Source organism: Entelurus aequoreus, linkage group LG17, assembly GCF_033978785.1.
Source record: "Entelurus aequoreus isolate RoL-2023_Sb linkage group LG17, RoL_Eaeq_v1.1, whole genome shotgun sequence".
NCBI lineage: Eukaryota > Metazoa > Chordata > Actinopteri > Syngnathiformes > Syngnathidae > Entelurus > Entelurus aequoreus.
In genome coordinates, this window is record NC_084747.1 from 25,910,116 (window position 1) to 25,979,380 (window position 69,265).

General features: G+C 38.9%; 2 protein-coding genes across 2 annotated transcripts in view; both read left to right on the forward strand.

Moving 5' to 3' along the window:
* The window catches only part of arid3c (AT rich interactive domain 3C (BRIGHT-like)), a 57,061-nt gene extending 54,844 nt beyond the window's left edge, over window positions 1–2,217 (forward strand). Inside the window, exon 8 of the mRNA XM_062023954.1 lies at window positions 2,039–2,217. Within this exon, the coding sequence (XP_061879938.1) occupies window positions 2,039–2,217 (179 nt within the window). The remainder of the gene's footprint in view (window positions 1–2,038) is intronic.
* Window positions 2,218–23,526: 21,309 nt separating this feature from the next.
* ptar1 (protein prenyltransferase alpha subunit repeat containing 1) lies at window positions 23,527–60,637 on the forward strand. Its single transcript, XM_062025383.1, has 7 exons — window positions 23,527–23,665; window positions 32,275–32,444; window positions 40,288–40,354; window positions 42,464–42,568; window positions 45,385–45,619; window positions 47,731–48,065; window positions 55,775–60,637. The coding sequence occupies exons 1-7, from the start codon at window positions 23,586–23,588 to the stop codon at window positions 56,118–56,120; spliced, it is 1,338 nt and encodes a 445-aa protein (XP_061881367.1). The 5' UTR covers window positions 23,527–23,585; the 3' UTR covers window positions 56,121–60,637.
* Window positions 60,638–69,265: the final 8,628 nt, after the last annotated feature.

The window sequence follows — 69,265 nt, forward strand, 5'->3', positions numbered from 1 at the left end:
TACCATGATGTTTCTTCTCCAGGTGTGCTTTTTAACATGATGTTTCTTCTCCAGGTGTGCTTTTTAACATGATGTTTGTTCTCCAGGTGTGCTTTTTAACATGATGTTTCTTCTCCAGGTGTGCTTTTTAACATGATGTTTCTTCTCCAGGTGGGCTTTTTAACATGATGTTTCTTCTCCAGGTGGGCTTTTTAACATGATGTTTCTTCTCCAGGTGTGCTTTTTAACATGATGTTTCTTCTCCAGGTGTGCTTTTTAAAATTATGTTTGTTCTCCAGGTGTGCTTTTTAACATGATGTTTCTTCTCCAGGTGGGCTTTTTAACATGATGTTTCTTCTCCAGGTGTGCTTTTTAACATGATGTTTCTTCTCCAGGTGTGCTTTTTAACATGATGTTTGTTCTCCAGGTGTGCTTTTTAACATGATGTTTCTTCTCCAGGTGTGCTTTGTAAAATGATGTTTGTACTCCAGGTGTGCTTTTTACCATGATGTTTCTTCTCCAGGTGTGCTTTTTAACATAATGTTTGTTCTCCAGGTGTGCTTTTTAACATGATGTTTGTTCTCCAGGTGTGCTTTTTAACATGATGTTTGTTCTCCAGGTGTGCTTTTTAACGTGATGTTTGTTCTCCATGTGTGCTTTTTAACATGATGTTTGTTCCCCACGTGTGCTTTTTAATATTATGTTTGTACTCCAGGTGTGCTTTTTAAAATGATGTTTGTATTCCAGGTGTGCTTTTTAACATGAAGTTTGTTCTCCATGTGTGCTTTTTAAAATGATGTTTGTACTCCAGGTGTGCTTTTTAACGTGATGTTTGTACTCCAGGTGTGCTTTTTAACATGATGTTTCTTCTCCGGGTGTGCTTTTTAACATGATGTTTGTTCTCCAGGTGTGCTTTTTACCATGATGTTTGTTCTCCAGGTGTGCTTTTTAACATGATGTTTCTTCTCCGGGTGTGCTTTTTAAAATTATGTTTGTTCTCCAGGTGTGCTTTTTAAAATTATGTTTGTTCTCCAGGTGTGCTTTTTACCATGATGTTTCTTCTCCAGGTGTGCTTTTTAACATGATGTTTCTTCTCCAGGTGTGCTTTTTAACATGATGTTTGTTCTCCAGGTGTGCTTTTTAACATGATGTTTCTTCTCCAGGTGTGCTTTTTAACATGATGTTTCTTCTCCAGGTGGGCTTTTTAACATGATGTTTCTTCTCCAGGTGGGCTTTTTAACATGATGTTTCTTCTCCAGGTGTGCTTTTTAACATGATGTTTCTTCTCCAGGTGTGCTTTTTAAAATTATGTTTGTTCTCCAGGTGTGCTTTTTAACATGATGTTTCTTCTCCAGGTGGGCTTTTTAACATGATGTTTCTTCTCCAGGTGTGCTTTTTAACATGATGTTTCTTCTCCAGGTGTGCTTTTTAACATGATGTTTGTTCTCCAGGTGTGCTTTTTAACATGATGTTTCTTCTCCAGGTGTGCTTTGTAAAATGATGTTTGTACTCCAGGTGTGCTTTTTACCATGATGTTTCTTCTCCAGGTGTGCTTTTTAACATAATGTTTGTTCTCCAGGTGTGCTTTTTAACATGATGTTTGTTCTCCAGGTGTGCTTTTTAACATGATGTTTGTTCTCCAGGTGTGCTTTTTAACGTGATGTTTGTTCTCCATGTGTGCTTTTTAACATGATGTTTGTTCCCCACGTGTGCTTTTTAATATTATGTTTGTACTCCAGGTGTGCTTTTTAAAATGATGTTTGTATTCCAGGTGTGCTTTTTAACATGAAGTTTGTTCTCCATGTGTGCTTTTTAAAATGATGTTTGTACTCCAGGTGTGCTTTTTAACGTGATGTTTGTACTCCAGGTGTGCTTTTTAACATGATGTTTGTTCTCCAGGTGTGCTTTGTAACATGAAGTTTGTTCTCCAGGTGTGCTTTTTAACATGTTGTTTGTTCTCCAGATGTGCTTTTTAACATGATGTTTCTTCTCCAGGTGTGCTTTTTAACATGATGTTTCTTCACCAGGTGTGCTATTTAACATGATGTTTGTTCTCCAGGTGTGCTTTTTGCTGGCCAGTCATCCATAGCAGGAATGACAGGACACGGTGGTAAAACACACAGCGACTGTCCCACTCAGGCAAAGAGCAGTCCCGTGCACTTCCATCCATCGTGTTCTTCCTCGTCTTCATCTTCGTCCTCTGTCCATGAACACAGAATCTCTGTGTCCTCACCCTGAGATGTCTCCTCCTACTCCTCCACCAGGAAATCATCTCCACGCTTCCAACCTAGGAAGCTTCCTGTTTGTGCTTCCTGTGGGTCCTTAAATAGAATTTTATAAACTGTTAGGAGACCAATCTTTACTTCTGCTTCTCATCAAACTCAGCTGAAAAATTCATCTTCAACTAACGAAAGAAACATCACTAAAACTTCAACCGACCAAAGAAACCTCACTAAAACTTCAACCAACTAAAGAAACATCACTAAAACTTCAACCGACCAAACAAACATCACTCAAACATCAACCGACCAAAAAAACATCAATAAAACTTCAACCGACCAAAGAAGCGTCACTAAAACATCAACCGACCAAAGAAACATATCTAAAACTTCAACCAACCAAAGAAACATCACTAAAAGATCAAGCAACCAAAGAAACATAACCAAAACTTCAAACGGACCAATGAAACGTCACTAAAACTTCAACCAACTATAGAAACATCACTAAAACATCAACCGACCAAAGAAACATCACTAAAACTTCAAGCAACCAAAGAGACATAACTAAAACTTCAAACAGACTAATGAAATATCAGTAAAACTTCAACCAACTATAAAAACATCACTAACATTTCAAACGACCAAAGAAAAATAACTAAAACTTCAACAAACCAAAGAAACATCAATAAAACATCAACCGACCAAAGAAACATCACTAAAACTTCAACCAACAAAATAAACATCACTAAAACTTCAACCGACCAAAGAAACATCATTAAAACATCAACCAACCAAAGAAACATAACTAAAACTTCAACCAACCAAAGAAACGTCACTAAAACTTCAACCAACTAAAGAAACGTCACTAAAACTTCAACCAACTAAAGAAACGTCACTAAAACTTCAACCAACTAAAGCAACCTCACTAAAACTTTAAGCAACTAAAGAAACCTCACTAAAACTTCAACCGACCAAAGAAACATATCTAAAACTTCAACTAACCAAAGAAACGTCACTAAAACATCAACCGACCAAAGAAACATCACTAAAACTTCAAGCAACCAAAGAAACATCACTAAAACTTCAAGCAACTAAAGAAACATAACTAAAACTTCAAACGGACTAATGAAACGTCACTAAAACTTCAACCAACTATAGAAACATCACTAAAATTTCAACCGACAAAAGAAAAATAATTAAAACTTCAACAAACCAAAGAAACATCAATAAAACATCATCCGACCCAAGAAACATAACTAAAACTTTAACCAACAAAATAAACATTACTAAAACTTCAACCGGCCAAAGAAACATCATTAAAACATCAACCGACCAAAGAAACATAACTAAAACTTCAACCAACCAAAGAAACATCACTAAAACTTCAACCAACTAAAGAAACCTCACTAAAACTTCAAGCAACTAAAGAAACCTCACTAAAACTTCAACCGATTGATTGATTGATTGAAGCATTTTATTAGTAGATTGCACAGTACAGTACATATTCCGTACAATTGACCACTAAATGGTAACACCCAAATACGTTTTTCAACTTGTTTAAGTCGGGGTCCACTAAAACTTCAACCGACCAAAGAAACGTCACTAAAACGTCAACCAACCAAAGAAACATCACTAAATTTTCAAACGGACCAAAGAAAAATTACTAAAACATCAACAAACTATAGAAACATAACTAAAACGTCACTAAAACATCAACCGACCAAAGAAACATAACTAAAACTTCAACCAACAAAAGAAACGTCACTAAAACATCAACCGACCAAAGAAACATAACTAAAATTTCAACCAACCAAAAAACATCACTAAAACTTCAACCAACCAAAGAAACATAACTAAAACTTCAACCGACCAAAGAAACGTCACTTAAACTACAACCAACCAAAGAAACATCACTAAAACTTCAAGAAACCGAAGAAACATGACTACATTTTCAAACGGTCCAAAGAAACATGACTAAAACTTCAACCGAACGAAGAAACATCACTAAAACATCAACCGACCAAAGAAACATAACTAAAACTTCAACCAACCAAAGAAGCATCACTAAAATTTCAACCAACCAAAGAAACATCACTAAAACTTCAAACGAACCAAAGAAACGTCACTAAAACTTTAACCAACTTTAGAAACATCACTAAAACTTTAACCCACCAAAGAAACATCACTAAAAAATCAACCGACCAAAGAAACATCACTAAAACTTCAACCAACCAAAGAAATGTTTGATGTTCTACATGAACATCTGTCCATCATGTTTGATGTTCTACATGAACATCTGACCATCATGTTTGATGTTCTACATGAACATCTTTGCATCATGTTTGATGGTCTACATGAACATCTGACCATCATGTTTGATGTTCTACATGAACATCTGACCATCATGTTTGATGTTCTACATGAACATCTTTGCATCATGTTTGATGGTCTACATGAACATCTGACCATCATGTTTGATGTTCTACATGAACATCTTTGCATCATGTTTGATGATGTAAATGAACATCTTTGCATCATGTTTGATGGTCTACATGAACATCTGACCATCATGTTTGATGTTCTACATGAACATCTTTGCATCATGTTTGATGGTCTACATGAACATCTGACCATCATGTTTGATGTTCTACATGAACATAAGTGCATCATGTTTGATGTTCTACATGAAAATCTGTGCATCATGTTTGATGTTCTACATAACATCTGTGCATCATGTTTGATGTTCCACATGAACATCTGTGCATCATCTTTGATGTTCTACATGAACAACTGTGCATCATATTTGATGTTCTACATGAACATCTGTGCATCATGTTTGATGTTATACATGAACATATGTGCATCGTGTTTGTTGTTCTACATGAACATCTGTGCATCATGTTTGATGTTCTACATGAACAACTGTGCATCATGTTTGATTTTCCATATGAACATCTGAGCATCATGTTTGATGTTCCACATGAACATCTGTGCATCATGTTTGATGTTCTACATGAACAACTGTGCTTCATGTTTGATGTTCTACATGAACATATGTGCATCATGTTTGATGATGTACATGAACATCTGACCATCATGTTTGATGTTCTACATGAATATCTGTCCATCATGTTTGATGTTCTACATGAACAACTGTGCATCATGTTTGATGTTCTACATGAACATCTGTGCATCATGTTTGATGTTCTACATGAACAACTGTGCATCATGTTTGATTATGTACATGAACATCTGACCATCATGTTTGATGTTCTACATGAACATCTGTCCATCATGTTTGATGTTCAACTTGAACATCTGTGCATCGTGTTTGATGTTCTACACGAACAACTGTGCATCATGTTTGATGTTTTACATGAACATCTGTGCATCATGTTTGATGTTTTACATGAACATCTGTGCATCATGTTTGATGTTTTACATGAACATCTGTGCATCATGTTTGATGTTCTACACGAACTAAAAAGTATTTCCACTGAATAAGTGAGATTTGGGTGGGGGGCACTTTACTATTTCTAACATTTGTATATAAACATGAGTTGGTAGTAGAGATGAAGCAAAGCTAATCACATACTGTGTGTTGTATATTTCAAGAAGTACAATATTTCCTAGTACTAGTAGCATTTCTTGTAATATTTATACTTCTTTCTCCAAAATGTGTTGTTGGCATTGCAGGCTGCAAAAAGATATCCACTGCATAGTCGGACTATTGTGGTCAAAACAACATCATTACATGTAAAATATGACTATTAGACTGTGGGAGGAAATTTCAAGTTCAAATGTACTCTGATCTTTTAAATAAAAATTAATTTGAACTTTTCTAAACTGTTGAAAGTTTTGCAACTGAAAATCTTTTCAACTTTGACATAAAAGTTGACAGGATGTCAATATGAAGTATTTTTTAATGAATTTTTATTCGTTTTCACATTTCCCCCATCACTTTCTGAGAGGGTAAAGGAATAGAGCTTGATGAAACATAATTATTAATATTATTATTATTATTATTATTATTTGTAGTATTATTATTATTATCAACATTATCATTGTCATTATGATCATTATCATTAGTATTATTATTGTCATTATTTTTGTCGTTATCATTATTATTATTATTATCATCATCATCATCATTATTATAGTTATTATTATTATAATCGTTATTATCATCATTACTATTATTATCATTATCATTATTATTATTATCATTATTATCATTATCATCATTCATCATTATTATTATCATTATCATCGTCATCATTATTATCATTATTATTATTATCATCATTATTAGCATTATTATCATCATCATTATTATTATTATTGTCATTATTATTATTATAATTGTTATTATTATATTATCATCATTATTGTTATTATTATTATTATAATTTTCAGCATCATTATTATTATCATTATTATTATTATTATCATCATTATTAGTAGTATTTTCATCCTCATTATTATTATCATTATTGTTATTATATTGTCATCATTATTATCATTATTATCAGTATTTTCATCATCATTATTATTATTATCATCATCATTATTATCATCATCATTGTTATTATCATTATTATTATCATTATTATTATTTTTATTGGCAATGCATTATACTTAAAGATGATCATGTAAATATAATACTTGATGTAGTACGTCCACATGTCTGCAAAGTACAACTACTGTAAAGATACCTTTGTGAATATTATCATTGATCAGAGCAGTAAATGCATTCATCTCTCATCTAAACAGTTCCATCACTTCATGCTCAGACTGAGAACCTTTCTCAGATCTGGTCTGAGAGGACTTTGCAGGATCCAAAGTATTTATCCTCTAAAAGAGGGGACATGCCCGGACAACAATAGTTTCACTTTATAGTGGTGCAAAACGACAGCTGTTAAGAAGCGTTGTTGTGTTGGCAGAGGTGTCTCCTCTTAGACGTTTTGTACCACAACAGAAGAGTTAATGCATCTGGACCATGCTGTGCTTATGACTGTCAATATTAGTTGCACTTGTTACTGTCAATACTAATTGTACTTATGGCTGTCAATACCAATTGTACTTATGGATGTCAATACCAATTGTAATTATTACTGTCAATACCAATTATACTTATTACTGTCAATACTAATTGTACTTATGACTGTCAATACCAATTGTACTTATGACTGTCAATACCAATTGTAATTATTACTGTCAATACCATCCATCCATCCATCCATTTTCTACCGCTTATTCCCTTCGGGGTCGCGGGGGGCGCTGGAGCCTATCTCAGCTACAATCGGGCGGAAGGCGGGGTACACCCTGGACAAGTCGCCACCTCATCGCAGACTGTCAATACCAATTATACTTATTACTGTCAATACTAATTGTACTTATGACTGACAATACCAATTGTACTTATGACTGTCAATACCAATTGTACTTGTTACTATTATTACTAATTGTAATTATTTCTGTCAATACCAATTGTACTTATGACTGTCAATACCAATTGTAATTATTTATGTCAATACCAATTGTAAATAGTTATGTTAATAACAATTGTACTTATGACTGTCAATACCAATTGTAATTATTACTGTCAATACCAATTGTACTTGTTACTATTATTTGTAATTGTAATTATTTCTGTTAATACCAATTGTAATTATTTATGTCAATACTAATTGTAATTATTTATGTCAATAACAATTGTACTTATGACTGTCGATACCAATTGTACCTATGACTGTCAATACCAATTGTAATTATTACTGTCAATCCCAATTGTACATATGACTATCAATACCAATTGTAATTATTACTTTCAATACAAATTGTACTTGTTACTATTTATACTAATTGTAATTATTTCTGTCAATACTAATTGTACTTATGACTGTCAATACTAATTGTACTTATTACTGTCAATACTAATTGTACTTATGACTGTCAATACCAATTGTAATTATTACTGTCAATACCAATTGTTCTTGTTACTATTATTACTAATTGTAATTATTTCTGTCAATACCAATTGTACTTATGACTGTCAATACCAATTGTAATTATTTATGTCAATACTAATTTTAATGATTTATGTCGATAACAATTGTACTTATGACTGTCAATACCAATTGTACCTATTACTGTCAATACCAATTGTAATTATTACTGTCAATACTAATTGTACTTATGACTGTTAATATCAATTGTAATTATTACTGTCAATACTAGTTGTACTTATGACTGTCAATATCAATTGTAATTATTACTGTCAATACTAGTTGTACTTATGACTGTCAATACTAGTTGTACTTATGACTGTCAATACCAATTGCATTTATAACTCAATACTAATTGTACTTATGACTGTCTATACAATTGTACTTATGACTGACAATACCAACTGTACTTATGACTGTCAATATTAATTGTACTTATGACTGTCTATACCAATTGTACTTATGACTGACAATACCAATTGTACTTATGACTGTCAATACTAATTGTACTTATGACTGTCTATACCAATTGTACTTATGACTGACAATACCAATTGTACTTATGACTGTCAATACTAATTGTACTTATGACTGTCAATACTAATTGTACTTATAACTGTCAATACTAATTTTACCTATGACTGTCAATACTAATTGTACTTATGACTGTCAATACTAATTGTACTTATGACTGTCAATACCAATTGTACTTGTTACTTTATTCTGTACTACTCCACTCTGTTCCAGCATCTTATCTGGGCATGTCCCCTCATGTAGAGGGCAAATACTTTGGATCCTGCACCGTCCTCTCAGACTGGAAGTGTGCAATCTAAGTCTGTGAGCATGAAGCAGTCCTTCAGTGTTCTGATAAATCTGACCGACTTTATTAATCTCCAAGAAAGATCTGGATGAAAGTAACATGATGAAAAAAAACATCTAAAAGGTGAATTCATGCCAAATAATAATAATTATGATAAGAGAAGCACAAAGATGAAAGCTCAAGAGGTGGGATTATTTGAAAAGATGAACAATGAATCCTTTGTTCATAAATGTCTTGTTTCATTTATACTAATGCATTAATATATCTTTTTATTGTGAAGAGTACCCGTAAAATACTTGTTTTCATCTGTTTTGCATGATTTGATGTCAACAAGGTGTAAGCAACATGAAACCTTTGGATTCTTTTGGAATGTGAACAAATCTTTGGGAAGCTTACGTGAATTCTGCAATATTAATATCATCCTGTATGTGAAAATATCCACTCACTTCTTATAGTACGTGCCAGATGTACCTCATGTACTTTTCTATAGTACACCTGTACTTTCATATAGTACACCTGTACTTCCATGTGGTACCGCTGTACTGCTATATGGTACACCTGTACTGTCATATAGTACAGTGGTCCCCAACCTTTTTGCACTTGCGGACCGGTCAATGCTTGAAAATTTGTCCCACGGACCGGGGTGGAGGGGTAGTAAAAAAAATATATATATATATATTTTTTTTTTCATAAAGAAATACAATCATGTGTGCTTACGGACTGTATCCCTGCAGACTGTATTGATTTATATTCATATATAATGTATATATTGTGTTTTTTATGCTGATTTAATTTTTTTTTTAAATTTATTTTATTTTATTTTTTTTTTTTTAATTTCTTGTGCGGCCGCGGCCCGGTACCAATCGGTCCACGGACCGGTACCGGGCCGTGGCCCGGTGGTTGGGGATCACTGATATAGTACACTTAAACTTTCATATAGTACACCTGTACTTCCATGTGGTACCGCTGTACTGCTATATGGTAAACCTGTACTTTCATATAGTACACCTGTACTGCTATATGGCACACCTGTACTTTCATATAGTACACCTGTACTGCTATATGGCACACCTGTACTTTCATATAGTACACCTGTACTGCTATATGGCACACCTGTACTTTCATGTGGTACACCTGAACTGCAATATAGTACAACTGTACTTTAATATAATACACCAAAAGGCAGCATGTTATGGCAATTCTCTAACAGCCGTATTCAAAGTTAAAGGTGTAGCACAAAGTTACAGGTGTAGCACAGTTACAGGTGTAACATAAACTTAAAGGTGTAGCACAAAATTACAGGTATAGCACAAAGTTACGGGTGTATCGTAAATTTACAGCTGTAGCACAAAGTTACAGGTGTAGCTCAAAGTTACAAGTGTAACATGAAGTTACATGTGTAGCACAGTTACAGGTGTAACATAAACTTAAAGGTGTAGCACAAAATTACAGGTGTAACACAAAGTTACGAGTGTAACATAACGTTACGTGTGTAGCACAAAGTTAGAGGTGTAGCACAGTTACAGGTTAAACATAAAGTTAAAGGTGTAGCACAAAGTTACAGGTGTAGCACAAAGTTACATGTGTAGCACAAAGTTACAGGACAAAAAAAAAAAGTTACAGGTGTAGCTCAAAGTTACAGGTGTAGCCCAACGTTACAAATGTAACATAAAGTTACAGGTGTAGCACAAAGTTACGCATGTAACACAAAGTTACAGGTGTAGCTCAAAGTTACAGGTGTAACACAACGTTACAAAGGTAACATAAAGTTACAGGTGTAGCACAAAGTTACGCATGTAACACGAAGTTACAGGTGTAGCTCAAAGTTACAGGTGTAGCACAACGTTACAAATGTAACATAAAGTTACAGGTGTAGCACAAAGTTACGCATGTAACACAAAGTTACTGGTGTAGCTCAAAGTTACAGGTGTAGCTCAAAGTTACAGGTGTAACAAAGTTGCATGTGTAGCACAACGTTACAGGTGTAACATAAAGTTACAGGTGTAACAAAGTTACAGGTGTAGCACAAAATTACATGTGTAGCACAAAGTTACAGGTGTAACATAAAGTTACAGGTGTAACAAAGTTGCATGTGTAGCACAAAGTTACAGGTGTAACAAAGTTGCATGTGTAGCACAACGTTACAGGTGTAACATAAAGTTACAGGTGTAACAAAGTTACAGGTGTAGCACAAAATTACATGTGTAGCACAAAGTTACAGGTGTAACATAAAGTTACAGGTGTAACAAAGTTGCATGTGTAGCACAAAGTTACAGGTGTAACAAAGTTGCATGTGTAGCACAAAGTTACAGGTGTAACATAAAGTTATAGGTGTAGCACAAAATGACATGTGTAGCACAAAGGTACAGGTGTAAGACTGTTACTTCATGCTGACGTTACATATTTGACGTGTAATTCATCATCGTTATTATTATAGTTCATAATGACAGAAAGAGAGTTATTGATTGAGTATCAGGAGCCAATGAGAGTTGTTGTTTTCATTGCATCATCTCCTTGTGAAAACAATAATACTTGTATTTCTGTTCAAGCGTGTATTTGTTGTGAGTATCAGGCAAATATTACACATCTGATATGTCAAGTGTTTGGGGAGAGACTGGAAGATTGACACGTGTGAAAATGATCAGAAATTATATGAATATAAATTGATGTCCTTGATCAATTTGTTTGTAGTTTAGCTTTGCTGCTAGTTTTATATTTGCTGACATAAGCAACTTGAAATGTTGATGCTGACGAGTCCAGTGCATTGTGGGAAAACTGGATTGTGGTGCTCAGGGGTTATGACAAATGACACCTTTGGACTTGGATTTAGGAAATAAAATAATCTTTTAACGTTGTGACATGATTCTTTTTTTGTGTAATAACATTGGGATGAATAACTATGAATACAATATAGTACATACTGTATATACTTTCAGTATATACTGTAAATACAGTATTGTTTATACTGTGTATATACAGTCAGCATATACTGTAAATACAGTATTGTACATACTTTATATATAGTCAGCACATACTGTAAATATAGTATTGTATATAATGTATATACAGTCAGCATCTATTGTAAATACAGTATTGTATATACTTTATATACAGTCAGCATATACTGTAAATATAGTATTGTATATAATGTATATACAGTCAGCATCTATTGTAAATACAGTATTGTATATACTATATATGCAGTCAGCATACACTGTAAATACGGTATTGTACATACCGTATATACAGTCAGCATATACAAAGTATACTGTAAATACAGTATTGTACATACTGTATATAGTCAGCATATACTGTAAATACAGTATTTTATATACTATACATACAGTCAGCATATACTGTAAATACAGTATTGTATATACTGTAAATACAGTATTGTACATACCGTATTTACAGTCGGTATATACAGTGTATATTGTAAATACAGTATTGTATATACTGTATATACAGTCAGCATATACTGTAAATACAATATTGTAAATACTATACATATAGTCAGCATATACTGTTAATACAGTATTGTATATACTGTATATACAGTCAGCATACACTGTAAATACAGTATTGTATATACTATATATACATTCGGCATATACTGTATATACTGTAAATACAGTAATGTGCATACTGTATATGTGAAGTGAATTGTGAAGTGAATTACATTTATATAGCGCTTTTTCTCAAGTGACTCAAAGCGCTTTACATTGTGAAACCCAATATCTAAGTTACATTTAAACCAGTGTGGGTGGCACTGGGAGCAGGTGGGTAAAGTGTCTTGCCCAAGGACACAACGGCAGTGACTAGGATGGCGGAAGCGGGGATCGAACCTGCAACCCTCAAGTTGCTGGCACGGCCGCTCTACCAACCGAGCTATACCGTCCCATATATATAGTATATATATATGGGACTATATATATATATATCATGTATATATAGTCAGCATGTACAATGCATACTGTGAATACAGTATTGTATATACTGTATATACAGTCAGCATACACTGTAAATACAGTATTGTATATACTATATATACATTCAGCATATACTGTATAAACTGTAAATACAGTATTGTACATACTGTATATATAGTCGGCATATACAATGTATACCGTAAATACAGTATTGTATATACTGTAAATACAGTATTGTTCATACCGTATTTACAGTTGGCATATACAGTGTATACTGTAAATACTGTTTTGTATATACTGTATATACAGTCAGCATGTACTGTAAATACAGTATTGCATATACTTTACATACAGTCAGCATATACTGTAAATACAGTATTGTATATACTGTATATACAGTCAGCATGTACTGTAAATACAGTATTGTATATACTGTATATACATTCAGCATATACTGTATGCACTGTAAATACAGTATTGTACATACTGTATATACAGTCAGCATATACTGTAAATAGTTTTGTATATTCTGTATATACTTGATGGACAGTATGGGTGAATCCATGCCAGTTCTGCATGGCAGGAAATAATACATTAATATGATTGCATATTTTATGAATACAATTAAAAAAACATGAATTCCTTTTTGGGTTTTTTGTCCTGTCCAGCCACTCAGGCAAATCATATTGTTGATGTAGATTATCTATATCTGCTGTAAATATTTACTTTAAAAAATAGAAGTGTATGATACTTTATTTGTATTTGACTGATACAAATAGCACTATTGATAATGAATAATAACAATAATTACCTCTATTATCAACAATACAATTGTTTCAAATGCAACAATATATATATGTAGTGATAACGTGAAATACAAAAGAAAGCAGATACAAACGTACAGTATGTGTATATGTACTGTATGTTTGTACAGTTAATATGCGTGTGTATTTATGTACTGTATTTGTGTATGCATGTGGGTAAGTTTGTGTGCGCGTATGTATGAATGAATGAATATATGTATGTGTGTATATATGCATGTATAATTGGGTGTATGTGAGTATGTATGCGAATTTGTATGTACAATATATTTGTCTCCCAGTGTGTGCGGGGGCCAAAGTACGGCCCCAGTCACCCAGAGAGCCCAACCCAAAGCAGCAGGTGCGGTGCCCAGGGAACAAGGGACCACCGGCCCCACGCAGCCATGCCGGCCACCGACAGGAACCCCAGACAGGGTCAGCAGCAGGCCATAGACAGACGCGCCAGGCAGAGGACAAGGCACGGGAGAAGCAGGGGACAGCCAGCCCCCAAGTCAGGGAAAGACCACACCCCACACGGGCAGCCGGACGGGAAGACCGCCCCTGCCCCACCACCAGCAACCAACCCACAGAGGGACAGACTCAAGAACCATCTGGTTTAATATTAACAACGGGGGACAGACTCCAGAACCATCTGGTCCAATACTAGCAGTGAGGTACTGACTCAAAAACCATCAAGTCCAACACTAACAATGAGGGACCGACTCAAGAACCATCTGGTCCACCACTAACAATGAGGGACCGACTCAAGAACCATCTGGTCCACCACTAACAATGAGGGACAGACTCAAGAACCATCTGGTCCACCACTAACAATGAGGAACAGACTCAAGAACCATCTGGTGTACCACTAACAATGAGGGACCGACTCAAGAACCATCTGGCCCACCACTAACATTGAGGGACAGACTCAAAAACCATCAGGTCCAACACTAACAATGAGGGACCAAATCAAGAACCATCAGGTCCAACACTGAGAATGAGGGATGTACTCAAGAACCATCTGGCCCACCACTAACATTGAGGGACAGACTCAAGAACCATCTGGTCCACCACTAACAATGAGGGACCGACTCAAAAACCATCAGGTCCAACACTAACAATGAGGGACCGACTCAAGAACCGTCAGGTCCAACACTGAGAATGAGGGATGGACTCAAGAACCATCTGGTCCACCACTAACAATGAGGGACAGATTCAAGAACCATCTGGTTCACCACTAACAATGAGGAACAGACTCAAGGACCATCTGGTCCACCACTAACAATGAGGGACCGACTCAAAATCCATAAGGTCCAACACTAACAATGAGGGAAAGACTCAAGAACCATCAGGTCCAACACTAACAATGAGGGAAAGACTCAAGAACCATCAGGTCCACCACTAACAATGAGGAACAGACTCAAGAACCATCTGGTCCACCACTAACAATGAGGGACCGACTCAAAATCCATAAGGTCCAACACTAACAATGAGGGAAAGACTCAAGAACCATCAGGTCCAACACTAGCAATGAGGGAAAGACTCAAGAACCATCAGGTCCAACACTAACAATGAGGGACAGACTCAAGAACCATCTGGCCCACCACTAACAACGAGGGACCGACTCAAAACCATCAGGTCCAACACTAACAATGAGGGAAAGACTCAAGAACCATCAGGTCCAACACTAACAATGAGGGACAGACTCAAGAACCATCAGGTCCAACACTAACAATGAGGGACCGACTCAAGAACCATCAGGTCCAACACTGAGAATGAGGGATGGACTCAAGAACCATCTGGTCCACCACTAACAATGAGGGACAGATTCAAGAACCATCTGGTTCACCACTAACAATGAGGAACAGACTCAAGAACCATCTGGTCCACCACTAAAAATGAGGGACCGACTCAAAATCCATAAGGTCCAACACTAACAATGAGGGAAAGACTCAAGAACCATCAGGTCCAACACTAACAATGAGGGAAAGACTCAAGAACCATCAGGTCCACCACTAACAATGAGGGAAAGACTCAAGAACCATCAGGTCCACCACTAACAATGAGGAACAGACTCAAGAACCATCTGGTCCACCACTAAAAATGAGGGACCGACTCAAAATCCATAAGGTCCAACACTAACAATGAGGGAAAGACTCAAGAACCATCAGGTCCAACACTAACAATGAGGGAAAGACTCAAGAACCATCAGGTCCACCACTAACAATGAGGGAAAGACTCAAGAACCATCTGGTCCACCACTAACAATGAGGGACCGACTCAAAATCCATAAGGTCCAACACTAACAATGAGGGAAAGACTCAAGAACCATCAGGTCCAACACTAACAATGAGGGAAAGACTCAAGAACCATCAGGTCCAACACTAACAATGAGGGACAGACTCAAGAACCCTCAGGTCCAACACTAACAATGAGGGATGGACTCAAGAACCATCTGGTCCAACACTAACAATGAGGGACAGACTCAAGAACCATCAGGTCCAACACTAACAATGAGGGACAGACTCAAGAACCATCAGGTCCAACACTAACAATGAGGGACAGACTCAAGAACCATCTGGTCCAACACTAACAATGAGGGACAGACTCAAGAACCATCAGGTCCAACACTAACAATGAGGGACAGACTCAAGAACCATCTGGTCCAACACTAACAATGAGGGACAGACTCAAGAACCATCAGGTCCAACACTAACAATGAGGGACAGACTCAAGAACCATCAGGTCCAACACTAACAATGAGGGACCGACTCAAAACCATCAGGTCCAACACTAACAATGAGGGAAAGACTCAAGAACCATCAGGTCCAACACTAACAATGAGGAGCAGACTCAAGAACCATCAGGTCCAACACTAACAATGAGGGACAGACTCAAGAACCATCAGGTCCAACACTAACAATGAGGGATGGACTCAAGAACCATCTGGTCCAACACTAACAATGAGGGACAGACTCAAGAACCATCAGGTCCAACACTAACAATGAGGGACAGACTCAAGAACCATCTGGTCCAACACTAACAATGAGGGACAGACTCAAGAACCATCAGGTCCACCACTAACAATGAGGGATGGACTCAAGAACCATCTGGTCCAACACTAACAATGAGGGATGGACTCAAGAACCATCACGTCCCATCATGTGGCTGTGATGATGAATTCATGATCTCACAACACAAACACATGATTTCACAATACAAACACATGATTTCACAATACAACACATGATTTCACAATACAAACACATGATTTCACAATACAAACACATGATTTCACAATACAAACTCATGATTTCACAATACAAACACATGATTTCCCAATGCAAACACATGATTTCACAACACAAACACATATTTTCACTATACAAACACATATTTTCACAATACAAACACATGATTTCACAATACAAACACATGATTTCACAATTCAAACACATGATTTCCCAATGCAAACACATGATTTCACAACACAAACACATATTTTCGCTATGCAAACATATATTTTTACTATACAAACATATTTTCACAATACAAACACATGCATTCACAATACAAGCACATGCAAGAACCATCTGGCCCACCACTAACAACGAGGGACCGACTCAAAACCATCAGGTCCAACACTAACAATGAGGGAAAGACTCAAGAACCATCAGGTCCAACACTAACAATGAGGGACAGACTCAAGAACCATCAGGTCCAACACTAACAATGAGGGACCGACTCAAGAACCATCAGGTCCAACACTGAGAATGAGGGATGGACTCAAGAACCATCTGGTCCACCACTAACAATGAGGGACAGATTCAAGAACCATCTGGTTCACCACTAACAATGAGGAACAGACTCAAGAACCATCTGGTCCACCACTAAAAATGAGGGACCGACTCAAAATCCATAAGGTCCAACACTAACAATGAGGGAAAGACTCAAGAACCATCAGGTCCAACACTAACAATGAGGGAAAGACTCAAGAACCATCAGGTCCACCACTAACAATGAGGGAAAGACTCAAGAACCATCAGGTCCACCACTAACAATGAGGAACAGACTCAAGAACCATCTGGTCCACCACTAAAAATGAGGGACCGACTCAAAATCCATAAGGTCCAACACTAACAATGAGGGAAAGACTCAAGAACCATCAGGTCCAACACTAACAATGAGGGAAAGACTCAAGAACCATCAGGTCCACCACTAACAATGAGGGAAAGACTCAAGAACCATCTGGTCCACCACTAACAATTAGGGACCGACTCAAAATCCATAAGGTCCAACACTAACAATGAGGGAAAGACTCAAGAACCATCAGGTCCAACACTAACAATGAGGGACAGACTCAAGAACCATCAGGTCCAACACTAACAATGAGGGATGGACTCAAGAACCATCTGGTCCAACACTAACAATGAGGGACAGACTCAAGAACCATCAGGTCCAACACTAACAATGAGGGACAGACTCAAGAACCATCAGGTCCAACACTAACAATGAGGGACAGACTCAAGAACCATCTGGTCCAACACTAACAATGAGGGACAGACTCAAGAACCATCAGGTCCAACACTAACAATGAGGGACAGACTCAAGAACCATCTGGTCCAACACTAACAATGAGGGACAGACTCAAGAACCATCAGGTCCAACACTAACAATGAGGGACAGACTCAAGAACCATCAGGTCCAACACTAACAATGAGGGACCGACTCAAAACCATCAGGTCCAACACTAACAATGAGGGACCGACTCAAAACCATCAGGTCCAACACTAACAATGAGGGAAAGACTCAAGAACCATCAGGTCCAACACTAACAATGAGGAGCAGACTCAAGAACCATCAGGTCCAACACTAACAATGAGGGACAGACTCAAGAACCATCAGGTCCAACACTAACAATGAGGGATGGACTCAAGAACCATCTGGTCCAACACTAACAATGAGGGACAGACTCAAGAACCATCAGGTCCAACACTAACAATGAGGGACAGACTCAAGAACCATCTGGTCCAACACTAACAATGAGGGACAGACTCAAGAACCATCAGGTCCACCACTAACAATGAGGGATGGACTCAAGAACCATCTGGTCCAACACTAACAATGAGGGATGGACTCAAGAACCATCACGTCCCATCATGTGGCTGTGATGATGAATTCATGATCTCACAACACAAACACATGATTTCACAATACAAACACATGATTTCACAATACAACACATGATTTCACAATACAAACACATGATTTCACAATACAAACTCATGATTTCACAATACAAACACATGATTTCCCAATGCAAACACATGATTTCACAACACAAACACATATTTTCACTATACAAACACATATTTTCACTATACAAACACATATTTTCACAATACAAACACATGATTTCACAATACAAACACATGATTTCACAATTCAAACACATGATTTCCCAATGCAAACACATGATTTCACAACACAAACACATATTTTCACTATGCAAACATATATTTTTACTATACAAACATATTTTCACAATACAAACACATGCATTCACAATACAAGCACATGCATTCACAACAAACAAATACTTTCACAATACAAACACATACTTTCACAATACAAACACATAGTTTTCAACACAAAAACATGATTTCAAAATACAAACACATTTTTTCACAATACAAACACATGATTTCACAATAAAAACACATGCTTTCACAACACAAACACACATTTTCACTATACAAACACATATTTTCACTATACAAACACATATTTTCCTAATACAAACACATTATTTCACAATACAAACACATGATTTCACAATACAAGCACATGATTTCCCAATGCAAACACATGATTTCACAACACAAACATATATTTTCACTATACAAACACATATTTTCACTACACAAACACATATTTTCACAACACAAACACATGATTTCACAATACAAACACATGATTTCCCAATGCAAACACATGATTTCACAACACAAACACATATTTTCACAATACAAACACATGCATTCACAACAAATACTTTCACAATACAAACATATACTTTTACAATACAAGCACATACTTTCACAATACAAACATATACTTTTCAACACAAAAACATGATTTCAAAATACAAACACATACTTTCACAACACAAACACACACTTTCACAATACAAAGACATACTTTCACAATACAATCACACAATTTCACAATAGAAACACATGATTTCACAATAGAAACACATGATTTCGCAATACAAACACATGTTTTCACAATACAAACACATACTTTCACAATACAAACACACGATTTCACAATACAAACACAGGATTTCACAATGCAAACACATGTCAGCTGATCACTGAGGTCTAACAGCACACCTGTCAGGTAAGCTGATCACTGACGTCTAACAACACAGGTGTGAGGTGCGCATCCACCATTACGGTAAAGTACACAAAATGTATTGCATGATTAATCAGAGTCGATACATGATTAATGCCATCATTTGTTGTGATTAATCGCATGTGTTAACACCCTTACAGTCCTAATTTAAATGTCAAGTATGAAATCTTTTATGCTAAAAAAGTATATTTTGAACTGGAAGGGAATAAAGTAAAAGCAATGCAGCAATGTTGATTCGACAATATTGCAAGCATAAACACTTGGCGGTAAACATGTGATTGTTGTCAAGTTGTCATGGTAACAAAAGCAAGAAGCTTAGAACGTCGTGTTCTGCTCACTCGTTCAATGCTTTTGTTTATTCCGTAGATTTCATTCTTTAGTGCTAATCGTGAGCCATATGACCCACTTAAGTTTAAAAAAAACCTTGATGCATGAAATGAAAAAAATATTACAGTTATTAGTAAAAACTTGTATTTTGAATGACATGATGTGGATTGTGAGGAAACATTGCCATCTAGTGGTCACAATATTATTTGAAGGTTTCTGTCAATGAGTGACGTTGAAATGATCTTCATAAAGTTGTGTTATGTAAATGACATCTTACTTTACGTGCTGTGATGTAAGGCACCTTTGTCGTCTAAATTAGACTTTATTTAATCGAAGAGTCGCGATATGCTATATTATGTTATGCTGTATTAGCTTAGCCACTGGATGATTGATCATTCCGGCTTTCCGTAACTGTTGTGATTTTTTTTTGATTTTATTTTTATTGAACAATGTACATAAAAACATATATTGTCAATGTACATAAACACCAAGGCACTCTCAACAAATCTCAACAATGTCAAGTAGCTGTTGTCATTCTGAACCGGAAATATTTAGGCTCGTATGGCGTCATTTTTGACCCGGAACTAATTTGTTATGTTGTTGTTGTTTTTTTATTTTTTTATTTATTTTTATAAACATTTATCTATAAATTGCAACAGTTACAAACAATTGAGAAATAATGTTAATCAAAACAAGTACAAAAACAGTACAAAACAGCACCAGGGGGTTGTAAACTTAATAAAGTAACTAAAATAGAATGCAATATATATATATATATATATATATATATATATATATATATATATATATATATATATATATATATATATATATATATATATATATATATATATATATATATATATATATATATATATATATATATATATATATATATGTAACAAAGTGCAAAGCCTCAGGCTAGTTTGTTATGTTTGCCTGATTCCGCCCCGGAAACACTTTGGCTTGTGTGACGTCATTTATAATTTATATTTATAATTACACATACTTTTATATACATGTTTGACACTATGTATATTTATAATTAAACATACTATTATATACTTGTTTGACACTATATATATTCATAATAACACATACTTGTATATACATGTTTGACACTATATATATTTATAATTACACATACTTGCATATACATGTTTGACACTAATATGTATATTTATAATTACAAATACTTGTATATACATGTTTGACACTATATATATTTAATATTACACATACTTTTATATACATGTTTGACATTATATATGTATAATAACACATACCTTTATATACATGTTTGACACTCTATATATTTATAATTACACATACTTTTATATATATGTTAAACACTATATATATTTATAATAACACATACTTTTATATACATGTTTGACACTATATATATATTTATAATAACACATACTTTTATATACATGTTTGACACTATATATGCTATATAATTACACATACTTTCATACACATGTTTGACACTATACATATTTATAATTACACATACCTTTATATACATGTTCAACACTATATATACTGTATATATATATATTTATAATTTCACATACTTCTATATACATGTTTGACACTATATATATTTATAATGACACATACATTTATATACATGTTTGACACTATATATGTTTATAATAACACATACTTGTATATCCATGTTTGACAATATACATGTTTATAATTACACACACTTGTATATACATGTTTGACACTATATATATATTTATAATTACAAATACTTGTATATACATGTTTGACACTATATATATTTAAAATTACACATACTTTTATATACATGTTTGACATTATATATATGTATAATAACACATACCTTTATATACATGTTTGACATTCTATATACTTATAATTACACATACTTTTATATATATGTTAAACACTATATATATTTATAATAACACATACTTTTATATACATGTTTGACACTATATATATATTTATAATAACACATACTTCTATATACATGTTTGACACTATATATGCTATATAATTACACATACTTTCATACACATGTTTGACACTATACATATTTATAATTACACATACCTTTATATACATGTTTGACACTATATATACTGTATATATATATTTATAATTTCACATACTTCTATATACATGTTTGACACTATATATATTTATAATGACACATACTTTTATATACATGTTTGACACTATATATGTTTATAATAACACATACTTGTATATCCATGTTTGACAATATACATGTTTATAATTACACACACTTGTATATACATGTTTGACACTATACATATATTTATAATAACACATACTTTTATATACATGTTTGACACTATATATATTTATAATTAGACATACTTTTATTCACATGTTTGATACTGTATATAGTATATAATTACATATACTTTTACACATACATGTTTGACACTATATATGCTATATAATTACACATACTTTTACACACATGTTTGACACTATATATATTTATAATTACACGTACTTTTATTCACATGTTTGATACTGTATATAGTATATAATCACACATACTTTTACACATACATGTTTGACACTATATATGCTATATAATTACACATACTTTTATATACATGTTTGACACTATATATAGACTATATATAGTGTCAAACATGTATATAAAAGTATGTGTAATTATGTACTATATAATATAGTATATAATTACACATATTTTTATATACATGTTCGTCACTATGTATATTTATAATTACACATACATTTATATACATGTTTGACACTATGTATATTTAAATTACACATACTTTTATATACATGTTTGACACTATATATGCTATATAATTACACATACTTTTGTGCAATGTACATAAAAACATATATTGTCAATGTACATAAACACCAAGGCACTCTCAACAAATCTCAACAATTTCAAGCAGCTGTTGTCATTCTGAACCGGAAATATTTAGGCTTTTTATAGAAGTCATTTCTGACCCGGAACTAGTTTGTCATGTTTGCCTCATTCCGCCCCGGAAACACTTTGGCTTGTGTGACGTCATTGTTGACCCAAAATGGCGGAGTCGGAGGAAGATGTGTTGGTCCAGAGAGTTGTTAAGGATATTACCAACGCCTTCAAAAGAAACCCCAACATGTAAGCGTGTTTTTTCTTATGAAATGTCGTCAAAAGTACGTCTTCCGCATCCAGTTAGTCTGTAAAAGTCGGCGCCCTATTAGACCATGGACGAAGTTGCCTGTTTTCATCGATACATAACATTGGAGTGTTGATGACGTCAGCATCGTTACTTGCTTATCTGCTTAACAAATGCTCTAGTCACTACTTTGTCACCTTTTAGCACCTGTCTTGTAGTGCATAACATTTTTTTTACTCATGAAATAGAATGTTGTGAGTCCAAATGTCAGCGCAGCTCTTACTGTGATGCCGTGGTGTTCTAAAATAACTCCTTATAGCATAAAATAAAATATAAAATAATTGTGGTGCAGTCCTCCAGGGGTTTACTTCTTATATAAATGAGAGAACTTTTAATGTTGCTTTCAATGACGTAATGTCCAACCTGTCATGTGGTGTGACCCCGGGTTCTGTTCTGGGGCCCGTTTTATTTTTGTTGTATCTGATGCCGCTTGGGAGGTTGATCAGTAGTTTTTAAAAAATGTTTCTTATCATTTCTATGCAGTTGATATTCAAATGTTATGCTCCCTCAATGATTCAGAGTTTCACTTTTTATCGGAGTTCTTGGAGTGCGTATCCTGTATTAGATTAAAGATTAAAGATTAAAGTACCACTGATTGTCACACACACACTAGATGTGGTGAAATTTGTCCTCTGCATTTGTCCCATCCCCTTGGGGAGCAGTGGGCAGCAGCGGCGCCGCGCCCGGGAATCATTTTGGTAATTTAACCCCCAACTCCAACCCTTTGTTGCTGAGTGCCAAGCAGGGAGGTTATGGGTCCCATTTTTATAGTCTTTGGTATTAAAAACTGGTTGTCCTCAAATTTCCTCCAGATAAATTCAAACAAAACGGAAACGCTAATAATTAGGGATGATGTTCGAAAACCGGTTCTCCCGATGCTTCGATAAGAAAAGAACCAGTTCCGTGGATTCGAATCCCTCTTTGAGAACCGGTTCCCGTTATCGAAGCCACTATACCGTATTTTCGCGACCATAGGGCGCACCATATTAAAAGGCGCCGCATCAGTTACGGGTGCTATTTCTGTATTTAAACGCAGCATATTTTTGGGCGCAGGCATGGTTAAACATACGCTAGCTTAAAACTAGGGATGTCCGATATTATCGGCCGATAAATGCTTTAAAATGTAATATCGGAAATGATCGGTATCTGTTTCAAAATGATCGGTATCTGTTTCAAAAAGTAAAATGTATGACTTTTTAAAACGCCGCTGTGTACACGGACGTAGGGAGAAGTACAGAGCGCCAATAAACCTTAAAGGCACTGCTTTTGCATGCCGGCCCAATCACCAAATATCTACGGCTTTTGACACACACACAAGTGAATGCAACTCGCAAGGCATACTTGGTCAACAGCCATACAGGTCACACAGAGGGTAGCCGTATAAACAACTTTAACACTGTTACAAATATGCGCCACACTGTGAACCCACACCAAACAAGAATGACAAACACATTTCGGGAGAACATCCGCACCATAACACAACATAAACACAACAGAACAAATACCCAAAACCCCTTGCAGCACTAACTCTTCCGGGACGCTACAATATACACCCCCGCTAACCCTAGAAAACCCCGCCCCCCCAACCCCGCCCACCTCAACCTCCTAATTGCTCTCTCAGGGAGAGCATGTAAAAAATAATGCACTTTGTGACTTCAATAATAAATATGGCAGTTGGCACTTTTTTCCATAACTTGAGTTGAAGTTGTTCTCTTATTTTGGAAAACCTTGTTACATTGTTTAATGCATCCAGCGGGGCATCACAACAAAATTAGGCATAATAATGTGTTAATTCCACAACTGTATATATCGTATCAGTTGATATCGGTATCAGTAATTAAGAGTTGGACTATATCGGAATATCGTATATCGGCAAAAAAGCCATTATCGGACCTCTCTACTTAAAACATACGGTAGCATGAATGGACGCTGTTTTAAAAAGGCAGCAGGAGCAAAGCTGAGTTCAGTTTAGGGCTGGGCGATTTGGCCTTTTATTAATATCTCAATATTTTTAGGCCATGTCACGATACACGATATATATTTCGATATTTTGCCTCAGCCTTAAATAACACGAGATGCATATAATCACAGCAGTATGATGATTCTATGTGTCTACATAAAAACATTCTTGTTCATACTGCATTAGTATATGCTCATTTTAAACTTTCATGCAGAGAGGGAAATCACAACTAAGTCAATTTAGCAAAAGTGTATTTATTAAACAGTTATTAAGCAGTGGCACAAACATTCATGTCATTTCCAAAACAGAAAGTGCAAGATTGTCAGACATTTTAAAACAAGCTATTAGTGCACTTTTGTGCGTGATGTCACTAAGATGACATATCAAAACAACACTAAATTAAAATGCACTTTTTGTACAGAACGCCACTACAATAGTTTAAAACAAATAAAGTGCACTTTTGTGCATGATGTCATACAAGATATTTCAATAACTGTACAGTAAAAATGAGCTGCACAATAGGAAATCAAATAGTGTATGTCCTTCGCTATGTGGTAGATTCCTGCGGACGTTATCTCCTTCTGTTGTTGACTTTTTTTTTCATTCGGTGTTGATGTGGAAATGGTTGCTTGGGCATTTTGTGGGTGTGGCCCCGGCCAGAGATGTTGACATGCGGAGTTTCAAGCACTCCTCATTCTCTAGCGGGTGACTTTTCAAATGATGCTACAAATTACCATTAATGCTACTTTTTGTAGCAACGCTTTTGCCGCATACTTGACTTATTACGGTTGTCTGTTCAACATCTTCCCGCGTGAAGCCAAACCACCGCCAGACGATGGACCCCGTGCTGTTTTTCTTGGGAATGAATTATTCTTCCTTCATTTGTTACCAGATTCGGCCCTTCTTTCTCTCGTATTACCACTTGCGCCGCACAGCTAGCATCACAGCTAACGTCACCCATGCCGCTACATGTCTGCTCAGCGAGGGCGTACGACGTTGCACGCGCGACAGTATGTGACGTATGTAAGAAGGTGCGCTTGTTTTATCACTCTTGTGGGAAGGAGAGACAAGAAAGAGTGAAAAACGCCTGTAGTGTAATGCCCGCAGCTAAAAGCAACTGCGTGAGAACTTATACTTGAATATCACGATATACGGTAGTCATTTTCTATATCGTACAGAGACAAACCCGCGATATATCGACTATATTCCATATGTCGCCCAGCCCTAGTTCGGTTGAACTTTATTGAAGTATTTATTAGGGATGTCCGATAATATCAGGCTGCCGATATTATCGGCCGATAAATGCTTTAAAATGTAATATCGGAAATTATCGGTTCGGTAATTATCGGTATCTGTTTCAACAGACTTTTTATATCGCCGCTGTACGTAGTGGTACACGGACATAGGGAGACGTACAGTGCGGCAATAAAGCTTTTATTATTATTTAAAGGCACTGCCTTTGCGTGCCAGTCCAATCACATAATATCTACGGCTTTTCACACACACAAGTGAATGCATGCATACTTGGTCAACAGCCATACAGGTCACACTGAGGGTAGCCGTATAAACAACTTTAACACTGTTACAAATATGCGCCACACTGTGAACCCACACCAAACAAGAATGACAAACACATTTCGGGAGAACATCCGCACCGTAACACAACATAAACACAACAGAACAAATACCCAGAACCCCTTGCAGCACTAACTCTTCCGGGATGCTACAATATACACCCCCTGCTACCCCCTACCCTCCCCCACCTCAACCTCCTCATGCTGTCTCAGGGAGAGCATGTCCCAAATTCCAAGCTGCTGTTTTGAGGCATGTTAAAAAAAAATAATGCACTTTGTGACTTCAACAATAAATATGGCAGTGCCATGTTGGCATTTCTTTCCATAACTTGAGTTATAGAACCTTTATTTAACCAGATAAGAAAACCCATTGAGATCAAGATCTCTTTCACAAGGGTGACCTGGCCAAGAGGTCAACAGCACATGTCACAGAGCAGTTTCAAAAATAATACATTAAGACATACATTTTAAAATACATAAGAGAACTGTAAAACAACAGAGATTTACATCTTTAAAAACACAGGCACAGTGCAAACGTCCCTCGCTGTTTGTCCCTCAGGACAGAACGGAAGGCTCCAAATGGAAGTAGTTCTGTAAGTTTCAGTTTCGTCTGCAATGCATTCCATGCCATAGGGGCAGCAATGCCAAAAGCTCTTTTGCCAAATTCAGTCCGTACATGAGGAACAGTTAAAACATACAAATTGTTAGAACGTAACGCATAAGAGCTGCTTTTTCTTTGTAACAGAGTACACAAGTATGGAGGTATTAAACCTAAAAGAGCCTTATAAATGATAGTCAGCCAATGTGTGTATCTGCGTGCACTCAATGAAGATAAGTCTGACTTCATATACAGTTGACAATGGTGGGTGAGACTACGACAGCCAGTAACAAATCTTAGTGCTGAATGAAAAACAGTGTCCAAGGACTGGAGGCATTTAGATGAAGCACTAAAATAAAGCACGTCTCCATAATCAATTACAGGCAAGATAGTTGCTGTCACCAATTTCTTTCTGACTTTAAGAGAGAAGCAGTTTTTATTTCTAAAAAAGAAACCAAGCTTTACCCTAAGCTTAGAGACCAAGTTGTTAATATGGGCTTTAAATGAAAGCTCCTGAGTTGATTTATTTTGGAAAACCTTGTTATATTGTTTAATGCATCCAGCGGGGCATCACAACAAAATTAGGCATAATAATGTGTTAATTCCACGACTGTATATATCGGTATCGGTTGATATCGGAATCGGTAATTAAGAGTTGGACAATATCGGAATATCGGATATCGGCAAAAAAGCCATTATCGGACATCTCTAGTATTAACAGCACGTAAAAGAAACTGTTTAAGTAGCACAGAATTACATAACATAAATAAAATAGAAAATGTTTCTTTCTACGTAAAATAAATAACATAGCTGTGCAAATAATACAAAATGTATAAAAACGCAAATAAAAAAAATACATTTGCAGGCAGGCACTTTTTAATTCCCAGTCGACGATGTAATGGACTGTCACACACGTACGGTTCTGGTCAGCGCCAAGTAAGTGATTTGACTTCATTGTGCGGCCATGATCTTCCTCCCTTCGGCGTACATTTTTGGCAGCATTTCTCATGCGAAATATGCCCGGCTTGGCAACTCGAGACCAGTTTTGATTTGGGCTTACATGGTAAACAACTCACATGAATGTTTTATCCAGGCTCGGTTGGAAGAGTGGCCGTGCCAGCAACTTGAGGGTTCCAGGTTCGATCCCAGCTTCTGCCATCGTAGTCACTGTCGTTGTGTCCTTGGGCAAGACACTTTACCCAGTGCCACCCACATTGGTTTAAATGTAACTTAGATATTGGGTTTCACTATATAAAGCGCTTTGAGTCACTAGAGAAAAGCGCTATATAAATATAATTCACTTCACATCCAGACGCTCACATTTGTCCAAATGTGGCCAAGTAGACACATTGTGGGTTTCCTGGACGTGGTCTACATCGCTAAAATAAACATCTAAAGAAGATAATCCCTCTGCCATCTTCCACTAGTTTTTTTTAATATATAAATGAATATTCCCTCTTCTTTTCTCCGACCCTCTCGTCGTCATTTGGGAGGTCTGTTGTGATTTCCCTTCCTGGTTCCATGACCCACCCTATCTTGCCTCCGATTGGCCTGTCCCTAATGTTTTGCCCTAATCTCAACCAATCGTGACTCATCATAGTAAACAACCAACCAATCGTGGATGTTCTTGTACGTGCAAGCATGTCTTGAAAGGGGGAAGGAAGGGGGGGGTTTAGTAGCCGAGGGAGTGGGAAGCGGGGGAGAACAAAGAACACAACAAATAAGCGGTGTTAGGTCAATTTAACGTGAAATAAATTATATCGATATTATGATATTTCTTTCATTCATATGTTGTTTAAAACTATATCGATATATCTTACAAACTTGACCGCGGGGACGGTGTGGCGAAGTTGGTAGAGTGGCCGTGCCAGCAATCGGAGGGTTGCTGATTACTGGGGTTCAATCCCCACCTTCTACCATCCTAGTCACGTCCGTTGTGTCCTTGGGCGAGACACTTCACCCTTGCTCCTGATGGGTGCTGGTTAGCGCCTTGCATGGCAGCTCCCGCCATCAGTGTGTGAATGTGTGTGTGAATGGGTGAATGTGGAAATACTGTCAAAGTGCTTTGAGTACCTTGAAGGTAGAAAAGCGCTATACAAGTATAACCCATTTATCATTTATTTATTTATATATTGCCCAGCCCTGTGTTAAAAGCAGCCTCAGAAACCTTGGGGTTGTGTTGGATCAGGTCCCTGTCGTCAACTGACCAATAACTGTTTTTATCTTCTCAGAAATATTTGTAAAGTGAGAAATGTGCTGTCAAAATTGGATCTGGAAATGATCATTCACGCGTTCATTTCGTCTCGCGTTGACTATTGCAATTCTCTCGTCACCCTTTTCAACAAGTCAACGCTAAAGAGACTTCAGACGGTACTAAATGCGGCTGCCAGACTTGAATGTGAAGGGAATTATATTTATATAGCGCTTTTCTCTAGTGACTCAAAGCGCTTTTACATAGTGAAACCCAATATCGAGGTTACATTTAAACCAGTGTGGGTGGCACTGGGTAAAGTGTCTTGCCCAAGGACACACCGGCAGTGACTAGGATGGCGGAAGCGGGGATCGAACCTGGAACCCTCAAGTTGCTGGCACGGCCACTCTACCAACCGAGCTACACCGCCGCACATCCGGTGCACCCGGAACAGTCCATATCACCCCCGTTTTATCCAGTCTTCATTGGCTTCCAGTTAAATTCCGCATTGAGTTTAACATTTTAGTCCTATGCTATTTTAACATAGCATGGTGGGGCCCCTCAGTACATCACTGACTTGCTATGACCCTACTCTTCAGGGCGCAGCCTCCGGTCTTCAGGCCAGGGTCTTCTAAAGATCCCGAAAACTCGTTTTAAAACCCGTGGAGACCTGGCTTTCCAGGCTGTAGCTCCCAGACTCTGGAACAATTTTCACCTGTCCCTTCGTAATCTTAACTGTGTTGAAACTTTTTAAAAAAAAACATTTGAAAACTTCTCTTTTTAGTAAAGCTTTTCGTTAATGTACTGTACCTTTTAACTATCATTTTTAATCCACTTTGTATCCTTTTTATGATGTTGCCCCTGTTGTTTTAAATTGAATTGTTTTACTTTACCTATGTTTTGTACAACGCTTTGTGATGTCATCTGTGAAAAGCGCTTTATAAATGAAATTTACTTACCGTATTTTTCGGAGTATAAGTCGCACCGGAGTATAAGTCGCACTGGCCGAAAATGCATAATAAAGAAGGAAAAAAACATATATAAATCGCACTGGAGTATAAGTCGCATTTTTTGGGGAAATTTATTTGATAAAACCCAACACCAAGAATAGACATTTGAAAGGCAATTTAAAATCAATAAAGAATAGTGAACAACAGGCTGAATAAGTGTACGTTATATGAGGCATAAATAACCAACTGAGAACGTGCCTGGTATGTTAACGTAACATATTATTGTAAGAGTCATTCAAATAACTATAACATATAGAACATGCTATACGTTTACCAAACAATCTGTCACTCCTAATCGCTAAATCCGATTAAATCTTATACGTCTAGTCTCTTACGTGAATGAGCTAAATAATATTATTTGATATTTTAGGGTAATGTGTTAATAATTTCACACATAAGTCGCTCCTGAGTATAAGTCGCACCCCCGGCCAAACTATGAAAAAAACTGCGACTTATAGTCCGAAAAATACAGTATTTACTTAGAACTTCTTGACAGCGTTTCATGTCACCGCCATCCAAATAAAAGGTCAAATGATGTACAATTGCGAATAAACAATTAAATGTACCTTACACTGTACACCAGGGGTGTCAAACGTACGGCCCGCGGGCCAGACCAGGTTTTATCCGGCCCGCGGGGTGAGTTTGCTAAGTATAAAAATGAGAATGAAAAATTTTATGAAAGAAACTGCTGTTCTAAATGTGTCTACTAGATGTCGCAATAGCAATTCTTTGTAGATTATGCTACAAATGTAAAAAAAAATTAATAAACCACATGTTAGTGCACCAGTCGAGGAAAATGAGCAAACTACATAAATAACATACTGTAATTTGATTTTGATGTTATTTTTTTTATCTTGATAGATAGAAAATTAACACCAATGAGTTGACTGATAAACATTATCACATAATTTATTCAGAAAGTATAAATAACCACAAAGGTAGAATACTATTAACTGCAACATGTAAGTGTAAAAAACAACAACAACATTATGATTTGCACATTTTCAGAATGTGCCTGTTCTATTTTTAAAACAAAGAAAAACAATCTGAAGTTGTCTTTATTTTTAAGTTATCGTGCAGTGATTTTACCAGTCCGGCCCACTTGGGAGTAGATTGTTCTCCATGTGGCCTCCGATCTAAAATGAGTTTGTTGTATACAATGGCGTCAAGCACGTGCTTATTAGCTGAATGCACTTTTTAAAATGTTTCTCTCCGCAGCGATGAAATCGGTGTGATTCCATGTCCGGAGGCGCGCTACAATCGCAGTCCCATCGTGTTGGTGGACAACAAGCTGGGCGTGGAGAGCTGGTGTGTCAAGTTCTTGCTGCCGTACGTCCACAACAAGCTGGTGTTGTACCGCCAGCGCAAACACTGGCTGGATAGGGAAGGTAACTGACATGTAGTCCACACAAACTAAACAAATGACGTCACCAGGTGGCTTACAAGTTTGTTAGTTTTTTTTCTGTCTGATTTAATTTCCACAATGTAACACGGTACCATAAAATAGACCAAAAAGTTTGAACACCCCAGGTTTATTCCATGCATCCATCTTCTTTCGCTTATCCGAGGTCGGGTCGCGGGGGCAGCAGCCTAAGCATGATTTAAGACTGGTCTATGCACCGTATTTTTCGGACTATAGGGCGCACTTAAAATCCTTGCATTTTCTCAAAACACCCTAATGTATGGAATAATTTTGGTTTTGCTTACCGACCTCAAAGCTATTTTATTTGGTACATGGTGAAATGATAAGTGTGACCAGTACAGTGTTTCCCATAAACTGCCAAGATATCTGTGGCGGTGGGGCGTGGCTATGGGCGTGTCTGTGGGCGTGGTCACATGACATTATCAAGTAATTTGCATAATTTACTACAATAATAATGATTTTCTCTAAAAAGGCTCAAAAAATGTATACTTACTAATTAATAATAACAGTTTTGTTTTAAACGTCCATCCATCCATCCATCCATCCATCCATTTTACAATATAATTACAACACTTTATGTACATATTTATATACAGATTTGAACAATAAGTTATTCACTGAAATATATTTATTAATTGTGGTTCTTACAAAAAATATATCTCATAAAATATAAAAGCTAAAATGTCTCTTAAAGCTCTGCCCCTTTAATTAGTGCATAGTAAATAATTTAACTTTAGCCTACTACTACAACCATATTATTTACCAGCAACATAAAGTGAAACAGAGGCAGAGGTGTCCTGCCACAGTCAGTAACAAATAAACAGAAAACAGTAGTGGTCAAATACAAATAAGGCAACAAGAGAAGTATCCTACACGTCTCTTTTGTAAAGTAAATCTGAACAGCCTATATGGGCATCTACATCAACTATATGATTTGGCTGAGAAGCTGGACAGGACAAAAAATATATATATTTTTTTAAAATTTGTGGCGGACGTAATTCTTTCGTGGCGGGCCGCCACAAATAAATGAATGTGTGGGAAACACTGCAGTAGATAGATGGCAGTCACACATAAGAGATACATGTAGACTGCAATATGATGGCAGTCACACATAAGAGATACATGTAGACTGCAATGTGACTCAAGTAAACAACACCGAAATGTTATGTGTTCCATTTGAAAATATAGAACATTACACACGGCGCTCAAGAATCTATCACAATGTTTTAGTACGACTTTGGTAAGCTATGAAGCCGCACCGCTTGATGGATTGTAGTGTGCTTCAACATATGAGTGTTGTTATGACGTGTGTATAAGGTAAGACATATTATCTGGCATTTTGTTTCGCAATATTATGCAAAAGCAACTTTTATTACCTTCTGGTACTGATCTGTATTTGGATATGCATAAGTCCTGAAAATTTGCGCCCGTCTGCCTTTATAGTCCGTGCCAACACCGTAGTCGATAAGCTTCTTGTTTTCCTCTATCTACTTGTTATGGGACATTCATCCTCAGCTGTTGCCATTTCTAATATAAAGTAGTGTAAAGTTCTTACTTATATCTGTCAGTAGACTCGCCATGAAAGCGCTAAAACATACCGGTATAGTGAGTTTACATTATTCACCCAAGGAACTTTAGTTATTAGAGAGTTCCGGGCGGACGTTTTTTTACGGGACACATCCACGGATAAGGAGATGCTGCTCCGTTATTGATTGAAGTAAAGTCTGAATGTCATTAAAACAGTTAGCTCCATCTTTTGACACTTCTTCCACTCCCGTCTTTCAACGCTATACCACTACAACAAAGATGACGGAGAGAAGACGCTGTGGAAGGTGCGCCACGTAAATAAGACCGCCCACAAAACGGCGCATCCTGAAGCGACTGTCAGAAAGCGACTTGAAGATGATCTGTAAAACATCATCTATGGAACATTTTGACCAAGGAACCACCATCACATGTTATGTAGACCACAAGGGAGTGTTTTACATTTAGAAAAAATAAATAAATAATATGACCCCTTTTAAAGGCCTACTGAAACCCACTACTACCGACCACGCAGTCTGATAGTTTATATATCAATGATGAAATCTTAACATTGCAACACATGCCAATACGGCCGGGTTAACTTATAAAGTGCAATTTTAAATTTCCCGGGAACTTCCGGTTCAAAACGCCTTTGGAGGATGACGTATGCGCGTGACGTCGCGAGGTCCACGGAAGTGTTTGGACCCTATTGGACACTCTGTTTTCTTCGACAAAATTCCACAGTATTCTGGACATCTGTGTTGGTGAATCTTTTGCAATTTGTTTAATGAACAATGGAGGCTGCAAAGAAGAACGTTGTAGGTGGGATCGGTGTATTAGCGGCTGGCTGTAGCAACACAACAAGGAGGACTTTGTTGGATAGCAGAGCTAGCGCCGGCGACCTCACCTTGACTTCCTACGTCTCCGGGCCGCCGACCGCATCGTCGATCGCTGGAACGCAGGTGAGCACGGGTGTTGATGAGCAGATGAGGGCTGGCTGGCGAAGGTGGAGCGCTAATGTTTTTATCATAGCTCTGACGAGGTCCCGTTGCTAAGTTAGCGCCGTTAGCAACAGCATTGCTAGGCTTCGACAGGCGGTACAGCATTAACCGTGTATTTACATGTCCAGTGTTTGGTTCGGTGTCTCCTGATAGTAGTATTGTTGATCTTCTGTCTATCCTTCCAGTCAGGGATTTATTTATTTTGTTTCTATCTGCATTTGAGACAGATGCTATCACGTTAGCTCATGCTAAAGAGCTTCGTCGATGTATTGTCGTGGAGATAAAAGTCACTGTGAATGTCCATTTCGCCTTCTCGACTCTCATTTTCAAGAGGATATAGTATCCGAGGTGGTTTAAAATACAAATCCGTGATCCACAATAGAAAAAGGAGAGAGTGTGGATTCCAATGAGCCAGCTTGTACCTAAGTTACGGTCAGAGCGAAAAAATATATCTCTTGAACTGCATTCTAGTCCGTCACTCTAACGTTCCTCATCCACAAATCTTTCATCCTCGCTCAAATTAATGGGGTAATCGTCGCTTTCTCGCTCCGAATATCTCTCGCTCCATGTAAACAACGGGGAATTGTGAGCAGCACTACCGCTTGTGACGTCACGCTACTTCCGGTAGGGCAAGGTTTTTTTTAATCAACGAGCAAAAGTTGCAAACTTTGTCGTCGATTTTCTCTACTAAATCCTTTCAGCAAAAATATGGCAATATCGCGAAATGATCAAGTATGACACATAGAATGGATCTGCTATTCCCGTTTAAATTTAAAAAAATCATTTCAGTAGGCCTTTAATGCGCCTTATAATCCGGTGCGCCTTTTGTATGAAAGTAGACCTGACTAGACCCTCTCTTCGGCAGTGCGCCTTATAATCCGGTGCGCCCTACGGTCCGGAAAATGCGGTACTCATAATAATCTGCCCTCCATGAAGGTTAATCCAATTTCAATGTTGGCTTCTCACGATCATAAAAATATAATCGTAAGAAACAATGCTGAGCTTGTATAAGTAGAAGGGATGAAAGAGCGTTAGTGTGGGGGAAAAAGAGCACGTGTGCTAGAAGTTTGAAGTGTCACCATGGTTACTACTTTTATTTTGATACAGCGCTAATACAATCAATAATCACTGGACGCAACAAAAAAGTAAGGCATGTGATTTCCGTGTTGACGTAACCGCTGAGGGAATCCCATAATTGGCCAATCTGCTGTTAAAGTCAGAATATCAGGGAAATTTACATACAGTACATGTGAGAGAAATGTTGTCATTGTGAGGAGAAAGATGCAGTATGTTGGTAAATAATCATTCGTCCCCAAAACACATCCCGAACTAAACAATGTGGAGACGGCCACTTCAAAGTAGAAAGCTATCCATACACCCACAACACATCTCATCTGTCGTGTTGTTGTGAACGACATCATGGATGTAACATCAATGTACAAACAATCATACACCCACAACACATCTCATCTGTTGTTGACACACAGTAGAACTCTTTAAATAGTACATAATAAGAGATGATGTTGTTAGTGTGACACATGTGACACACAGTAGAACTCTTTAAATAGTACATAATAAGAAATTATGTTGTTAGTGTGACACATGTGACACACAGTAGAACTCTTTAAATAGTACATAATAAGAGATGATGTTGTTAGTGTGACACACAGTAGAACTCTTTAAATAGTTCATAATAAGTGATGATGTTGTTAGTGACACATGTGACACACAGTAGAACTCTTTAAATAGTAAATAAGAGATGATGTTAGTGTGACACATGTGACACACAGTAGAACTCTTTAAATAGTACATAATAAGAAATTATGTTGTTAGTGTGACACATGTGACACACAGTAGAACTCTTTAAATAGTACATAATAAGAAATTATGTTGTTAGTGTGACACATGTGACACACAGTAGAACTCTTTAAATAGTACATAATAAGAGATGATGTTGTTAGTGTGACACATGTGACACACAGTAGAACTCTTTAAATAGTACATAATAAGAGATTATGTTGTTAGTGTGACACATGTGACACACAGTAGAACTCTTCAAATAGTACATAATAAGAGATGATGTTAGTGTGACACACAGTAGAACTCTTTAAATAGTACATAAGAGATGATGTTGTTAGTGTGACACATGTGACACACAGTAGAACTCTCTAAATAGTACATAATAAGAGATGATGTTAATAGTGTGACACACAGTAGAACTCTTTAAATACTACATAATAAGTGATGATGTTGTTAGTGACACATGTGACACACAGTAGAACTCTTTAAATAGTACATAATAAGAGATGATGTTAGTGTGACACATGTGACACACAGTAGAACTCTTTAAATAGAACATAATAAGAGATTATGTTGTTAGTGTGACACATGTGACACACAGTAGAACTCTTTAAATAGTACTTAATAAGAGATGATGTTGTTAGTGTGACACATGTGACACAAAGTAGAACTCTTTAAATAGTACATAATAAGAGATGATGTTAGTGACACATGTGACACACAGTAGAACTCTTTAAATAGTACATAATAAGAGATGATGTTAGTGTGACACATGTGACACACAGTAGAACTCTTTAAATAGTACATAATAAGAGATGATGTTGTTAGTGTGACACATGTGACACACAGTAGAACTCTTTAAATGGTACATAATAAGAGATTATGTTGTTAGTGTGACACACAGTAGAACTCTTTAAATAGTACATAATAAGAGATGATGTTGTTAGTGACACATGTGACACACAGTAGAACTCTTTAAATAGTACATAACAAGAGATGATGTTGTTAGTGTGACACACAGTAGAACTCTTTAAATAGTACATAATAAGAGATGATGTTGTTAGTGTGACACATGTGACACACAGTAGAACTCTTTAAATAGTACATAATAAGAGATGATGTTGTTAGTGTGACACATGTGACACATAGTAGAACTCTTTAAATAGTACATAATAAGAGATGATGTTGTTAGTGTGGCACATATGACACACAGTAGAACTCTTTAAATAGTACATAATAAGAGATGATGTTGTTAGTGTGACACATGTGACACACAGTAGAACTCTTTAAATAGTACTTAATAAGAGATGATGTTGTTAGTGACACATGTGACACACAGTAGAACTCTTTAAATAGTACATAATAAGAGATGATGTTGTTAGTGTGACACATGTGACACACAGTAGAACTCTTTAAATAGTACATAATAAGAGATGATGTTGTTAGTGACACATGTGACACACAGTAGAACTCTTTAAATAGTACATAATAAGAGATGATGTTGTTAGTGTGACACATGTGACACACAGTAGAACTCTTTAAATAGTACATAATAAGAGATGATGTTGTTAGTGTGACACATGTGACACACAGTAGAACTCTTTAAATAGTACATAATAAGAGATGATGTTGTTAGTGTGACACACAGTAGAACTCTTTAAATGGTACATAATAAGAGATGATGTTGTTAGTGTGACACACAGTAGAACTCTTTAAATAGTACATAATAAGAGATGATGTTGTTAGTGACACATGTGACACACAGTAGAACTCTTTAAATAGTACATAATAAGAGATGATGTTAGTGTGACACATGTGACACACAGTAGAACTCTTTAAATAGTACATAATAAGAGATTATGTTGTTAGTGTGACACATGTGACACAAAGTAGAACTCATTAAATAGTACTTAATAAGAGATGATGTTGTTAGTGACACATGTGACACACAGTAGAACTCTTTAAATAGTACATAATAAGAGATGATGTTGTTAGTGTGACACATGTGACACACAGTAGAACTCTTTAAATAGTACATAATAAGAGATGATGTTGTTAGTGTGACACATGTGACACACAGTAGAACTCTTTAAATATTACATAATAAGAGATTATGTTGTTAGTGTGACACACAGTAGAACTCTTTAAATGGTACATAATAAGAGATGATGTTGTTAGTGTGACACACAGTAGAACTCTTTAAATAGTACATAATAAGAGATGATGTTGTTAGTGACACATGTGACACACAGTAGAACTCTTTAAATAGTACATAATAAGAGATGATGTTGTTAGTGTGACACACAGTAGAACTCTTTAAATAGTACATAATAAGAGATGATGTTGTTAGTGTGACACATGTGACACACAGTAGAACTCTTCAAATAGTACATAATAAGAGATGATGTTGTTAGTGTGACACATGTGACACACAATATAACTCTTTAAATAGTACATAATAAGAGATAATGTTGTTAGTGTGACACATGTGACACATAGTAGAACTCTTCAAATAGTACATAATTAGAAATGATGTTGTTAGTGTGACACACAGTAGAACTCTTCAAATAGTACATAATAAGAGATAATGTTAGTGTGACACATGTGACACACAGTAGAACTCTTCAAATAGTACATAATTAGAAATGATGTTGTTAGTGTGACACACAGTAGAACTCTTCAAATAGTACATAATAAGAGATAATGTTGTTAGTGTGACACATGTGACACATAGTAGAACTCTTCAAATAGTACATAATAAGAGATGATGTTAGTGTGACACATGTGACACACAGTAGAACTCTTTAAATAGTATATAATAAGAGATGATGTTGTTAGTGTGACACACAGAAGAACTCTTCAAATAGTACATGATAAGAGATAATGTTGTTAGTGTGACACATGTGACACACAGTAGAACTTTTCAAATAGTATATAATAAGAGATGATGTTGTTAGTGTGACACATGTGACACACAGTAGAACTCTTCAAATAGTACATATCAAGAGATGATGTTGTTAGTGTGACACATGTGACACACAGTAGAACTCTTCAAATAGTACATATCAAGAGATGATGTTGTTAGTGTGACACATATGACACACAGTAGAACTCTTCAAATAGTACATAATTAGAAATGATGTTGTTAGTGTGACACACAGTAGAACTCTTCAAATAGTACATAATAAGAGATAATGTTGTTAGTGTGACACATGTGACACACAGTAGAACTCTTCAAATAGTATATAATAAGAGATGATGTTGTTAGTGTGACACATGTGACACACAGTAGAACTTTTCAAATAGTATATAATAAGAGATGATGTTGTTAGTGTGACACATGTGACACACAGTAGAACTCTTCAAATAGTACATATCAAGAGATGATGTTGTTAGTGTGACACATGTGACACGCAGTAGAACTTCTAGGCTGCCACACATCCAAGAAGTTTTTTTGAATGATGACCTTTGTCTGTCTCTCAGCTTTGGTAGATCTCACCTCCACCTTGTTGCTGCTCCATCCTGACTTCACCACCGCTTGGAACGTCAGGTACTGTCCAGACCGGCATGTTGAGTCCACAACACCATACCTGACTCACCTGATGTCAGTGCTGCAACATCTTTGACACTATATATATTTATAATTACACATACTTTTATATACATGTTTGAAACTATATATAGTATATAATTACACATTCTTTTAAATACAGTACATGTTTGATACTATATATATTTATAATTCAATCGGAGGGTTGCTGGTTACTGGGGTTCAATCCCCACCTTCTACCATCCTAGTCACGTCCGTTGTGTCCTTGGGCAAGACACTTCACCCTTGCTCCTGATGGCTGCTGGTTAGCGCCTTGCATGGCAGCTCCCGCCATCAGTGTGTGAATGTGTGTGTGAATGGATGAATGTGGAAATACTGTCAAAGCGCTTTGAGTACCTTGAAGGTAGAAAAGCGCTATACAAGTATAACCCATTTATCATTTATTTATCATTTATAATTACACATACTTTTATATACATGTTTGACACTATATATATTTATTATTACACATAATTTTATATACATGTTTGACACTATATATAGTATAGAATTATACATACTTTTATATACATTTTTGATACTATATATGCTATATAATTACACATACTTTTATATACATGTTTGACACTATATGTATTTATAATTACACATAATTTTATATACATGTTTGACACTATATATAGTATAGAATTATACATACTTTTTTATACATGTTTGATACTATACGTAGTATATAATTACACATACTTTTATATACATGTTTGACACTATATATGCTATATAATTACACATACTTTTATATACATGTTTGACACTATATATAGTATAGAATTACACATACTTTTATATACTTGTTTGATACCATATATAGTATAGAATTACACATACTTTTATATACATGTTTGACACTATATATAGTATAGAATTACACATACTTTTATATACATGTTAGACACTATATATGCTATATAATTACACATACGTACTTATATATACCATATTTTTCAGACTATAAGGCACACTTTCATTTTCTCAAAACTCGACAGTGCGCCTAATGTACCGAATAGTTTTGGTTGTGCTTACCGACCTCAAAGCTATTTTATTTGGTACATGGTGACATGATAAGTGTGACCAGTAGATGGCAGTCACACATAAGAGATACCTGTAGACTGAAATATGATGGCAGTCTTTCATAAGAGTTACATGTAGACTGCAATATGACTCACGTAAACAACACAGGGCTCAAAAATCTATGAAAATGTTTTAGTACGACTTTGGTAAGCTATGAAGCCGCACCGCTTGATGGATTTTACTGTGCTTCAACATACGAGTATTATTATGGTGTGTGTGTATAAGGTAAAACATTATCTGGCGTTTTGTTTCAGAATATTATGCAAGAGAAACTTTTCTTATCTTCTGGTACCTGCTGATCTATATTTGGGATCTACATAAGTCCTGAAAATTTGCGCACGTCCGCCTTTGTAGTCCGTGGCAATGCCATAGTCGATAAGCTTCTTCTTTTTCTTTATCTTCTTGTTATGAGACATTCATCCTCCGTTGTTGCCATTTCTATTATAAAGTAGTGTAAAGTTCTTACTTATATGATATCTGTCAGTAAATTCGCCATGAAAGCGCTAAAACATACTGGTGTAGTGAGTTTATTTATTCACCCAAGGAACTTTAGTTATTAGAGAGTTCCAGTCGGGCGTTTTTTCACGGGTTGCACTTGTGAGCCACGGATGAGGAGATGCTGCTCCGTTATTGATTGAAGTGAAGTCTGAATGTCATTAAAACAGTTAGCTCCATCTTTTGACACTTCTTCCACTCCCGTCCTTGCACGCTACACCGCTACAACAAAGATGAGGGAGAAAAGACTCTGCCGAAGGTGCGCCACATAAATAAGACCACCCACAAAACGGCGCATCCTGAAGCAACTGTCAGAAAGCGGCTTTAAGATGATCTGTAAAACATAATCTATGCAACATTTTGAGCAAAGAACCACCATTACATGTTATGTAGACCACAAGGAAGTGTTTTCAAGTTAAAAAGTTGTTGTGGCTCTGTGAAAGGAAACATGTCTGTATTTTGTCTCTTCTTTGACTTGTACAGGAAGGAGTTGCTGCAAAGTGGAGTCTTCCATCCTGACAAGGACCTCTACCTGGCCAAGTTGGCCCTCACCAAATTCCCCAAGAGCCCAGAGACCTGGATACATCGGTAACAAAGCACTCACTCAACATCGGTAACAAAGCACTCACTCAACATCGGTAACAAAGCACTCACTCAACATCGGTAACAAAGCACTCACTCAACATCGGTAACAAAGCACTCATTCAACATCTGTAACTATGAACTCACTCAACATCTGTAACTATGAACTCACTCAACATCTGTAACTATGAACTCACTCAACATCTGTAACTATGAACTCACTCAACATCGGTAACTATGAACTCACTCAACATCGGTAACTATGAACTCACTCAACATCGGTAACAAAGCACTCATTCAACATCTGTAACTATGAACTCACTCAACATCGGTAACTATGAACTCACTCAACATCTGTAACTATGAACTCACTCAACATCGGTAACTATGAACTCACTCAACATCGGTAACTATGAACTCACTCAACATCGGTAACTATGAACTCACTCAACATCGGTAACTATGAACTCACTCAACATCGGTAACTATGCACTTACTCAACATCGGTAACTATGCACTCACTCAACATCTGTAACTATGAACTCACTCAACATCGGTAACTATGAACTCACTCAACATCTGTAACTATGAACTCACTCAACATCGGTAACTATGAACTCACTCAACATTGGTAACTATGAACTCACTCAACATTGGTAACTATGAACTCACTCAACATCGGTAACTATGAACTCACTCAACATCGGTAACTATGAACTCACTCAACATCGGTAACAAAGCACTCATTCAACATCTGTAACTATGAACTCACTCAACATCGGTAACTATGAACTCACTCAACATCTGTAACTATGAACTCACTCAACATCGGTAACTATGAACTCACTCAACATCTGTAACTATGAACTCACTCAACATCGGTAACTATGAACTCACTCAACATCGGTAACTATGAACTCACTCAACATCGGTAACTATGAACTCACTCAACATCGGTAACTATGAACTCACTCAACATCGGTAACTATGCACTTACTCAACATCGGTAACTATGCACTCACTCAACATCTGTAACTATGAACTCACTCAACATCGGTAACTATGAACTCACTCAACATTGGTAACTATGAACTCACTCAACATTGGTAACTATGAACTCACTCAACATCGGTAACTATGCACTCACTCAACATCGGTAACTATGCACTCACTCAACATCGGTAACTATGAACTCACTCAACATCGGTAACTGCACTCACTCAACATCGGTAACTATGAACTCACTCAACATCGGTAACTATGCACTCACTCAACATCGGTAACTATGCACTCACTCAACATCGGTAACAAAGCACTCACTCAACATCGGTAACAGAGCACTCACTCAACATCGGTAACAAAGCACTCACTCAACATCGGTAACTATGCACTCACTCAACATCGGTAACAAAGCACTCACTCAACATCGGTAACTATGCACTCACTCAACATCGGTAACAAAGCACTCACTCAACATCGGTAACTATGCACTCACTCAACATCGATAACTATGCACTCACTCAACATCGGTAACTATGCACTCACTCAACATCGGTAACTATGCACTCACTCAACATCGGTAACTATGCACTCACTCAACATCGGTAACAAAGCACTCACTCAACATCGGTAACAAAGCACTCACTCAACATCGGTAACTATGCACCGATGTTGTGTACTGCTGTAACATAAAGTAACACAAGTGTTGTGTACTGTTGTAACATAAAGTAACACAGGTTTTGTGTACTGCTGTAACACAAATTAACACAGGTGTTGTGTACTGCTGTAACATACAGTAACACAGGTGTGTACTGCTGTAACACAAATTAACACAGGCGTTGTGTACTGCTGTAACATGGGTGTTGTGTACTTTTGTAACACAAAGTAACACGGGTGTTGTGTACTGCAGTAACATAAAGTAACACAGGTTTTGTGTACTGCTATAACACAAAGTAACACGTGATGTGTACTGCTGTAACACGGGTGTTGTGTATTGCTGTAACGAAGTAGGAGGTGTTGTGTACTGTTCTAACATAAAGTAACACGGGTGTTGTGTATTGCTGTAACACAAAGTAACACAGGTGTTGTGTACTGCTGTAACACAAAGTAACAAGTGTTGTGTACTGTTGTAACATAAAGTAATACAGGTGTTGAGTACTGCTGTAACAAAGTAACACAGGTGTTGTGTACTGCTGTAACACAAAGTAACACAGGTGTTGTGTACTGTTGTAACACAAGTGTTGAGTACTGCTGTAACAAAGTAACGCAGGTGTTGTGTACTGCTGTAACACAAAGTAACACAGGTGTTGTGTACTGCTGTAACACAAAGTAACAAGTGTTGTGTACTGCTGTAACATAAAGTAACACAGGTGTTGTGTACTGTTGTAACATAAAGTAACACTGGTGTTGTGTACTGTTGTAACATAAAGTAATACAGGTGTTGAGTACTGCTGTAACAAAGTAACACAGGTGTTGTGTACTGTTGCAACATAAAGTAACACAGGTGTTGTGTACTGCTGTAACATAAAGTAACACAGGTGTTGTGTACTGCTGTAACATAAAGTAACACAGGTGTTGTGTACTGTTGTAACATAAAGTAACACTGGTGTTGTGTACTGTTGTAACATAAAGTAATACAGGTGTTGAGTACTGCTGTAACAAAGTAACACAGGTGTTGTGTACTGTTGCAACATAAAGTAACACAGGTGTTGAGTACTGCTGTAACACAAAGTAACACGGGTGTTGTGTACTGCTGTAACACAAAGTAACAAGTGTTGTGTACTGCTGTAACATAAAGTAACACAGGTGTTGTGTACTGTCAGACGCTGGGTACTGCAGCACATGCTGAGAGGAGGCTCAGCAGGGCTGTGCGGTGTGAAGGGTGAAGGGGAGCAGGAAGAAGCAGAAAGGAGTCAGCAGATGAGTGAAGATCTGACCAGGAGTCTCCAGCGAGAGCTTCAGGTGTGCTCTGATGCTGCTTGTCGCTACCCCAGCAACTACAACGCCTGGTCCCATCGCATCTGGGTGCTGCAACACATGGCCAAAGGAAATGTCAAGGTATGACTCCTGTCTGTCTACGCAAGTCAGAAGCAATTCATTGTCACATCAACAATGACATCCTTACAGAAATATACAGTAGCTGCCATCATACAGTATCTTGCTTTTCATACGTCTATCATTCACTTGTACTTGAAATACAAAGAGAAACTGCACTTTTGTTGTCACAAACCTTATGTAAGACAGGAACACATATGTTTTTAATGTTTATGCATTCTAAATTATAAATAAACACTGGCAAAAGCCAGCTAACAATCAGACTCAGAATCAGAAACACTTTGATAATCCCCTAGGGCAGTGGTCCCCAACCACCGATTGGTACCGGGCCGCACAAGAAATTTAAAAAAAAAAAAGTGTTTAATTTTTTATTAAATCAACATAAAAACCCCAATATATACATTATATATCAATATAGATCAATAAAGTCTGCAGGGATACAGTCCGTAAGCACACATGATTGTATTTCTTTATGAAAAAATAAAAAAAATCCCCCGTCCGTCCGTGGGACAAATTTTCAAGCGTTCGCAGCTACAAAAAGGTTGGGGACCACTGCCCTAGGGGAAATTAACATTTTTAGCACAATCCCATTCAAGAGCAGACAAACATTACAGGGAGACAGAGGAGGATCGCTGACGGGTCTGCCAACTTCCGGCGCCCCTTACAAAAAAAGGTGAGAAACAGGTAAACGCTTGGGGAAAAAATTAAAAATAATTCAGTCTAAGCCTGGGCCCCTGGAGAGGAGGTCCAGACTGAGGCCAAGGGGGAAAAAAACTCATAGCCATGGCACACATAAACATGTGTGTAAGAGGAAAACATCAAACATCAAAGAACACAAAGTACATTAAAGACATTAAAAGAGCAGAGCTGATGCAACCAGCTACTTCTACACACAGCCACAAAAGTAAAACAACAACAACAACAAAACATATACACTGTGGTGGCCTCTGCGGTGTTCCACTCCATCGTCTGCTTGGGTGGGGTGAGCATGGCCAGAGACAGGAGCAGACCCAACAAAGCAACCAAGAGAAAAAGCACTGCAGAAGTCACGAAAGTGCCACCCCTTTATCACTCGGACAGTGTCCAGTCCGCATGGATGAGCGAGGATACGTCCAAAGAACCCGAGGTGTCCGATACCTGCTCATTCAGCCAAGACACTGTGAAGCTTGTCCGTCCCGGCGCTCAGGGCTAGCGCCACAGCCCTGTCTCTTCATCCGAATCTCCTCCAGTCTCTCCAAACAGACTCTGGTGTGGCAGAGACCCAGCAGATGGTCTCCATGGCCAAAAGGCTCCCGGGAGGCAAATCCAGAAGTTCACAAAAAGCACCACAGAAGTCACAAAAGTGCCACCCCTTGTCACAAAGTCCCAAAGGGTCCCGAACCAAAAGGCAAAAAAAAAAAACCACATGAAAACAAGAGGGAAACATCAGGAACACAAAATGATGACACAAGAGCAAAGAGCTCCTGCCACCAGCAGCCACTACAGCGGCGCCATCTTGGGAAAAAAAAATGGAGTCTATTCCACCTATAAAGTGCTCTAAAAACATCCAAAAACCTCCCTCAAGGTTTCATATACACACTGTAAGTATATATGTAATGTAGTAACATTCATAATAACATGTAATCTTTACATATTTGGATCATTTTAAGCATATTAATTTCACAGACGCATCACAACAATCACCTTTCCTTCAACAGCAACAATGAGAGACAACGAACATAATAAAACAATCACTTACTGTACAACGTCTGCTCTCACTGGGATAAAGACTGGTTAAGAAATAATGGTTATTGTGGCAAATATCCATTATAAAACAACACAAACTAGTAAACATTTGAATCCACCATGGGGACCAGAGAAAGTTGCGAGTGTCAACTCTTGGATAAAGAAGGTGAGAAACACTACTGAATTGAGGAAAGAAAGCCCAGTAGAAATGTACTCTCTCCTCCTCTCTCTCCACTCATCGCTGTCTGGGCCAACAATGTCCACTGCTTTTGTTTTCTGCATGTCAGTTGTCTTTCAAATGTGCTTGGCTGTCTGCAACATGTGATTTCTCACTGAGCTGAAGTCTTTTGCATCACGGGTGAAGTTCGGTGTGTCCTGTTCCCGCTCAGGTCTTCCACGACGAGCTGTCTTCCATGGCTCAGTGGGTGTCGGCGCACGTGTCCGACCACAGTGGCTTCCACTACCGCCAGTTCCTGCTCAAGGAGCTCGTGGCGGACTTCTCTCAGACACGTTGTCCCGGCAACAGCATCTGTCTCCAGCCGCATCAGTGTGGGACGTGTCCCTCGCGTTCCGGCGGTGCGCAGCTGAATGGAGATCTGTCCGAGGAAGAAGAGCAGCTGGAGGTGGAGCTCAACAAACTGTTGAAGCTCTTTCACCAGGAGATGGAACTGTGCTCTGACCTGATCCAGTCTTTCCCTGGACACGAGACACTGTGGAGTCACAGGTGAGGACTCACGCACGCGGCCTTAGACTACTCGACACATCTTACACTGACATGTATTCAAATAGGAATGACATATTCATATCCACTTACTTTTTCTTGATGTTGCCTTTAATTCCTGTCTCAGGCCCTTTGGGGTGTATCTGTGCAGCTTGCAGTGCATCTGCAAAGTATTCACATCACTTTTTGTTACAGTCTTAGTCCAAAATCCTTAAAATTCTGCTCACAATATCCCATAATGACAGTGAAAAAATGTTTTCATCCAGGATGTCTCTGTACATTGCTGCATTCATCTTTCCCTCTATCCTGGCCCGTCTCCCAGTTCCTGCCGCGGAAAACCACCCCCACCACCATGCTTCACTGTAGGGATGGTGTTGGCCTGGTGATAAGCGGTGCCTGGTTTCCTCCAAACTGGCATTCACGCCAAAGACTTCAATCTTTGTCTCATCAGACCAGAGAATTTAGTTTCTCATGGTCTGAGAGTCTTTCAGGGGCAAACTTTTATTAAGAAATTGCTTCCGTCTGGCCACTCTACCCTACTGGCCTGATTGGTGGGTTGTCCTTTAGGAAGGTTATTTTCTCTCCACAGAGGAATGCTGTAGCTCTGACAAAGTGACCATCAGGTTCTTGGTAACTTCCCTGACTTGGGTTCTTCTTCCCCGACAGCCGGCCAGCTGTAGGGAGAATCCTTGTGGTTCCAATCTGTTTACATTTATAGAGACCACTGTGCTGATTGGGACCTTCAAGGCAGCAGATATTTTTCTGTACCCTTCCCAGATTTGTGCCTAAAGACAGTCCTGTTCTCTGAGGTCTACAGACAACACCTCGGACTTTCATTCTTGGTTTGTGCTCAGTGCGTGCACTGTCAAGTGTGGGACCTTTTTTTTCCAAAATCACGTCCAACCAACCGCATTTACCACTGGTGGACTCCACTAAGCTGTAGGAGCCTCTCAAGAACGATCAGTTGAAACAGGATGCACTTCATGGCAAAGGCTGTGAACACTTACATGTTATTTGTTTTAAAGAGGTATTGTGTGTAGAATTTTGAGGAATGTGGAAAGAGTGAAGCTCTGTGAATACTTTGCGGATGCACTGTATATCTTTGGACATTTTCACACGTGTGTTTTAAAGGCCTACTGAAAGCCACTACTACCGACCACGCAGTCTGATAGTTTATATATCAATGATGAAATCTTAACATTGCAACACATGCCAATACGGCCGGGTTAACTTATAAAGTGCAATTTTATATTTCCTGGGAAACTTCCGGCTGAAAACGACTAGGTATGATGACGTTTGCGCGTGACGTCAATGGTTGAAGCGGAAGTATTGGTACACCATTGTATCCCAATACAAACAGCTCTGTTTTCATCGCAAAATTCCACAGTATTCTGGACATCTGTGTTGGTGAATCTTTTGCAATGTGTTTAATGAACAATGGAGACTGCAAAGAAGAAAGCTGTAGGTGGGATCGGTGTATTAGCGGCTGGCTGCAGCAACACAACCAGGAGGAGTTTGAGTTGGATAGCAGACGCGCTATCCGACGCTAGCCGCTGACCGCATCGATGATCGGGTGAAGTCATTTGTCGCGCCGTCGATCGCTGGAACGCAGGTGAGCACGGGTGTTGATGAGCAGATGAGGGCTGGCGTAGGTGGAGAGCTAATGTTTTTAGCATAGCTCTGTCGAGGTCCTGTAGCTAAGTTAGCTTCAATGGCGTCGTTAGCAACAGCATTGCTAGGCTTCGCCAGGCGGTACAGCATTAACCGTGTGGTTACAGGTCCAGAGTTTGGTAGTATTGTTGATCTTCTGTCTATCCTTCCAGTCAGGGGCTTATTTATTTTGTTTCTATCTGCATTTAAGCACGATGCTATCACGTTAACTCCGTAGCTAAAGTGCTTCGCCGATGTATTGTCGTGGAGATAAAAGTCACTGTGAATGTCCATTTCGCGTTCTCGACTCTCATTTTCAAGAGGATATAGTATCCGAGGTGGTTTAAAATGCAAATCCGTGATCCACAATAGAAAAAGGAGAAAGTGTGGAATCCAATGAGCCCTTGTACCTAAGTTACGGTCAGAGCGAAAAAAAGATACGTCCTGCACTGCACTCTAGTCCTTCACTCTCACGATCCTCATCCACAAATCTTTCATTCTCGCTCAAATTAATGGGGTAATCGTCGCTTTCTCGGTCCGAATCGCTCTCCCTGCTGGTGTAAACAATGGGGAAATGTGAGGAGCCCTTCAACCTGCGACGTCACGCTACTTCCGGTACAGGCAAGGCTTTTTTTATCAGCGACCAAAAGTTGCGAACTTTATCGTCGATGTTCTCTACTAAATCCTTTCAGCAAAAATATGGCAATATCACGAAATGATCAAGTATGACACATAGAATGGATCTGCTATCCCCGTTTAAATAAGAAAATTTCATTTCAGTAGGCCTTTAATGATATGCAATACAGTGCCTCAGATTTATTTTAACTTCATTTTGCCATTTTCATGCCTGGAAATGCTTGATTTAAGCCAAAAGGATGTCGAATGTGATGAAATCATGCATATGCCTTTCCCTGCAGCTGAGTGACAAACACAAGTCTATGTTGATCTTGGGAAGTGACTTGTATAAAGTAAGAGAGTATCAATCAATCAATCAATGTTTATTTATATAGCCCTAAATCACAAGTGTCTCAAAGGGCTGTACAAGCCACAACGACATCCTCGGTACAGAGCCCACATACGGGCAAGGAAAAACTCACCCCAGTGGGACGTCGGTGAATGACTATGAGAAACCTTGGAGAGGACCGCATATGTGGGTAACCCCCCCCCTCTAGGGGAGACCGAAAGCAACGGATGTCGAGTGGGTCTGACATAACATTGTGAAAGTCCAGTCCACAGTGGATCCAACACATCAGCGGGAGTCCAGTCCACAGCGGGGCCAACAGGAAACCATCCCGAGCGGAGACGGGTCAGCAGCGCAGAGATGTCCCCAACCGATGCACAGGCTAGTGGTCCACCCGGGGTCCCGGCTCTGGACAGCCAGCACTTCATCCATGGCCACCGGACCTATGCAACTCCCCCTCGCAAGGGACAGGGGAGAAGAGGAGAGAAGAAAAGAAACGGCAGATCAACTGGTCTAAAAAAGGGGGGGTCTATTTAAAGGCTAGATTATACAAATGAGTTTTAAGATGGGACTTAAATGCTTCTACTGAGGTAGCATCTCTAACTGTTACCGGGAGGGCATTCCAGAGTACTGGAGCCCGAATAGAAAACGCTCTATAGCCCGCAGACTTTTTTTTGGCTCTGGGAATCACTAATAAGCCGGAGTTCTTTGAACGCAGATTTCTTGTCGGGACATATGGTACAATACAATCGGCGAGATAGGCTGGAGCTAAACCGTGTAATATTTTATACGTAAGTAGTAAAACCTTAAAGTCGCATCTTAAGTGCACAGGAAGCCAGTGCAAGTGAGCCAGTATAGGCGTAATATGATCAAACTTTCTTGTTTTTGTCAAAAGCCTTGCAGCCGCATTTTGTACCAACTGTAATCTTTTAATGCTAGACATAGGGAGGCCCGAAAATAATACGTTACAGTAATCGAGACGAGACGTAACGAACGCATGAATAATGATCTCAGCGTCGCTAGTGGACAAGATGGAACGAATTTTAGCGATATTACGGAGATGAAAGAAGGCCGTTTTAGTAACACTCTTAATGTGTGACTCAAACGAGAGAGTTGGGTCGAAGATAATACCCAGATTCTTTACCGAGTCTCCTTGTTTAATTGTTTGGTTGTCAAATGTTAAGGTGGTATTATTAAATAGATGTTGGTGTCTAGCAGGACCGATAATCAGCATTTCCGTTTTCTTAGCGTTGAGTTGCAAAAAGTTAGCGGACATCCATTGTTTAATTTCATTAAGACACGCCTCCAGCTGACTACAGTCCGGCGTGTTGGTCAGCTTTAGGGGCATGTAGAGTTGAGTGTCATCAGCATAACAGTGAAAGCTAACACCGTACTTGCGTATGATGTCACCCAGCGGCAGCATGTAAATACTAAAGAGTGCAGGGCCAAGAACCGAACCCTGGGGAACTCCGCACGTTACCTTGACATAGTCCGAGGTCACATTGTTATGGGAGACGCACTGCATCCTGTCAGTAAGATAAGAGTTAAACCAAGACAAGGCTAAGTCTGACATACCAATACGTGTTTTGATACGCTCTAATAAAATATTATGATCGACGGTATCGAAAGCGGCGCTAAGATCAAGAAGCAGCAGCATAGATGACGCATCAGAATCCATCGTTAGCAATAGATCATTAGTCATTTTTGCGAGGGCTGTCTCCGTAGAGTGATTTGCCCTGAAACCGGATTGAAAAGGTTCACAGAGATTGTTAGTCACTAAGTGTTCATTTAGCTGCTGTGCAACAGTTTTTTCGAGAATTTTGGAAATAAACGGAAGGTGGGAGACCGGTCGGTAGTTTACCATGAGGTCAGGATCGAGGTTAGGTCTTTTGAGCAGAGGATGAATAACCGCTTTTTTGAATGCTAGGGGAACAGTGCCGGAGGAAAGTGATAAGTTTATAATATTTAACACTGATGGACCTAATAATACAAACAGTTCCTTGATAAGTTTCCCAGGAAGTGGGTCAAGTAAACATGTTGTTTGTTTTATCCCACTTACACGCTGTAATAATTCCTCTAATGTTATTTCATCAAAAATAGAGAGACTATTTTGGAGGGCAGTGTCCGTCGTATATACAGTCGTATTTGTGTTAATAGAGCCCAGTTGTAGCTGGGATGCATTGTCTTTAATCTCCTTTCTAATGAGTTCAATTTTCTTATTAAAGAAATTCATAAAATCATCTGCCGAGTGGGTGGAGCTACTGGGAGGAGTCCCTTGTTGGGTTAGCGATGCTACTGTACTAAACAGAAATTTAGGATCGTTTTTGTTGAGGCGGATGAGATTTGAGTAGTATTTAGTTTTAGCTAAGGTAAGCATGCGTTTATAAGTTATTAAACTATCACTCCATGCTTGATGGAAAACCTCAAGTTTAGTCGCGCGCCATTTGCGTTCCAGTTTTCTACATGATAATTTCTGAGCTCTAATTTCTTCTGTAAACCATGGGGTGCGCCTTTTAGGGGCCCTTTTTTGCTTTAGCGGTGCTATACTATCAATAATTTCGCGCAAGGCATCGTCAAAGTTGTTAGTGAGTTTATCAATAGAGCCGACATAATTTGGGAATGGTGCTATTACCGAAGGCAGTAGGTCAGCAAGAGTCATCGTTGTGGCAGCATTAATGTTGCGGCCGCTATAGCAGTTATTATTATTATTAGCTTGTTGACAAAGAGTCAAAACTTCAAATTTTATAAGGTAATGATCGGACATTACTTTAGTATATGGAAGTATCATAACTTTGGAGGTGGTGACACCCCTGACAAGCACTAGATCTATTGTATTACCGTTGCGATGCGTGGGTTCATGTATTATTTGTGTAAGACCACAGCTATCAATTATGGTTTGGAGCGCCACGCACTGAGGGTCCGATGGGGTATTCATATGGATATTAAAGTCCCCCATTATGATTATATTGTCGGCGTGCGTCACTAGATCAGCAACGAACTCTGAGAATTCACTGATAAAGTCCGAATAGGGCCCAGGGGGGCGGTAGATAACAGCCAGGTCGAGAGGTAGCGGTGTGACAGACCTCATAGTAAGCACCTCAAACGATTTATATTTATTATTTAGGTTAGGGGTAAGGTTGAAATTTTCATTGTATATTAGTGCGACACCCCCTCCCCTTTTAAGAGGGCGGGCAACATGCGCATTCGTATAGTTAGGAGGAGATGCCTCATTGAGCGCAAAAAATTCGTCCGGTTTGAGCCAGGTTTCGCTAAGACCAATGACGTTAAGATTGTTGTCCCTAATGACCTCATTAACCAATAACGCCTTGGGAGACAATGATCTTATGTTTAAAAAGCCCATATTATAGGTATTGGGCTGTTTTGACGAGTTTTTGTTAAGATTATCCGTAGTGGCAATATTAACAATGTTGCGTTTATTATGCGTAGTGCACTTTAAATAGTTTCGACCATATCTAGGAATTGATATGACGGGAATTTTCCGATTGTTTGCTTGGTGCTGCAATAGACTGGACATATCATAATTTGCCACCTCAGTAGAATGCATGTCCACCCCTGACACAGACACAACAGAAAAAACATTATGTGAATTGTGTATTATTCTAAGAGAATTGCTATGCGTACATGGATTATCCAGCCTGGCGCTGGCTAGTTCTAGCTTAACTGACTCCTCACCCGGACTAACAGACATTGTAATTGCCTGTGACCGGGCTTGCTCTAGTGTAGTCAGTCAAGTGAGACTTAAATAGTAGTCTATGTTTCTAGACAGGATGATGGCGCCTTCCTGGTTAGGGTGAAGGCCGTCTCTCATCAGCAAGCCTGGTTTGCCCCAGAAAGAGGGCCAGTTATCAATAAACGTTAGTCCCTTCTGCCTACAGTAGCAAGCCAACCACTTGTTAAGCGAGACTAATCTGCTATATCTCTCATCATTGCCTCTCGCAGGCAGGGGGCCAGAGACAATTACTCGATGCCTGGACATCTTTCTGGCGAGATCACAAGTCCTGGCTATGTTTCTCTTTGTAATCTCTGACTGTCTCATTCTAGTGTCATTGGAGCCAACGTGTACAACTATATTCGCATAATTAGTGGTGCGATTAGCCTGTCGTACGTGTTTACTAGGCCTGTTGCGAGTTAGCTCCCTAAGATTAGCTTCAATGTCAGGTGCTCTGGCCCCGGGGATACACTTTATTGTGGCTGGTTTGCTAAGCTTTATGTTTCGGGTGATGGAGTCCCCTATAACTAAGGTGTGGTGCCCGGTAGACTGGGGTGTAGGACTAGCTAAAGAGCTAAATCTATTATGCGTCTCAACCGGTACACCGTAGCTTGTAGGCCGCTTAGGACTGCTACAAGCTGGGCTAGTTAGCTCGCTACAGCTAACGCTAGCAGATGTGTCCGCAACATCTAAAGTTACGACATTACTCTGCTCTAACTGGCGGACACGGCCCTCTAGCAGAGCCAACCTCTCCGTGAGTATGGTGCAAGACGCGCAGGAAGCCATTACTCACAGTGTTTTCTGTCACCGAGTGAAGTTCCTGCTGTCCTCAGGGAAGTGGTCGCGGTCTGTAGGAGTAGCTTCTTACTGACCGGCGCTGCCTTTCTCCGCGCTAGCTTAGCAGCTAGCTAGCTGAGGAAAGGGTGGTGGGACAGAGATCGGGTGATTTGCAAGTTAAATAGTACCACTAAAAATGTTTGAGAAGTGATAAAGAAAGCTGTAGAACAATTAAAAGCACACAGATAGAGCGCTACTTAGCTTTTTCGCAACAGCGAACAGACGGCGAGCAGTCACGCACGGTGAACCGGAACCGGAAGTAACTCTATAGTATTGTCCGAGAAGACGCAGTAATTCAGCCTGGAACACGTCATAACGGGACTCCATGAACTCCATGAAACTAGAATGAATCCATTCTAACCAGTGTTGTGCTGGCAGAGGTCTCACTTCGGTCATGTGTCCTCTTGTGGAAGAGAAAGACTTTGGACGCTGCACCGTGCCCTCAGACCAGAGCTGCCCTATCTGTGTTTTGGAAGACAATCTGAGCAGTTCCATGAAAGGAGAATAATGAATACATCTTGTACTCTCCCGCAGGCGTCATGTCTTCTACTTGTGGCACCAGTGGAGGTTAGAACATCACCACCTGAACAGCAGCGGCGCCAGCACTCTAAATAACTCCGGCGGCCTGGTAAAGGCTGCGGGCGGTAGAGACTGGGGGGAGGATGTGAACGGACACGCTGCCATGGAGGTAGATGGCGTATCGTTGCCTCGTAACAGCAAGCGTCTGAAGAGAGGCCTTCGACCTCCGAGTCTACCCAGCCTGTCGTCAGAGTTCACCTTTGTGTGCGCAGTCCTGGATGGCCCTTGTCATCCTGAGCAGAGACGCTTTGCCTTGGCCTACAAGAAGTGGTTGGACACTGTCATTTGCAAGGAACTCTGAGATCAGTAGGTGGACCATGCTTTTATACAGCATCCTTCCATTCATGCCTACATATTATAATGATTCATACTTCCTGTCTTCATCCACATTCACCTCGCAGACATTCTTACTTCAACTCTTCATATCCTAGACCTCACTGATTATTACAATCTGACCAAACTTGACTGTATATTCCATCATATCTTGTAGCATCCAGGCATGTATGTTCAAAGAAACGTCTTACGAGTGGAATGGGGAATGTATCGATGCGTCGGAAAGATGTATCTATTTGTTGGATGTGTTGATGCGTCAGAAAGATGTATCTACTCAGAAAAATGTATCTGTTCGTCGGAAGGATGTGTCGATGCGTCGGAAAGATGTATCTATTCGGCGAAAAGATGAATCTATTTGTCGGTAAGATTAATCTATTCGTTTGAAAGATGTAACTGCGTCGGAAGGATGTGTCGATGCGTCGGAAAGATGTATCTATTCGGCGAAAAGATGAATCTATTTGTCGGTAAGATTAATCTATTCGTTTGAAAGATGTAACTGCGTCGGAAGGATGTGTCGATGCGTCTGAAAGATGGATCTTTTCGTCTGAAAGATGGATCCATTCGTCTGAAAGACGGATCTATTCGTCTGAAAGATGGATCTATTCGTTGGAAGGATGTATCGATGCGTCGAAAAGATGTGTCGATGCGTCTGAAAGATGGATCTATTCGTCTGAAAGAATTTTCTGTTCGTCGGAAGGATGTGTCGATGCATTGTAAAGATGTATCTATTCACAGGAAATATGTATGTATTAGTTGGAAAGATGTATCGATGCGTCAGAAAGATACATCAATGCGTCGGAAAGATGTATCTATTTGTCGCAAGGATTTATCGGTGCGTCGGAAAGATGTATCTATGCGTGGGAAAGATGTATCTGTCGGAAGGATGTATCGATGCGTCGAAAGGATGTATCGATGCGTCGGAAAGATGTATCGATGCGTCAGAAAGTATCGATGCGTCAAAAAGATGTATCGATGCGTCGGAAAGATGTGTCTATTCGTCGGAAAGATGTATCGATGGGTCGGAAAGATGTGTCTATTCGTCGGAAAGATGTATCGATGCGTCGGAAAGATGTGTCTATTCGTCTGAAAGATGCATCTATTCGTCGGAAGGATGTATCTATTTGTCTGAAAGATGTACTGTATCTATTCATCTGAAAGAAGTATCTATTCGTCTGAAAGAAGTATCTTTTCGTCTGAAAGAAGTATCTATTCGTCGAAAGGATGTGTCAAAGCGTGGGAAATATGTATCTATTCATTGGAAAGATGTGTTGATGCGTAGGAAAGATTATCTATTTGTCGGAAAGATGTATCTATTCGTCTGAAAGATGTATCTATTCGTCGGAAAGATGTATCTATTCGTCTGAAAGAAATATCTATTCGTCTGAAAGAAGTATTTATTTGTCTGAAAGAAGTATCTATTCGTCGAAAAGATGCGTCAATGCGTGGGAAAGATGTATCTATTCATTGGAAAGATGTGTCGATGCGTAGGAAAGATTATCTATTCGTCTGAAAGATGTATCTATTAGTCAGAAGAATGTGTCTATTCATTGGAAGGATGTATCTATTTGTCAGAAAGAAGTATCTATTTGTCCGAATGATGTATCTATTCATTGGAAAGATGTGTCGATGCATTGGAAAGATGTATTTGTGCGTGGGAAATATGTATCGATGCGTCAGAAAGCTGTATCAATGCACCGGAAAGATGTATTCGTCGGAAGGATGTATCTATTTGTCCGAAGGATGTTTCAATGCGTCTGAAAGTTGCATCTATTCGTCTGAAAGATGTATCTATTCGTCGGAAGGATGTATCTATTCGTCGGAAAGATGTATCTATTCGTCGGAAGGATGTATCTATTCGTCGGAAAGATGTATCTATTTGTCGGAAGATGTATCTATTCGTCTGAAAGAAGTATCTATTCGTCAAAAGGATGTGTCAATGCGTGGGAAAGATTATCTATTCGTCTGAAAGATGTATCTATTCGTCGGAAGGATGTATCTATTCGTCTGAAAGATGTATCTATTCGTCGGAAAGAAATATCTATTCGTTGAAAAGATGTGTCAATGCGTGGGAAAGATGATCTTTTCGTCTGAAAGATGTATCTATTTGTCGGAAGGATGTATTTATTTGTCTGAAAGAAGTATCTATTCGTCGGAAGGATGTATCTATTCGTCGGAAAGATGTATCTATTCATTGGAAGGATGTATCTATTCGTCGGAAAGATGTATCTATTCGTCTGAAAGATGCATCTATTCGTCGGAAGGATGTATCTATTCGTCTGAAGGAAGTATCTTCGTCGAAAGGATGTGTCAATGCGTGGGAAAGATGTATCTATTCATTGGAAAGATGTGTCGATACATAGGAAAGATAATCTATTCGTCGGAAAGATGTATTGATACATTGGAAAGATGTATATTTGCGTGGGAAAGATGTATTGATGTGTCGGAAAGATGTATTTATTCGTCGAAAGGGTCTATCTATTCGTCTGAAAGATGTATCTGTTCGTCGAAAGGATGTGTCGATGCTTAGGAAAGTTGTATCTATTCGTCGGAAGGATGTATCAATGCACCCAAAAGACGTATCTATTCGTCGGAAGCATGAATCTATGCGTCGGAAAGATGTATTTATTTGTCGGAAAGATGTATCGATGCATCGGAAAGATGTATCGATGCATCGGAAAGATGTATCGATGCGTGGAAAATATGTATCTATTCGTCGGAAAGATGTATCTATTCATCGGAAAGATGTGTCGATGCATAGGAAAGACGTATCTATTTGTTGGAAGGATGTGTCTGTGTGTCGGGAAGATGTATCGATACGTAACAAAGTGCGTGCAGGTCTCAACAGAAAGCCAATAAGATTATAAATGCTAATACAGAAGTACCTCGGTTTTGCACACATCAATTTTAATAGATTTGGTTTTTCCCATTCATTTTTTTCAGCACAATTTTGCCCCAAGTTTTGTAGACTGTCTCAGGTATTGTATCGTCAAACATTGCTTGTGACAAACTAGTCCGTTTACCCGCGTTATCATGTGGCAGAAGGGTGTGTCCAACTAAGGATGTCACATGAACTCACACAGCATATTATTTGGATACCTTTATTACGCATGACGTCAGGTTGCCGACTCAAAAACCTGGCGGGGAAACAAGCATATTTGTTGTCATTTTTCATGCCAACAGAGCAAGCATGCCTGATAGAAAGCACTCAAAAGTAAAGTTTCATTTTTTTAAATACCCTAGCTTGATGCTAATTTACATTCGATAGTACATATACATGCTACTGATTAGCATTAGTGATTTTGCATGGCAATTTCAACACCTCCACATTTGGTAATGGAAAGTACCAATAAGATGCATGTTATCAAACATCTGCTGTGTAATAAGTACAGTACTTAGAGCACAAACACTTTGTAGGACTCAACAAAAAACATTCACTTAATGGCAAAGACGACTACCTGACTACGGCAACACATCTCAAACGATTTGCATACTTGCAAATGATACTCAGAAGTGTAATAAAAGTAAATATAACAAATGGACGGCATTTTCCTATAAAGAATTACATTTATTACCACATAAAAAAAAAACTAAAAGTACTTAAAATGGAGAATATCGATTGAAAAGTAAAAAGTATCATCCATAAGCCAAACAAAGAATCCACATGTTGCTGATTCAGTTGTTTTCTTACTTTTATGAAGTATTTCTGGAATAATAATCCAGCAAAGAATAGTGCAAACGCCGGTACTTGATTAGAGAAAGGTGCAAAAAAGTATTGTGTTTCAGAAAGAACTCAGAATAACGTAGAAAAGTAGTCCCATCATCAAGAGTTCAATAAAGTTACAAGTCTTAAATTAGTATTATTTCTTTCATTCATCGTGAATATTTCACATAGCTTCCTACGTGTCAAACTATTAATAATCTCCATTAAACAAAAGGAAGTCCCATCATCAAGAGTTCAATGAAGTTACTAAGAAGGTCTTAATTATTCCTTTCATTCATCATGAATATTTCCTACATGTCAAACTATTAATAAGCTCCATTAAATGTTTTGTCTTCTTACTTTGGATTCATATTCTTTCTTATGGAAACATGATTTGCTTCAAAAAGTGAGGTACTGCAGTATTTGAATATTAGTATTGCCATATTAGCATGAAGTACAGGGTTTCAACAGTACACATGTACTTTGAAGGGTTTATTGCTACTGCAATACTTGAATACTACAAGCACTGTTACATGTGTACTGTGCATATTCATTCCTAATATACACATTGCTGTTACAGTAGTATTTATGACTATCCTGTGTGTAGTATTACTAGTCACACTGGGCAGGGAGCTAGTTTTTATACATATAATAATACTTCATCAAATGATCACTTCAGCAGAATAATGCACTTATTCTACTTTATGACAGTTCAATGTACACGATAAATACTTCATAGATTGTTGTTCTAAGTGACATAACACTTTTTCTCACACATTTATTTTCTATGGACCAACTGTACCTGCTGTACCAAGTGTATCGAGTGTACCAGCTGTACCGAGTGTACCAGCTGGACCAAGTGTACCGAGTGTACCAGCTGTACCAAGTGTACCAGCTGGACCAAGTGTACCAGCTGTACCAAGTGTACCAGCTGGACCAAGTGTACCAGCTGTACCGAGTGTACCAGCTGGACCGAGTGTACCAGCTGTACCAAGTGTACCAGCTGGACCAAGTGTACCAGCTGTACCAAGTGTACCAGCTGTACCGAGTGTACCAGCTGGACCGAGTGTACCAGCTGTACCGAGTGTACCAGCTGGACCAAGTGTACCGAGTGTACCAGCTGTACCAAGTGTACCAGCTGGACCAAGTGTACCAGCTGTACCAAGTGTACCAGCTGGACCAAGTGTACCAGCTGTACCGAGTGTACCAGCTGGACCGAGTGTACCAGCTGTACCAAGTGTACCAGCTGGACCAAGTGTACCAGCTGTACCAAGTGTACCAGCTGTCCAGAGTGTACCAGCTTAACCGAGTGTACCAGCTGTACCGAGTGTACCAGCCGGACCGAGTGTACCAGCTGTACCAAGTGTACCAGCTGGACCAAGTGTACCAGCTGTACCGAGTGTACCAGCTGGACCGAGTGTACCAGCTGTACCAAGCGTACCAGCTTGACCGAGTGTACCAGCTGTACCAAGTGTACCAGCTGGACCAAGTGTACCAGCTGTACCGAGTGTACCAGCTGGACCGAGTGTACCAGCTGTACCAAGTGTACCAGCTGGACCAAGTGTACCAGCTGTACCAAGTGTACCAGCTGTACCGAGTGTACCAGCTGGACCGAGTGTACCAGCTGTACCGAGTGTACCAGCCGGACCGAGTGTACCAGCTGTACCGAGTGTACCAGCTGGACCAAGTGTACCAGCTGTACCGAGTGTACCAGCTGGACCGAGTGTACCAGCTGTACCAAGCGTACCAGCTGGACCGAGTGTACCAGCTGTACCAAGTGTACCAGCTGGACCAAGTGTACCAGCTGTACCGAGTGTACCAGGTGGACCAAGTGTTCCAGTTGTACCGAGAGGAAAAGGATTCTGACATTTTTGCAGCCGTTTCTTAAAAACAATAGAGTGCAGTCAAACTATAGATGATCTTTTACCATAGATTGTCTATAGTCTTTGACTATAGATGATATTTGAACTTAGATGATCTTTCACTATAGATGATCTTCGACCATAGAGTGTCTTTGATTAAAGATGAACTTTGACCATGGATGATCTTGGACTAAAGATGATCTTTGACAATAGATGATTTTTGACCATAGCTGATATTTGACTCTAGATGACCTTTGCCTGTATATGATCTTTGACTAAAGATGATCTTTGACCATAGATTATCTTTGACTGTAGCCGATCTACGATTATACTGTAGATGCTTTTTTACTATAAAGTATCTTTGATTGTAGATGATCTTTGACGGTAGCTGATCTTTGACTGAAGATGATCTTTGAGTATAGACGATCTTTGAATGAAGATGATCTTTGACCATAAATTATATTTGACTTAAAAGATTATCTTTGACTGTAGCCGATCTTTGATTCTACATGATCTTTGACGATAGCTGATCTATGACAATAGATGATCTTTGAGTATAGATGATCTTTGACTGAAGATGATTTTTGACTAAAGATGATCTTTGACCATAGCTTATCTTTGACCATAGATGATCTTTGACTATAGATGATCTTTGACATAAATGATCTTTGATCATAAATTATCTTTGACCATAGATTATCTATGGATGATCTTTGATCATAAATGATCTTTGATCATAAATTATCTTTGACCATAGATTATCTTTTACTATGGATGATCTTTGATCATAGATCTTTATTTGGATGTGAGGAATATTTTGAGGACTATTAAAAAAAATGGTAAGTGACAACGCGTGGGGAAGAAACAAGTGAGTTGGATCATTCTGATTTCAATGAGATCCTTCATATTGATCTTGATGTCTATGACAAGATGATCTTCATGTTCATGACAAGATGATCTTGATGTTCATGACAAGATGATCTGGATGTTCATGACAAGATGATCTTCATGTTCATGACAAGATGATCTTGATGTTCATGACAAGATGATCTGGATGTTCATGACAAGATGATCTTGAAGTTCATGACAATATGATCTGGATTTTCATGACAAGATGATCTTTATGTCCATGACAAGATGATCTGGATTTTCATGACAAGATGATCTTTATGTTCATGACATGATGATCTTGATGTTCATGACAAGATGATCTTGATGTTCATGACAAGATGATCTGGATGTTCATGACAATATGATCTGGATTTTCATGACAATATGATCTTTATGTCCATGACAAGATGATCTGGATGTTCATGACAAGATGATCTTGATGTTCATCAAATGTTTATTAGGCTTCATTCATAGAAATCCTATTTTGCTTTCATGTGATTTATGTTTAAACTTTTAATATTTTATTTCATGTTGGATTAAAATATTTCTGTACTGACTTTGTCGTCTTTGTCATCTCTCCTTAAAACAATATGACTTAGTGGAATCATTTCAAAAAAATATTTAGTTTACATGATGAAAATAAATACTATTATATTTATGTATAAAAGTGAATATATTAATAATGTATGAAAGTAAATATTGTATGAAAGTAACTACCGTAATTTCCGGACTATAAGCCGCTACTTTTTCCCCTCGTTCTGGTCCCTGCGGCTTATACAACGGTCCGGCTTATTTACGGCCTGTTCTTCTCCGACACCGACGAAGAGGATTTCGGTGGTTTTAGTACGCAGGAGGAAGACGATGACACAATGATTAAAGACTGACTTTTCATATACCGGTAGGCTGGTTATTTTGATAACGTACAGGCGAGCACTTTGTATTACTTTGCACCGTTGTCTTATTTGTACTCTGCACGAATGCTGTTCACCATGTCAAAGATGTGAAAGTTTGATTGAATGATTGAAAGATTTATTGTTAATAAATGGGACGCTTTGCGTTCCCAAACAGTCATCTCTGTCCCAACAACCCCCTCCGTGGTAGCAGGAACCCCTATATACTACGCTAATTACACATCAAAACCCTGCGGCTTATAGTCGGGTGCGGCTTGTATATGGAGCAATCTGTATTTTCCCCTAAATGTAGCTGGTGCGGCTTATAGTCAGGTGCGGCTTATAGTCCGGAAATTACGGTATTATTAATGTGTTAAAGTAAATATTGTATGAAAGTAAAAGTTATTGTTTGAAAATAAATACTAATATTGTATGAAAGTAAATATATTATTAATGTATGAAAGTAAATACTATTATTGTATTAATATTGTATGAAAGTAAATATATTAATGTATGAAAGTAAATATTGTTATTGTATTAACATTGTATGAAAGTAAATATTGTTTGAAAATGAATATTATTGTACAAATATTCTATGAAAGATTGTTTGAAAATGAATATTATTGTATTAATACTGTATGAAAGTGAATATATTGATAATGTATGAAAATAAATAATATTGTATGAAAGAAAATATATTAATATATGAAAGTAAATATTGTATTAAAGTAAATATTGTTTGAAAGTAAATACTATTGTTGTATTAAGATTGTATAAAAGTAGGACTTGTCCAGGGTGTACTCCGCCTTCCGCCCGAATGCAGCTGGGATAGGCTCCAGCACCCCCACAACCCAGAGAGGGACAAGCTGTAGAAAATGGATGGATGTATAAAGGTAAATACTATTGTAGAGAAGTATATAAGAATGAACGAGTATATGATAATGAATGAATGATGATTATATGAATGATTATATGATAGTGAATGAATAATGATTATATGATAATATATGAATGATGATTATATGATAATATATGAATGATGATTATATGATAAATGATAAGTAATGATTATATGATGAATGAATGAATCATGATTAATGAATGATTTATAATGAATTATTATATGATGATGAATGAATGATTGTATGATAATGCTTGGGAATTATGAATGTCTGAATGATGATGATTTTATGATAATGAAATACGTATTACATAATGAATATATGATAATGAATGATGATTATAAGATGATGAATTAATGATGATGATATGATGAATGAACGATTATATGGTAATGAATGATGATGGATAATTATATTATGAATTAATGATGTTTATATGATTAATGAATGAAGATAAAATGATTAATTATATTCTGAATGAATGATGTTTATGTGATCATGAATGATGATTATACAATGAATGAATGATGTTTATATGATAAATGAACGATGATACAATGATGATGAATGATTTAATTTGTTGAAAGGACTAGTTGGTACAATCCCTGGGGACTCTGCATGGCAGGGGCGTCCTCCTCCCTGAGCCAGGCTTGCACCTGACCGCATACCTAAGTGAGGCTAGGTGACACTGCTGGGAGGCTTTTCCACCATTGGGACACATCTTCAGTTGTGTGCCCCAGCGTCACGGGGTGTTTCGGCCCGGCTTACCACAAGACACCCTCTGCTGAGGAAGGGCCCACCCCAGGGTGATCAAATCCCTGGGTGTGTGTGTCCCATTAGGTGTTAGCCTTAGCAGCCCAGCTGGTGTCACTCCTCAACCACAACCAATGGCTCGTCCTCTCTGCTGTGTTGGCCAGCTCTTTAATGGCCTGTCTGTGAGCCTGCCCCCTGACTCCAACCTCCCTAAGGAGCTTTGCTGTTGTGCTAGCTACAAAGCCCCTACAGCCCACCTCCACTGGGCGCACCCTTACCCTCCAGCCTCTGTCCTGTGCCTCAGCTGCAAGGTTGGAGTACCGCAGCTTCTTGCGTTCATATGCTTCTTCGATGGCATCCTCCCACGGAACTGTCAGTTCAATGATATAGACAATATGGGAGGTTTCAGACCATAGGACGAGGTCTGGGCGCAGGGTGGTCGTTGCGATCGCCGGGGGGAAAATTAGCCTCTGATCTAAGTCGACTCGCATCTGCCAGTCCCTGGCTGCATTCAACGGGCTTAGATCAGGATTTGAAGGTCTTGTCTTCAGCTTTTCCCCCTCCCGAACAAACGCTGGTAGGTGTCGGCACACATCCTGGTTGTTGATGGGTTGGGCGTTGATGGATATCCTCCTGCACTCAAGTTTGTCAGCTAGACATCTGAGGACCTGGTTATGTCTCCACGTATATCTGCCTTGAGTGAGGCTGGTTCTACAGCCAACCATTATGTGCTTGAGTGTTGCTGGGGTTGTACACAGGGGACAGGATGGGTCCTTTCCAAACCATTGTTGCAGGTTTATGGGAGATGGTAGCGCATCATATGTTGCTCGAACAATGAAACTCAGCCTGTTGGATTCCATGCCCCAAAGTTCGCTCCATGTGAGTTTTTTCCTTTCAACACCCTCCCACCTTGTCCAGCGGCCCTGTTTGGCTTGTGTTGCAGCTTTGGAACGTCTGGCTGTTTCCTCCTGACGACGCACTTCCTCTACAACCATAGTTCGACGTTCGGTTGCAGATGCCTTTTGCCAGAGAGGAGTTACGGTTCCAAGGCCAAAGCCTCCTCTGCCTTGTTGGACGTGGCCCACTACGTCACGATGGAGCAAAGCTGATTTGGCCTGTAGCACAGCTGTGACTGGGGTCCACTTCCGCCCTGTAACGAGGCAAGGAGCGGCGGCTCTCACTACAGGGTCCCGGGAGTCAGTGAGGGACATCTCCAGCCTCACCTTGGCACATTTGAACTCTTCGACCAGGCTAGAAATTGGCAGCGACAGGGCTCCGTCGCTGTAGAGTCCAACGCTGCTGAAGCACTTTGGAAGTCCGAGCCACTTCCTTACATGCGAGTTCACTAGCCTTTCCAAGCGAGTAGCATGGCTTATTGAGACTTCGTACATAGTTAACGGCCACCGGAGTCTGGGTAGCAACCCAAACTGGAGGCACCAGAGCTTCAGTTTCCCTGGTAGTGCAGTGCTATTAATCTGCCTGAGGCCGTTAGCCGTGTCCTGCCGCAGTTGTTCAAGTTGCTGGGTGTCTCTGAGATCTGCATTATACCATCTTCCGAGGCTCTTGATGGGCTTCTCTAGGAGTGTTGGAATTGGTTCCTCGCTGATGTGGAACCGCTCACCTGTTAGTTGGCCTTTTATGATGGAGATGCTGCGTGACTTGCTTGGCTTGAAGTCCATCCGTGCCCATTGAATGTTTTCCTGAAGTTTCTGCAGCAAGCGTCTGGTGCATGGTTTTGTTGTTGTAATGACGGTCATGTCATCCATAAAGGCTCTAATTGGCGGAAGACGTAGGCCACTCTTGGTCCTCTCACCTCCCACTACCCACTGGGATGCCCGTATGACCAACTCCATTGCCATGACGAATGCCAGAGGGGAAACTGTGCAGCCCGCCATAATGCCAATTTCCAGATGCTGCCAGGAGGTGGTGTTTCCCTCAACTGTTACGCAGAACTGGAGATCCTGAAAGTAACTCTTGACCAGTTCAGTGACTTGGTTAGGTACACCAAAGAAATTGAAGGCCGTCCACAAGATCTTATGAGGGACTGACCCAAAGGCGTTGGCAAGGTCTAAGAATACCACATGTAGGTCTCTCTGTTCTTTTTTTGCAGTTTGTATCTGGTGCCAGATCATATTGGCATGTTCCAAGCATCCTGAGAAACCCTGGATCCCAGCTTTCTGCACCGATGTATCAATAAAGCTGTTTCTTTGCAGGAACGTAGAGAGTCTCTGGGCAAGGACACTGAAGAAAATCTTCCCCTCTACATTCAGCAAGCTGATCTGGCGAAACTGGCCAATGGATGACGAGTCCTTCTCTTTGGGGATCAGGATGCCTCCTGCTCTTCGCCAAGCTTTCGGTACCACTCCCTTCTGCCATGCTACCTTCATCAGCTTCCAAAGGTATCTTAAGACTCTGGGGGTGTTCTTATAAAGCCTATACGGGATACCATTGGGCCCGGGTGATGATGCTGATCTTGCCTGCTTCACGGTCTTCTCCACCTCGCTCCATGTGGGAGATCTTATGTCCATTTGGTGTTCAGGTGCATGAATTGGTGGCATGTCGGGCGGGACAGTTACTGGCTCATGCCTCTGGCCGTCGGTGTAGGTCTTCCTCAGGTGCTCCTCCAGGTCTTTTATGGGCACTTTGAGGCTCCCACTCTTCTCTTGCTCAAAAAGACCTTTGACAAAACTGTAGGGATTGCTATAGAAGAGGGTTCTTGTCCGTTCTTTCCTCTTGCGTTGTCGTCTGAGGTGCTCTGCTCTTCGCAGCTTTGTCAGTCGTTGCTTTATTTCAGCCTGCAGAACTTCAATCCCCCCTCTTTCTATTTCGGTTGCCTTTCTCCATTGCTTCCTCAATTGTCTTCTTTCTTTCACCAAGCTGTCAATTTCACGCTGCCTTCTGGACTTTGGTTGGTTCGAGGAGGGAGGGCCTTTTTGCTGCCTTTGAGCCTTGCTCTTTACCCCAAATCTTTCGGCACCATAGCTGTAGATGGTGGCTCCCATGTTGTCCAGTTTTCTTTCAACAGGACCCTTCTGTTGTTCTAGAAGGAGGACCAAGTCTGAGTCAACGGTCTCCCACTCTCTCTTCTGGTTGGACTTGGGCCACAGGATCTGGGATTTCCTTCCTTCCATCTTCCTTTCTGTTGCAGGCAGAGGTTGGCTGGGCTCAATGTTGGAGACTGCAGCTGGCTGCTGCAGGACTGGTGCTGGCTGGTTGGGCTCCGATCTGGAGGCTGCTGCTGGCTGTGGCTGGTTAGGCTCCAGGCTGGAAAATGCTAGAGGGTCTATGCGACGTGGAGCTTCTTTCGAGGTACTGATACCCTGAGGACTGTGGGGGTTCTCCTGCCTCCGGGCTTCACTCGACTGATTTGGCCTACTTCTTAAGAAGTACTGGTCAATGCGAGACACTTCGTTGAGCTTGCTGAGGCATTTCCTCTTGCCTTGATGGATTTTAAGGCCCTTCGCTGTTGTTATTTTTGACCAGCCACAAATGCAGCTCTGCAGCGTTTGTCCTGTTGGCGGACCATTAGTTGTGCTGGTCGTTCTGTTCGTTGTCTGTTCCGTTCCGTGGTCTGTCACTGTGAGATCCGTCCGTAATGGGTCATCTTCCGCCCCCGCTCTCGCAGACCCAAGGGGTATTTTCTTCTTTGGCTTTTCCGTAGCAATGATGGGTGGAACCAGGAACGCTATGCAGCGCTGGGTCCTGCCGGTAGAGTTGCTAACCCACACCAGCCCCGTTGGGGTCTATTCCCTCCAGTCAGCAGTCTTTCCAGGCCGTCATCTGGTCTTTCCCTGATTGTCAGTTGCTCTTTCGCAGCGGTCACTGGATCTTCTCCAGACTTCATAATTTGTTGAAAGGACTAGTTGGTACAATCCCTGGGGACTCTGCATGGCAGGGGCGTCCTCCTCCCTGAGCCAGGCTTGCACCTGACCGCATACCTAAGTGAGGCTAGGTGACACTGCTGGGAGGCTTTTCCACCATTGGGACACATCTTCAGTTGTGTGCCCCAGCGTCACGGGGTGTTTCGGCCCGGCTTACCACAAGACACCCTCTGCTGAGGAAGGGCCCACCCCAGGGTGATCAAATCCCTGGGTGTGTGTGTCCCATTAGGTGTT

Excerpts from the sequence above, each read along its gene's own strand:
- ptar1 (XM_062025383.1), top strand. The coding sequence starts at position 23,586 with ATGGCGGAGTCGGAGGAAGATGTGTTGGTCCAGAGAGTTGTTAAGGAT. Across the intron at positions 45,620-47,730 it reads TGGCCAAAGGAAATGTCAAG|GTCTTCCACGACGAGCTGTC; the intron begins GTATGACTCCTG and ends GTTCCCGCTCAG. Across the intron at positions 48,066-55,774 it reads GAGACACTGTGGAGTCACAG|GCGTCATGTCTTCTACTTGT; the intron begins GTGAGGACTCAC and ends ACTCTCCCGCAG.